Source organism: Myotis myotis, unplaced genomic scaffold (genome assembly GCF_014108235.1).
Source record: "Myotis myotis isolate mMyoMyo1 unplaced genomic scaffold, mMyoMyo1.p scaffold_m19_p_3, whole genome shotgun sequence".
In the NCBI taxonomy this organism is placed as follows: domain Eukaryota; kingdom Metazoa; phylum Chordata; class Mammalia; order Chiroptera; family Vespertilionidae; genus Myotis; species Myotis myotis.
This window is the reverse complement of record NW_023416335.1, coordinates 84,779,206-84,851,294: the sequence shown is the minus strand read 5'-3', so window position 1 is coordinate 84,851,294 and position 72,089 is coordinate 84,779,206. Positions and strand designations below refer to the sequence as shown.

The window sequence follows — 72,089 nt, the reverse complement described above, 5'->3', positions numbered from 1 at the left end:
AGGCCCTATAGCCTCAGAGGCCAACCCCAGAGCACTGCCACCCAGAGGCTGACCCACAAACTGACTCTTTGCTAAACACAAAATAAGGCAGTCTGGGAAACAAATGCGGCTTGCTTTAAAATAAGGACTGTGGTTTACAACACAGAGGAACAGTGTATCGCAGGGAAACTCAACACCCTCCTGAATACCTGGCAGGTCTAAGGCGAGCCACACTGAAGAATAGAAGAACCGAAGGACCTTCACTACTGCAATATTTTTTTTTTCTTTTTTCACCTTTTAACTAAGAAACCAATTTTTATTTTATTTTATTTTTTTATTTTTTTTTATTTTTTTTTCTTCTTTTTTTTCTCTTCTTTTTCCCATCACCTGATTTCACCCTTTTAATTACTACCTTCTTATTTTTAAGCAGTATTATTACTGCTACCATGTTACCATTTTTTTTTTAAAGTGCCATTTTATTTTCTCTTTATTTTATTTTGGGATTAGCGTTCTCCATTCTATTTTCATCGTTATATTATTGGTTGTTTCTAGTTTGCATTCATCTCCAGGGAGCTGTTGCTGGAATTTGTTAGGATTAATGGCTGTTCTATAGGAGTATTCTCCTCATATAAAAAAGTCTCTTCCCCTCTTCCACTTCATTCTCTCTTTTCGCTCTTTTTTTTTCTTTTCTTTTCTTATCTCGCTTTTATTTTCCCCCCTCCTTTTTCCCAATTTCATTTTTGCACTCCTTTTTTTGGTCCCTACTTTTCTTTTCTTTTTTCTCTTTTCTCTTTTTCTCTTCCTTCTTCCTTATCCCCTAATTCTCTTAATTCAGGTGGTCACCATTATTTGGGGTTATTAATATCGTGAATATATTTGTGTATAGTGCCTGGTACGTGGTGCCTTGTTGTGTTGTATTTTGTGCCTTTAAATCAACGCAGCAGATCCAAGCAACAGCAACCTCCTGAGCACCACACCTGCTGCTGAGGAACAGCAGCTGTACGTGAAACCTCTCCCCACCAGCCAGAAGAGCCACCACAGCTGTGAACAGCACCCACCAGAGGAGCTGCTGCCAACTGAAGAGCAGCTGCTACCGCAACCGCCCGAAGAGCAACCACAGACCAAGGAGTCACTGGCACCAAGGGAGCAGCCACTGAACGACTCAACGTCTAGATATGTCAGTGAGATCAAACATGGGTAGACAAAGAAACCCCCAAAGGAAAGAGAAGGAGGACTCTCCAGAAAAGCAGCTAAGTAATACAGAGGCATGCAACATGACAGATAAAGAATTCAGAATAAGGGTCCTAGAGTGCATAAACCGGATGGAGGAAAAAATCGACAACCTCTGCAAGAAGCAAGAAGAAACAGATGAAAAAATCGATAACATATGGAAGAAGCTAGAAGAAACAGATGAAAAAATCAACAACTTAAGTAAGACCCAAGAAGAAATGAAGAGTGATATAGCTGCAATGAAAAACTCCATTGAAAGTATCAACAGTAGACTGGGTGAAGCGGAGGACCGAATTAGTGAATTAGAAGACAAGGAAGCAAAACACACCAAAATTGTACTGCAATTGGAGAAAAAAATGAAAAGACAGGAGGAGAGCCTAAGGGAGCTTTGGGACAACATGAAACGAAACAACATACGAATAATAGGGGTACCAGATCAACAGAAGGATGAACAAGGATTAGAAAACCTATTAGAAGAAATAATATCAGAAAACTTCCCTGAGGTGGGGAAGAAAAAAGTCACACAAGCCCAGAGAGTCCCAAACAAGGTGAACCCGAAAAGACCCACACCAAGACACATCATAATTACCATGGCAAATGTTCATGACAAAGAGAGAATCTTACAGGCTGCAAGAGAGAGACGGAAAGTTACATACAAGGGATCTCCCATTAGACTGTCAAATGATTTCTCAACAGAAACACATCAGGCCAGAAAAGAATGGACGGAAATTTACAAAGTGATGCAAAGCAAAGGACTGAATCCAAGAATACTCTATCCAGCAAGGCTATCATTCAAACTTGAAGGGGAAATAAGAAGCTTCACAGACAAAAAAAGGCTAAGGGAGTTTATCACCACCAAGCCAGCAATGCAAGGACTGCTAAAGGGACTGGTATAAAAATAAGAAATGAAAAGCTCAGAAAGAAAACAGCCACACAAAAACAGAAATGCCTACAAACAAGTACCTTTCAATAATAACTTTAAACGTAAACGGACTAAATGCTCCAAACAAAAGACATCGAGTGGCTGAATGGATAAAAAAACATGACCCATACATCTGCTGTCTACAAGAAACCCACCTCATTAGAAGGGACTCACACAGACTGAAAGTGAAAGGATGGAAAAATATCTTTCAGGCAAATGGAAAGGAAAAGAAAGCTGGGGTAGCAATACTTATATCGGACAAAATAGACCTCAAAGTGAAGGCCATAACAAGAGATAAGGAAGGCCACTTCATAATACTAAAGGGATCAATACAACAAGAAGATATGACCCTGGTAAACATATATGCACCCAATGCAGGAGCACCCAAATTCATAAAAAAACTCCTGGAAGATATCAAAGGAGAGATCGACAACAATACAATCATAGTAGGGGACTTTAATACACCACTAACAACACTGGATAAGTCCTATAGACAAACAATCAGCAAAGATACAGCAATCCTAAATGACTCACTAGATCAGATGGACTTAATAGACATCTTCAGAACACTTCACCCCAAAGCCAGGGAATATACGTTCTTCTCAAGGGCTCATGGGACATATTCAAAAATAGACCATATATTGGGTCACAAGCAAAGTATCCCCAAATTCAAGAAAATTGAAATCATAAAAAGCGTCTTCGCAGACCACGATGGCATAATATTAGAAATAAACTACAATAAAAACAACCCAAAATACTCAAACACTTGGAAGCTGAACAGCATGCTATTAAATATTGATTGGGTTACCAATGAAATCAAAGAAGAAATTTGAAACATCCTGGAAACTAATGACAATGAAAACACAACAATCCAAAACCTATGGAACACAATGAAAGCAGTCCTGAGAGGGAAGTTTATAGCTCTACAGGCCTATCTCAAAAAACAAGAAAAAATGGTAGTAAATCATCTAACTCTACAACTCAAAGAATTAGAAAGAGAGCAACAAGAAAACCCCAGAGTGAGCAGAAGGAAGGAGATAATAAAGATTAGAGCAGAAATAAATGACATAGAGACCAAAAAAACAATACAGAAAATCAATGAAACCAAGAGCTGGTTCTTTGAAAGGATAAACAAGATTGACAAACCTCTAGCCAGACTCACCAAGAAGCAAAGAGAGAGGACCCAAATAAACAAAATCAGAAACGATAGAGGCGAAATAACAACAGACCCCACAGAAATACAAATGATTGTTAAAAAATACTATGGACAGCTCTACTCCAACAAACTAGACAACCTGGAGGAAATGGACAAATTCCTAGAAAAATACAACATTCCAAAACTCAATCAGGAAGAATCTAAAAATCTCAACAGGCCAATAACTATGGAAGAAATTGAAGCAGTCATCAAAAAGCTTCCAGCAAACAAAAGCCCAGGACCAGACGGCTTCACAGGGGAGTTTTACCAAACATTCAAGGAAGAACTAAAACCTATCCTCCTCAGACTACTACAAAAAATTCAAGAGGAAGGAACACTTCCAAGCTCATTCTATGAAGCCAGCATCACCCTAATACCAAAACCAGGTAAAGACAACACAATGAAAGAGAATTACAGACCAATATCCCTCATGAACATAGATGCCAAAATCCTCAACAAAATCTTAGCAAATTGGATCCAGCAGTACATCCGAAAGATCATACACCATGACCAAGTAGGATTTATCCCAGGGATGCAAGGATGGTACAATATCCGCAAATCAATAAACGTGATACATCACATAAACAAATTGAAAGAAAAAAACCACATGGTCATATCAATTGATGCAGAAAAAGCATTTGACAAAATTCAACAACCATTTTTGATAAAAGCTCTCAGCAAGGTGGGAGTAGAAGGATCATACCTCAACATAATAAAAGCCATATATGACAGGCCCACAGCCAACATCATACTCAATGGACAAAAACTAACACCATTTCCCCTAAGAACAGGAAAAGACAGGGATGCCCCCTCTCACCACTCCTGTTCAACATAGTACTGGAAGTGTTAGCCATTGCAATTCGGCAAGAAGAAGAAATAAAAGGCATCCAAATTGGAAAAGAGGAAGTAAAACTGTCCTTATTTGCAGACGACATGATATTATACATACAAAACCCTAGAGACTCCATCAAAAAGCTACTGGACTTAATACATGAATTTGGCAATGTAGCAGGATACAAAATTAACCCCAAGAAATCCGAGGCATTTCTATACACCAATAGTGAACTTTCAGAAAGAGAGATTATAAAAACAATCCCGTTTACCATCGCACCAAAAAAATTAAGCTACCTAGGAATAAACTTAACTAAAGAGGTAAAAGACCTCTACTCAGAAAACTACAGGACGTTGAAAAAAGATATAGAGGAAGACATAAACAGATGGAAGAACATACCGTGTTCATGGATTGGTAGAATCAACATCATTAAAATGTCCATACTACCCAAAGCAATCTATAAATTCAACGCACTTCCCATTAAAATACCAACGGCATACTTCAGAGATCTAGAACGAACTCTCCAAAAATTCATCTGGAATAAAAAAAGACCCCGAATAGCTGCAGCAATCCTAAAAAAGAACAAAGTAGGTGGGATCTCAATACCAGATATCAAGTTGTATTACAAAGCCACTGTTCTCAAAACTGCCTGGTACTGGCACAAGAATAGGCATATAGATCAATGGAATAGAATAGAGAGCCCAGAAATCGGCCCGAACCAATATGCTCAATTAATATTTGACAAAGGAGGCAAGAACATACAATGGAGCCAAGATAGTCTCTTCAATAAATGGTGTTGGGAAAATTGGACAGATATATGCAAGAAAATGAAACTAGACCACCAACTTACACCATACACAAAAATAAACTCAAAATGGATAAAGGACTTAAACGTACGACAGGAAACCATAAAAATTCTAGAAGAATCCAAAGGCAACAAAATCTCAGACATATGCCGAAGCAATTTCTTCACTGATACAGGTCCTAGGGCACTTGAAACTAAAGAGAAAATGAACAAATGGGACTACATCAAAATAAAAAGCTTCTGCACAGCAAAAGAAACCATCAACAAAACAACGAGAAAACCCACTGTGTGGGAAAACGTATTTGCCAATGTCATATCTGATAAGGGCCTTATCTCCAAAATTTATAGGGAACTCATACAACTTAACAAAAGGAAGATAAACAATCCAATCAAAAAATGGGCAAAGGACCTAAATAGACACCTTTCAAAAGTGGACATTCAGAAAGCCAAGAGACATATGAAAACATGCTCAAAGTCACTAATCATCCGAGAGATGCAAATCAAAACAACAATGAGGTACCATCTCACACCTGTCAGACTGGCTATCATCAACAAATCAACAAACGACAAGTGCTGGAGAGGATGTGGAGAAAAAGGAACACTTGTGCACTGCTGGTGGGAATGCAGACTGGTGCAGCCACTATGGAAGACAGTATGGAGTTTCCTTAAAAAACTGAAAATGGAACTCCCATTTGACCCTGTGATCCCACTTCTAGGAATATATCCCAAGAAACCAGAAACACCAATCAGAAAGGATATATGCACCCCTATGTTCATAGCAGCACAATTCACCATAGCTAAGATCTGGAAACAGCCTAAGTGCCCATCAGTAGATGAATGGATTAGAAAACTGTGGTACATCTACACGATGGAATACTATGCTGCTCTAAAAAGGAAGGAACTCTTACCATTTGCAACGTCATGGATGGAACTGGAGAGCATTATGCTAAGTGAAATAAGCCAGTCAATGAAGGAAAAATACCACATGATCTCACTCATTCATGGATAATAGAGACCATTATAAACTTTTGAACAATAATAGATACAGAGGCAGAGCTGCCTCAAACAGATTGTCAAACTGCAGCAGGAAGGCCGGGGAGGGTTGGGGGGCAGGAGGTAGGGGGGTAAGAGATCAACTAAAGGACTTGTATGCATGCATATAAGCATAACCAGTGGACATAAGACATTGGGGGATAGGGGAGGCTAGGGGACTGTCTAGGGCGGGGGGATAAGATGGACACATATGTAATACCCTTTGTAATACTTTAAGCAATAAAAAAAAAAAAAAAAACTGATGCCAAAAAATCTATTAAGAAAAAATATTATAATTGTAAATAAAGACCATATGTGATCCTGCACTTTGCACAACCCTGAGAATGAGTTCCTAACCTGGTCCAGGCTAGATTGGCTGGGTATGGTAGGGTCAAGAGACTAGTCCCCAATATTTGGTGTAGGGACACAAAGAGAGGTATGGTTTCCACCCTTCGGGAACTTACAGGTTTACCGAATGAAACTAGTGAGCAGTCATAACAATACAGTTGCCTGCTGGACCAAAGGCAGTTGGAACAATATTTCCAGAGGATAAAATGTCAGCATTGGTCAAAACCCTTTAAAATAGGCATGCACTTTAACTCAGTAAATCCACTTTTAGAAACTTGTCTTAAGGCAACAATAATAGATATGTATAAACATATTCATCATTGGGTAGCTTATATGAGAGAAATCTTTAAAAAACACTTAAATGGCCAACAATAAGGAATTGGTTTTAATACAATAACAAGATACCCACATAATAAACTACTACTCTGCTATTTAAAATGATGCTGTAGAGAAAGTAATGACATAAGAAGAAGTCACAGTACTGTCAGAAAGTAACTGAATATGCATATATGAAAACCATTGCTAAAGAGCTGAAAAGGAATGCCCTTGGGTGCAGCAAGATTATGCACGGGGGCTGGTGGGGGAGGTCCCCCTCAGCCCGGCAGTCGGACATCCCTCTCGCAATACGGGACAACTGGCTCCTAGCCGCTCACCTGCCTGCCTGCCTGATCACCCCTAATCCCTCTGCCTCGGCCCCCATCACAGTGGCTTTGTCTGGAAGGACATCTGGAAGGTCATTCAGCTGTCTGGTCTAATTAGCATACTACACTTTTATTATTATAGATACTGTATTATTAACATTTTCTAAAATAAATAGCTTTATGATCATATCTTCGCATACTATTTTTTTTTAAAGAAGAAAGGGCCTATTTACAGACTACTAAAGCCCTGAGAGGAAGAAGATGCATGCAGAAGGCTTCCTCAGAGGTGGAAGAGACAGTCAAGTGTGGTGGCCTAAGAGGGGGGTAAGGAAAACATTTGAGGGAAGGCCAAGGGCACAGATGGGAGTAGGGGGAGCAGCCAGGCTGGCTGGAGCACGGAGGTGCCCAGCTAAGTATGGTGTCCTCAATCACACTTGTGGCCAAGGGACAGGGTGTCACAGAGCCAGGAATAGAGGAAAGGTTCATTGGACTCAAGAGTGGGAAACAGCGACCATTCAGCTGCCAATTCCAGAAAGCTCTGGCAATCAGAAATGGAGGGATGCACAGGCATCATTCAGAGGCTGTGACAAACATTCCAGCAGCTCCTCTGGTTAAAATTGCAAATCCACAACTCTCCACCTAATCCCTTGGTGGTAAGGGAAGATTAGCGCACATCACAGCCTTGATAACTCCTATCCCTTTAAGCTGCATGTAAAATGTCAGGCATCTCTCTAGAGACCCCAAGCTGGGCTGTTGCCATCCTTCCCACTAATTGGAAAACTATAATAAGAAAGTCAACATTGCCCATTCTGGTTCCCTAATAACCCGGGTAATGGAGCAGCCTGCCCTGTGCTCCCTGATTACTCTATTTGTTTACTAACTACTCTTGCGTGGCTTGAAAGTATGAATGATGGGGGCTATTATAAGCCCTTTAAGTCACTGCATTTTTTCATTATGTTAAAATAATAATATCTGTGCTGAGAGAGATCGTTTGGTCCAGAAAACCTTTGGACTCCTTCAGGCTGGGGTAGAAGCTTTGAAAATTTGAATGACTCCCTTTGGGGACATAAAGAAATGCAGCTTTCTTCGCCACAACTGCGCATTAAACCACAACAGGAGAAGGAGGCAGCATGAACACAGGTGCCTTGGTGAAGTGGTCATATCTTCCTTTTTGTTCCAAACGGTTTCTCATCTGGCATCTTAGGAACCTGTGGACTGTGTGAGGCAGAGGAGGCGTGGGGGGTCCGTGGGGTAGAGAGGGGTTAGAGTGCCTCCACACAGGAGTGGACGATGCCTCCCTGGCTTTACACCTGGTCAAAGGTTCAAAGAGCTGTGCGGTGGCCATAGCCTGCCTGCTGCACCTGGGGAAGCCCCAGCCATCACCACCAAGCCAAGGGAGAAGCTGCATTTGCAGCCTAGAGGGCCCTTCTCAGTCACATGTCAACACAAGGCCTCAGGAATCTGCTGATTTCCTAACTGACATTTTCCCAGAATTATTTCCAAGGATCTTCTGCTTTTATTGGGGAGTTCTAGAGTTAGTGAGCTGTGGGAATGGGACAGGTGTGCAAAAGACCCATCAGGATGTTTACTCTAGTCCAGTCACTCTACATTGTATTAAAATACAAAATGTAAAGGTATTAATATAATTCTGGACTATTAAAATAGTGGGAAATATTAATGGAAATGTAATCCTAAATAGTAAAGAGATAATATGCAAATTGACCATCACTCCAACACACAAGATGGCCGCTCCCATGTGGACACAAGATGGCCACCACAAGATGGCCGGCAGGGGTGGGCAGTTGTGGGCAATCGGGCTGGCAGGGGAGCAGTTAGGCATCGATCAGGCTGGCAGGCAGAAGTGGTTAGGGGCAATCAGGCAGGCGAGCGGTTGGGAGCCAGCAGTCCTGGATTGTGAGAGGGATGTCACAGGTTGGAGAGGTTGCAGGTTGGGCTGAGGGACACACCCCCCATGCACAAATTTCATGCACTGGGCCTCTAGTCTATATATATAAAAGCCAAGGGACCAGAACAGCAGAATGACCAGAACAATCGGGGACAAAACCAGCCAGCCAACTGCCAGCAGCCCCTCCCCCCAGCCAGTCCAACCCCCAATTGCCCTCCACATTGATCAGGGGCGGGGCCAGCTGGCCAACCACCCATGGCCCCTCCCCCAGCTGGTCTGGCCCTGATCAGCCCCCATCAGGCAGGCCGGCTGGACCCCACCCATGCACAAATTCATGCACCTGGCCTCTAGTAGAGTAATATACTTTTAAAAGTATCCGATTTAACACACTCATGAAAAGCATTAATGAAATTTTAATGAGAAGTCAGGTTGCAGTAATTTTACAAGGATTATCTTCATTCCAAAAATAATTTGAATAACTGTCTCCCCAGTGATATGCACACAGTTAGAGAGGTGTATATTACTGAAAGAACCAATTCACAAATAGGCCACGATGGTTATTTTTGCATAAGAGTGGCAAAGGTGTTAACTGTGAAGCTGTCTGAAGCTTTATACAAAGGAATACATTTTTAATGGGTTCATAGCTTGAGATAAAATTACAGGTGCACTTATAGGTATAACAAAGGAAGATTCCTCTGACAAATGTACAGAAAATTTCTGTGAATGGGATGCTGCAGATTCCCCTTTACCTGGAATGAGCACTGGACAATAAACCACACTTGAACCATAGAGAGTGATCAGGCCCAGGAATAAACCAGGGGCCACCCAGCAAGGTGTGCATTAGCCTGCAAGTGAGAAAAAATACTGAAGGATGGTGTATAGTGGGAGGGGAAGAGGAGATGCTGCTGCTAGACAAGTGCATTGTCTTTTATTTGGCTAATCCCAAAGGCCATACCATTTTGTAAAACCCTGCAGGTTGAAACTGCAGAAAAAATTTAGGAAGATGTTTTTCCAAAGGTAGGCCAATACCACACCATTATATTAGCTAAGGCTTATCAGAGCAGTATTTTTCAAGTTTTAATAAGCAAATGAATCACCTGTGGATCTTGTTAAAATGCAGATTCTGATTTGATCAGTCTGGGCTTGCGCCTGAGACCCCTGCATTTCTCATAAGTTCATAAGTGATGTGGACGCTCCTGGTCCCAAGGACCATACTTTGAGCAGCAACAATACAGTGTCACACAGGGTTACCATGAGCCAGGCACTGTTAAAGGTGCTTTATGCATAGTGTTTACTCATCACAGCAAACATTATTCTTCTTCCCTTTGGTAGATGGAGAAATGTAGGCACAGAGAGCTTATGCAACTTGTCTAAGGTTACATAGTCAATAAATAGAGCCAGGATTTGACCTCTGGCAGTTGAGTGCCAAAGTCTGGGCCTTATTAATAGTTAACATTTAAAAATCAAACTTAACTCTTAGAGAAATAATTTTTGTACACCCATAATCCACTGTGAAGCCATACATACAAGTTCTGGTTTCTGCTTGTAGACATTTCTTCAACACATTTCTTTGACAACACTTATTGAGCAACTGTTTTGAGCCAGACCCTGGGCTAGCTCTAAGTTTACTAGCATAGAGAGCAGGCCCTGTCTAAAGGAGCTGGAAGAGGCAGGCAGGGCACTGGGACAAGTGACCTGGCAGCCCTGATGCAGAGTGACCCACCCTGGGGTCACAATTTGAAACTATACTGACATTTCCAACATAGACAGAGCCAGGTTATTATTTTCTTCCTTCCAGGGAAGAGGGGAGGAAAGAAAAGGGAAACTCAGACTTTCTTGCAAATGCCTAATACAGTACAGGCCTTGTTTATACACTAAGTAACACACTATTTAATCCTCACATCAACCTGAAATACAGGTGATATCTCCCTTCTTTAAAGCTGTATCAGACCCTATCCAAGGTCACAGAGTGAGCCAAGTGGGCTTTTGCATTTGAACTGACCTATAACTGACTCCAAAGCTAGTATATTTACCATACGCCATTGTTCTGGTTATGTGTTGCTACCAATCTACCCCAAAACCTAGTAGCATAAAATAATACTCACTTAATTATGTTCAAGGGTTCTGTAGGTCAGGAATCTGGAGAGGGCGAAGGTGCTCCACAATGCCTGAGGACCCACTTCCCCAGGGGCTTCTTCACTCAGGTCTGGGGCCTGGGTTGGAAAGGCTTAAGGATGAGTTTGTTCAGCGGGGACTGTCATTTGAGGTGCCTCCATGTGGCATCTCCAGCATGGCAGTCCCAGGACAGTCAGACTCTTTACATGGTGGTTTGGAGCTCCAAGAGTAAGTGTTTTCACAAACAAGGTGGAAGCTGCATGCCATTTAATGACCTAACCTTGGAAGTTACACAGCATCACTTCACCATTGGCTATTGGTACACCGTGGTCACAGAACCTGCCCTGGCACCGAGAGGGCACAGGGACCCCACCTCTCAAGAGGGGATGAGTCCAAGAACTAGTGACCATGTTTTAAAACCACCACCATCACTTTCCCTGAGAGAAACCATCCTCATATGCAGTCCTTGCCTTTGGGAACCACATAGAAGCCTTTAATAACTCAACCCGTAAGGACCTCAACCACGGCAGCATGGGTCTACTTGGACCCCAAAGAGGTGAGACACTGAGTGGCTGGAAGACGTCAGTAGGGTGAGCTCACCTCCTCCCACCCTTTGGGAGCACTCAAAGGACCGTCTCCATAGGGAGTCATGGAACGGGCACTAACCCCAGGTTTTCCCCTTTGACACCCAGAGCTGCTGTGAGTGCTCATGCAGAGGATACTGCTGTTGAGCAGAAATAGCTTCCAACCTACTCACATCTTTCTCAGATCTGCCTCCTCAGCACAGGCAACAGCGGCTCCTGGATCAGGTGGGACAGGATAAAAGCTTTCCCATCGGGCTCACCCCCACAGAGGGGTGGTTTCCAGGGGACATTCACAGTGGGGACCCTTCATCACCAATAAGGATATTTTCTCAACCTCCATTTAGGTTGGAGTCTTCTTTCACCCTCCTCAGAACTTTGAAAGCCTGACAAGGAACCAGAGGAAGCCAGTCACCACTCACTGTGGCTGCTAAGTGAAAGCATAGATAATAACTGATGGAGAGCTGATTAGGCAGGCAGCCGTTTAATCACTATGAGCAAGGACTGCAGACCACGTATAAAGCGTTCAATCAGAAATAGTCCGCCTGTGAGAAATGCCTCCTTTTCTAGCTTCAAAAATGTGGTGCTCTTCCCTCCACTCAGTGTGGATTTACCTTGACTTTAGCGTAACAATTTCAGTTTTAATATTTAGGATTTCCAGCAAAAAGGAAGAATCTTTCTTGGTGATTCTGGTTGATTTTCTGATTTACTCAGAAGTCACGAGTCTCTGTTTTGACAAATACCATTGTCATACTTTTTACTCTAATGAAACAGAAAATAATAAATATGGTTTACTTTTACTTATTTATTTTCTTAAATATATATTTTATTGATTTTTTACAGAGACGAAAGGAGAGGGATAGAGAATTCAAAACATCGATCAGCTGCCTCCTGCACACTCCCTACTGGGTATGTGCCCGCAACTAAGGTACATGCCCTTGACCAGACTCAAACCTGGGACCCTTGAGTCCACAGGCCGATGCTCTATCCATTGAGCCAAACCGGTTAAGGTGGTTTACTTTTATTTAAATAAAATATTTTTGGTGGTGGTGGGGAGAATCCAGTGTAATGTATTCACCCAGCACTGCTGAGTGTTTCTCTTCAATAAGAAAGGAATAAAAGGAATCATTTTGGTTGGACTCTCTTCTCTTCCTGCTTTTGATGCATTTGGGTGTCTTAATCTTAAAAATAGGGCTGTTTAGCCCTAGCCGGTTGCTCAGTGGTTAGAGTGTTGGCCTGCAGACCGAAGGGTTGTGGGTTGAATTCCCGTCAAGGATACGTATCTTGGTTGCAGGCTGTATCCCTGGTTCTGTTTGGGTGAGAAAAGGAGGACACCAGTTAATGTCTCTTTCACATCAATGTTTTTCTCTGTCTCTCCCCATCCCTTCCACTCTCTCTAAAAATGAATGGAAAAAATATCCTCGGTAAGGATTAATAATAAAAATTTTTTTAAATATCAGGCAGTTTACACTCAATAACATGACAATATCAGCCCCACCCCAACCTTGGGCTATTTTGACATATCTTTCCTTGAAATGTCTTTTTACTAGTGGATATCTATTTACTAGAGGCCCAGTGCATGAAAATTCATGCATGGGAGAGGGGGGTCCCTCAGTCCGGCCTGTCCCCCCCTCACAGTCTGGGAGCCCTCACAGGATGTCCTACTGATGGCTTAGGCCTGCTCCCCTGTCCCGGCCCACCAGTCGGGAGCGACCTCCGTCTCCAAGGCAGTATAGTTAGTGCTGGGCAGGCCTGTGTGCACCTGCTCTGGGGGTGGAAGTTCCCGCCCCCATCCCCACCCACCAGCTCCTGCCTGGTAGTGACTCAGACACCATAAAGGACAAATTAGCATATTACCTCTTTATATGTATATATTGGCCCCTAAATGTGAACCACACATGGAAATATTTTAACTATGGCTCTTCGAAGGGGAGGGGGTGACAAGTTCATGCATATATGTGTCTTCTGGGCTCTGTGTATTAAAACTAAGTAGATCTCTTATGGGTTCATTGCATAATAACCCTACTACAGTTCCTAACAGGTCAGAATCAAAGACAAGGTCATGGCAGTCTGGTGCTTTTCTTATTTTATGTCTGCTTAAGAACACACACTCCTTGAGGCATGTTTAACACTGCGTTTTTTAGTTTATGGAGGATGAAAAAACAGATCTGCCTAAGATACGGACCAATAAAATAAGTGGTGCCACTAAAATTTGAACCCAAGTCTCCAAAATCAATTCCCTTTCCTTTTTTGTCTTATGGAGAACACACCAAGATCAGTCACATTTGCAGTTCAGCCTTTTCCCCACAATCAGTCACTGGTGACTGGTAGTGACTGGTCTCTTATCTTCTCTGCTCTAGGTCAATGTGTTGGTGAAGAGTTGCATCTTACACATACACACAAAATAGTACAGGCAAAATTAAATGATTCTATTGAATGAGGGGTAGGGAAGGAGTTCCACGGACTCCTCTTGTTAACACATAATCAATGTATGGTACATAACATGTTTACAAGTATATTCTTATTCTTCACCCTTTCTAATCATGATTTCATCCTTTAAACCACTATGAATAAAAGCTGCCCTGAGCCTTGCCTTGTGCCAACTTAACAGCATCACTATTACAATCTTGGGACCTGGCAGGTAAATGGGGGATGAGGCAAGGAGGGAAGCAGAGAAAAATGGGTGGCACAGTCACTGAAATCAGGAAAACAGCCAGCTAAATTGCAAGATTTCTAATCTAATGCACTTAAATCAGCTTGGCACTGATCCCTGTTCTATGCTACCAAGATCTCAGCAGATTCTGAGTAGTATACTGAGCACTTTCTGAAATCCTCTTTCTCATAGTTTTTCACACTGAAACCCATGAAGGGCATTAATGCTGTTTGACAACTACTGTTTATTTCCCCACCTTGGACACATGGAATTGCACTTCCTGGTTTCCGGTGGCTAGGTGGGGCCATGGGCCAGTTTTGTCCTATGTACCATGTGCTACTTCCAGGCGGAACCTTTAATTTTAGGTGAAAGAACTTCCAGGGCATTCTTTTCCTCCAGACGGTAACTGTCAACTTCAAGATGGTTATTGTTTTGCCTCCTGGATCTTTGAATGATTGCTATGAACAGAGACCCCTTGACAACCTGTGATAGGCATGTAACATGCAAGTCTCTGTCTACACACCCATGACCTATGGGCATGTATCATGCATGAAAAATTAACCTTTATTGTTTTAAGCCACTGGGATTTGAAAGTTTTGGATACTGCAAAATACTCCAGCCTATCTTGATTGATTCAGCACCCAAGATTTTAACCAGGAAAAGTAAAAACGGTGAGCTTTGAGATCACAGGAAGCCTTTGCCAGAATTATGAGGAATTATGGATCTCTACGATTTTTGGTGTTCTAAAAGGACTTCTATTTCTGGAGACTTGCAATATGAAGATCTCAAAGCCCTGTTGAAGTCTGTTTGAATTTATGAACATTCTTGTGATTCCAGAATAAGGGTGGGGAATGTCCAGCCCTAGGGCATATAAAGCCTGCGAAATCATTTGGTCTGGCCCTGCCAAGGCATTAGGGGTGAGTTAATCAAATGTTTGACAAATATAGCAGGCTAATTTTTAAGTTGATAATTGTGTATGGCCCTCGAATTATATTATAAATATCCAAATAGCCTTTGTCAGAAAAAAGATTCCCCACCCCTGTTCTAGAGGAATGACTTTAAGTCCTTGATATATGCCATGACCCTTATAGGATACTCCATAGATAGCAATGCAGACTGAAAAGGAAGTAACTAGCTGGAGCAAAGAAGTGCTGCCTTTCCACCTGTCCTCCCCACTTAGCATCGTGTCAGGATTACAAGCAAGCACTCAGGCTGTCATACTTGGGTTCAAATCCCAACTCCATTATTTACTAGCTGCATGACTAGTAGGCAAATTGCCTAATCTCAGTTGCTTCCATCTGTGAAGAGAAAATAATGCCATCTACCTCATAAGGTTGTAAGAAGTTAACAAATCAGTATAAGTAAAGGACTTGGAACAATGCCTGGCCCTTAGTAAGCACTATATAAGTACCAGTTACTGATATTATCAATATATTAGTAGCCCTGCACATAAATCTGTGCACGAGTAGCTCGTTGCCACTTGCCTCAGCTGGCCACCCCACCCACTCGTAGCTCACTGCCCCGCCCTCCTGCAGCTCTCCTCTGCTTGTAGATCGGTCATGACATCATGGCGTCCCAGCTAATTTGCATATTCCTCTATTATTATATTAGATTGTTAACATTATCATTAATTCATTTTTCCTCATATCAGTAAATGTCTTTTTTTAAAATATATTTTATTGATTTCAGAGTGTAAAGAAGAGGGAAAGGGAGAGAGAGATAGAAACATAAATGATGAGAGAGAATCATTGATTGGCTGCCTCCTGCACACCCCCTACTGGGGACCGAGCCTGCAACCAGGCATGTGTCCTTGACCGGAATAGAACCTGGGACCCTTTAGTTCACAGACCAATACTCTATCCATTGAGCCAAACTGGCTAGGGCAGTAAATGTCTTTTTTTACTTAAACAGGTAAATCTTGATAAACATCTGAAGGATTTTTTCAAGCTATAAAAATTATTTTAAGTGAAAATACAGATTTTTAATATATATTTTTAGACTCAAAGAATTTGCTAGCCATTCTGCTGTGATCATTCAGATGACAACGCCTTAACAGACCTCACTGTAAAGCACCATGATGCCACCAATGGTACACATGTGTCAGCCCAGGTGCTGCATGATTCACAAAGCCAGTGTTCACTAGTGGCTATTGGTGATAAGTGGCCATTATCCTTGGCTCTAGATTCTATCATTTTTAAAGTTCTTCTTGCAGCATAATATTCACAGAACCCTAAGTCTGTAGGACATGTTGATACATTCAGACTTTTTGGGATGGACGCCAATCTTTAACTTCTGATTGGACTCAGTGTTCTACTTTGTTAAATGACCATGAGTTTGAGTTGTAGGGAAGCTCGCGAAACAACCAAACGGTGCACTGACATTTTTCAGGTAACATTCAGTCCCACTTGACTTTCTGAGTATCTGTCACCAAAACATCTAATACACTTTGGAGGAACTCCAGAAGCTCAGCTTCCTCACAAACACCACATGCTTCCCAAACATCAAGCTGCTCTCCAAGGTGCTAGAGACCCATCACAGGGCACTCAGGATGGGAAGCACTGGCAGCCTGATCCATGCCAGGAAGTTCTGTCAGATAGTCGTCCCTGCATCGTCAGTCCCACTCAACTCCTCCAGTTTTGGTCTCTCCCCCAAATGTGAGTCTGCTCTATGAGTTTCAGTGGGAAAGGAAGAAAATTAATTAACCTTCATTTCATCCTTGAAAAGCTTAGGATAACTCTGTTTATTCACTTGTTTTTTTAAGTCAGATTGATTGAGGCAAAATTTATATTCAGTAACATTTACCACTTTCAGGTTCACACAGCTCTGCTGCTTTTCATCCAAAGATTCAGAAGCCTCTTCTTCAGCTTCCTCCTGGGGATGCCACTTCAATAGCTCAGACACAGCTCAGGTCTCTGACTTCTGGACTTGCATTCTCACCTTCAATCCCCCAGACAAGGGATAAAAAACACTTCTTTACACTTACCAGAAGGGGTATATATGCTCCAGTTTTCTATTAGGCCCTGAGAGACTGAAATGGCACCTTTCAACTCAACAGGGTCATTTATATATGTATTAATAATACCTTTTTGTTTTCTGTATTTCTGATACTTTGACATCTGGGGCCTCTCTGACTCTGGAGGAAACAACACAGAATTAAAATTTGGGACATGTGGTCTAATGGTGAACCACTCACAAGTCTGAAAAACTCAGAGAAACACCCTTTTATGGACTTGGAAAAGGTGATTGCAAAGGAAAAGTCCACTGGAGAAAACTGAAAGTATAGTGACTCTTCATTGGCTGTTATGGCAGTCTCCCTTTGGCTGAATTATGGCAGTTCCCATTAGCTGAGTTATGGCAGTCTCCCATTGGCTGAATTATGGCAGTTCCCATTAGCTGAGTTATGGCAGTCTCCCATTGGCTGAATTATGGCAGTTCCCATTAGCTGAGTTATGGCAGTCTCCCTCTGGCTGAGTTATGGCAGTCTCCCATTGGCTGAGCTGTTACTGGGCAAGGAGCAATCTTTTCCTTCTCTTGCTGAGATAGTAATGTAGTATCACTTCCTGCTGGAAATCCGAAGTCTGTTTATTCCTATTGGGGTTGGTAGTGTACATTGAGTAACACGTGTATGAGAGTTCTCTCTTTTAGCCTCCCAACTCCATTTTAAGTGAGGTTTCTGTTTATTAATTTTTACAAAACTAAGCAATCCAAAGACCACACCCCACCATTCCACTTTCCCTATCGGGTTCTCACACACTGAGCCTAATCCTCCAGGGTCATATATCAGACAACTGGGGACAGCACCTATACCCTGAACCTTCTGAAATTATTCCAACTAGTCACTCCTAAACCTGCCTACCCTGCCATGTCTTGCATTTCCTGCAGAAACCACAATAAAGGTTCTTGCTCACATTTCCCTCTTGCACCCTTTGCTCTAGATGATCCTTGGTGCTTTTCTGTGTGGCCTTCATGGTGTGGCACGTCCCTCTTCTCTTGGGAACTACTAAGAACAAGCTGCCTTTTCAATGGTGATTGTCTTCTGATCTATTGGCTTCACCAAATCTGAATAACAATAAAATCTACATTTTTAAAACAATATATACCCACATGTATCACAAAGTACATGTCCAACTGACTACTTGAAGAGCTCTCACCAAGAAGCATGTGATGACTGCCTCAGTGTTCTTCAATAACAGCTGCACACTGACACACGTGGGCCAGTTCTGAATCTCAGTCACAGTGCCACTAAAAAATGTAAACAGCTTAGGAAATTGTTTTGTGAAAATTAACATAAAATTCATTCATTCAGATGCTTATCGAGCACCCTTATATATCAAGTAGTACCAAAGATTCAAGAAAGAATAAGTTGTGGTCCAGACTTCCAAGAGCCCAGAAGACTTTTATACTAGAGGAGGTACTGCCCGGTACCATATCCCAGTGAAGGGTAGTGTTGGCCATGGAGTGCTTGCTGGTTATAACAGCTATTTACTAAATATCTACCTCTCCATGTTAAGGCAAAAGGAAGGATGGCCCTTGCTGGTTCCCTGTGGTTGATGGAGCCATGTGACAAGTTTATCCAATGGGTTGTAAGAAGAATAAATATGTGTTAGTCATTCTAGATGGAACATATAATTGTTGAAGGGAGACTGGCAGCCACTAGCTACATGTGGTTATTGAGCACTTAAAATGTGGCTACTCCAAATGAGATGCATTGTAAGTATAAAATTCTCATACTGGATTACAGTTAGTTTTATATTGATTATATGTGGAAACTATAATATTGGGTTAAATAAAATACATTATTAAAATTAATTGCACCATACCCTTATTTTGCCTTTTTATTTTTTCAATATATTTTTATTGATTTCAGAGAGGAAGGGAGAAGGAGATAAAAGCATCAATGATGAGAGAGAATCATTTATTGGCTTCCTCCTGCATGCCCTCTACTGGGGCTCAAACCAGCAACCTGGGCATGTGCCCTTGACAGAAACTGAACTTGGGACCCTTCAGTCTGCAGGCTAACACTGTATCCAATGAGCCAAATTGGCTAGGGCTATTTTGCCATTTTAATGTAACTACTAGAAAATTTGAACTTACATATGTAGCTCATATAATGTATTCTATGGACATGGCTACCCTAGAGCTTTTATCCCCTCTGCTACAGAGATTGGAAATGCGCCACATAAGGCCAGGGTCTTGGGGTAGGACTGACGATAATGTGGAGGGTGGCCTTTAGCTCTCTTCAAAGGACTGCAGCATAAGCAAGAATAAATCTTTTATTTGTCTCAGCAACTGGGATAGGGTTTGTTTATTACCACTGTGTGACCCAGCCTGTTCTAACTGATGTAAAAAGGATGAAGATACCAGGAGCCAATTGGGATAGAGGTGGGGCAAGATATATAGTAGGAAAGGGAACAGAGGGGTAGATGCTCCTTACATCATGATCTTGTCCATAATCATTGCTCTGCACACACACACACACACACACACACACACACACACACACACCGGTTTATTTCTTATGGAAGAGAAGCCATGACACAAAATGCTCTTTTTGCCCAGTTACACTTCATCCCACCAGGTTCAGATGAGGCTGAACAGGTCTTATAAAGAACTTGGCTCGCAGGGAGAGTTGATGCTGGAGTTTTAGTCTGGCTACACAGCACATGTTTTTACCTCATTTGTGACTATGGAGCCACTTCTGATGTTTTACTTCTAGGGCTGACAATCACGATGATACCTTGTTCAACGTGCATCCTTGATTCATTCAAGACTCATGGTGATTGTTCAGAAAAAAATAATCCTGGGATGAACAGCTGAAGGGAATTCTGTAAAAGGTTACAATTCAAAGATGGATTTAGCCATTTGGTTTTTTAGTGAACATTAAGGAAGGAGGATCATAAAGTCCTGTGGTACAAAAGGTATGGGTGGTGTTTCCGAAGATAAACTGGCCAAGAATCAAAAATTCAGCAATCAGAAATTCACCTATCTGCTACCTCCTTCATTCTTTGCTTCCATTATGGGTGTTTTGGCTATAATGGAATATTTAATTAACAGTGGTTTAAAATAGGAATTTATCTTTTTCATATAACAACTAGAGGCCCAGTGCCCGAATTCATGCACAAGTAGGGTCCGGCCAGGGCAGATCAGGGCCAGGCAGGCTGGAGGGAGGGGCCGTGGGTGATTGGATGGCCAGGCCCGCCTTCTAATGGGTGTGTGTGGGGGGGGGGCGATCGGGGGGTCAGCGGCCAGAGGAGGAACTGTGGAAGGTTGGCTGGCCAGCCCCACTCCCAATTGGTGTGGAAGGGGCTGTAGGAGGTTGGCCGGCTGTCCCCACCCCCTATTGGGGTGGGGGGGGGGGACATTAAGGGTGGGGCCGGCCAGGGGGAGGGGATGTGGGGGGGGGGTTGGCTGGCCAGCCCCACTCCCTGATCGGTAGGTTCGTTGGCCTCAGTGGGCGTCATAGCCACCAGTTGTTCCCATCGTTTTGGCATTCTGGTCACTGGCTTTTTATAGATGAGTTTAGGGTTAGTCAGTCCAAGGCTAGTGTAGCAATTCAACAATATCATTAAAGACCCAGACTCCACCCATCTTTTTCTCCCTCCCTAAGCAAGTTGGCCTGTTGCCTCATGGTTGCTTTCACTCCAGTATCATGACCACCTTCATGACAGGAAGAGCCAGGCTGGTGTGGCTCAGTTGGTTGAGTGTCATCTCATACACCAGTCAATTCCTGGTCAGAGCTGGATTCCTGGTCAAGGCACATGCCCAGGTTGCAGGTTTGATCCCTAGTAGGGGGTGTGCAGGAGGCAGCTAATCAGTGTTTCTATTTCTCTCTCCCTCTCCCTTCCTCTCTCTCTAAAAAGCAATAAAAACAATTGTTTAAAAATACAGGAAGAATATAAAAAGGGAAGAAGTAGCTTCAGTTCCATCATTTTGGTACAAAAGGTGGGCAGATGACCAGGGCCCACACTTGAGGAAGGGACATAGTTTAAGAAGAGGGATGTGGGGAAGATGTACCTGCTTCTTCTAAATCCATGGCCTTGGCACAAGGCTTCATCAACTGGGAAAAAGGAGCACCTTTAAAATTTTTTCTGTTCAGAAGGGTTTTCTTTTTGCAATAAGCACAAAAGCACTATTTATATTAGTGGCCTTGGACATAGTGGTCTTGATTGAAGGGCTTTTGCTTCACACCCTCCAGGAATGCCCCTACCCAGCTGTAACAGTCACCTTTACAGGAAAAGTGGCCAACAGTTTGGAAAACAGTACCTTAGGGGTTAGAGTGTGTAGCCCACCATGGGTCTGACGTGGACTTTCCCCAGCCCGTGCTGATCCCAATCCTCACCTCTTTCCCACCAGCAGCAGTGCCATCCAGAAACACAACAGGTTTTTACCTATCCTTAGGGTAGCTAACTGACAATTCATGCCCACCAAAATATTTGCGGATAATGACCAAGCATTATGTCCTTAAGCTGCCATGGAAGTATCAAAAGCTTTACCTAGAACTTGAGGGCTATGGGTAGTCATGAGGCTGGAAGAGAGAAGAGGGCAGATCCCTGCAATCCCCGCTGCTGGCTCCGGTCTATTTCCAGAGGCAGGAAGGGACTTTCCAGGACTGCAGACTCAGAGGGAGACTGCGCCCCTGCAACACAGACAACTCTCACAAGCAGCATTTCTGGCTGGGTAAAGCCCTGCAGCAGAAAGAGCTGGTGCTAACTTAGTGCTCACTTCTCATCAGCTGAAATGTTTATATTTTTGGAGAGAATTGGCAAGCCATAATTATTATTGATTTCTGCAACAGCAATCAGAGAAAGCTTTCATGTGCCCTCAAAAAGAGCAGGACCAGAAATAGATGCAGTGTCTTCCTTGGCCAATCAGAGCTTCTTCTTGCTCTAAATTGATTTTATAGCTGGCTTATCATTTAAAGAAGACATAAAGTTCTACACAGTGAGTTTGGATGTCCTTATCCCTCCCCTGTCAGCATTTATGGAGCATTCACTAGGGCCCTAGCCATGTAGTCTTAAAGAATGTCTTACCTGACTTTCAACAGATGGATGCTAATGGGATATTTATTTACAGAGTGAAATTAAATTGGAGCTGCATCTTAATGCACAATTTACATAATCAGCTTTGTTCTGAACTGATGAGCTGTTTTCAATAGCACTTGGGACCTTTCAGTCACAGCTGCCTCAAAGCCGCAGCCACTGAGAATGGAGATTAAACAATTTTCTAAAGCTAGAAGGCTTGATGAGTCTCTATTATCCCATCCTGGAGACATCACAGTCTCTCTAGACACTGACAAAGGATCAAAGATCCATGTTAGCTTGCTGCCATAGTTCGGGATAAAAAAAAAAAAAAAAAAAAAAAAAAAAAGCTGTTCAGTTTGCATTTGGAAATCATTATAGTCATGGATAATTTCCATACTCATCCTCACTTCTATAAAGTTTATAATGCCTCACACTCCATGCAACACACATAATTACCAACATACCATACCATGTGCTTGGAGAGCCTGGAGGGAATCTTTCTAATGATAGATTTCATTGTAATACCTGTGTCGGTAAAGGTGGCCTCTGGGAGAGCAGACCGCAGACAGGTTCAGAGCTTGGAGGAGTACAGGGAGGACATGCACAAGAGAGCCAGGTTGGCAAAACTGGATCCTTAAAGAATTGTTCTCCCAACCCCACCCCAAAGAACCCTGATATTGACTGAACACTTCCTGTCCTCAAATCCACCTGATCTTGACCAACTCCCTGGTGAATAACATTGCTCCTGAGAGCAGTCATAACAATGAACACTTCCTGAAAACTCAAGCCATTTAAGTTTGTTTCCTTTAATCCCACTGACAGCCTTAAGAGATAGCAACTATTGCCCTAACCAGTTTGGCTCAGTGGATAGAGCATCGGCCTGCGGACTCAAGGGTCCCAGGTTCGATTCTGGTCAAGGGCATGTACCTTGGCTGCGGGCACATCCCCAGTGGGGAGTGTACAGGAGGCAGCTGATAGATGTTTCTCTCTCATCGATGTTTCTAACTCTCTATCCTTCTCCCTTTCACTCTGTAAAAATCAATTTAAAAAATCAATAAAATATATTTAAAAAAAGAGATAGCAACTATTATTGCCCCCTACCACCTTTTACAGATGAGAAAACTGAGTCCTAGAGCAGTTAAGTAATTAGCCCCAAATCCCCCAGCGAATTAAATGGAATAACCAGAATTCTGTCTGGCTCCAGAACACAAAGTGGTTACCCAATACTCTACACAGTCAAATAAAAAGTGTCTTCAAATGAGACTTCCATTGCTCTGAGCTATATTTGGTACCCTTGGTTCTTACATTGGGCAAACAAATAAACCCCTTCAGGAGAAGGTTATTCTAATTATTTATTTATCCATTCACTTATTTATTTGTCACAATATTGCTTATAAGCAATAGTTAAGATATAATAGGGACGTCAAAGCCATGACCCCTGGGGAGCAAGCAATATACATCATTGGGATCGCTAGAAATTTGAGAATTTGTGATGTCAATTTGTCTAAATAAACTCCAATTCTAACAGAAAGGTTTGTATACATGAAACATATTCCTGAAAGCATTATAAACAACCAAATGTAGTAGGGGAAACATTCACCCGGGGGCCAGGGCCTGTAGACATCTCCACTTGCTAGGCATGTGACTCTCACTCATAGACTTGGTTCATGACTGGTTAAATAGCTACTGACATCCTGTTCATGCTTAAAAGTTGAACTCAATTCTGCCACACTTGCTATGGAGTGATCCAGGAATAAATATTGAGAGCAAGAAAGTGATGAGTTTCCCTGTGGAAATGTCAAACTCTATATTTGACTCCCTAATTTCTGAGTTCCCTTTCATAGGTTGATCTGCTATTGGCCAAGAGACTCAACGAAACATAATCCAGTCCTTAACCCCACAGTGTCCCCATGTACCAGACCATTCCTGTCTCTTACTGCTTTACTAAAATTGGCCGCATCTGTCCCTTTCCCCTGGGATCCTGCTCTCTACCCTGTACTAATGGGCACTAAATCTTCAGGTGACCGTTCTCAGGGATATTTTACTTATTAATAGAAGCCATCTAGAGGTATAGTGCTTACATTTCAGTTATATTTCTAAATAGTGGCAATTTCAGGTCAAGACAGCAAGTTGAGAGAGATGACCACTGTAGTGGGTTGAATGGGGGTACCCCCAAAAATATGTCCATGTTCTAACCCCAGGTGTAAAGGTGATTTTATTTGGAAAAAGGATCTTTATAAATATAGATAAGATAGAATCTCAGGATGAGATCATCCTGGATTACTCACTTGAGTCCTAAATCCAATGACAAGTCTATAAGAAACAGAAGAGAAGACTCAGACACAGAGAACACCAGTCTCCTTCTTCTCCTCCTCCAGATGGAGATTGGAGTGATGTGGCCACAAATCAAGAAATGCCTGTAGCCACCAGAAGCTGGAAAAGGCAAGGAAGGAGTCTCCCCCTGAGCTGTCAGACTTCAGTTGTGCCCTTGGAGAGCTGACTGTCTCCAGGTTGCAGCAGCACACTTCCCCACCAGGCCCACATTCCTACACTGGGAAGAAGGCAGGAAGCTAATGCCAACATTAGCTGGGAGGGTGGATCATGAGGAAAACTCAAGGAATAAAATCTATAGTGCCAGGACATGCTTAAGAGAGAATGTCAGAATTTCCTAAAATATTGGAGAAAGGTTTAATGTAACAAAGGGGAGTGATGGAATAGAGATAATGGAATTAAAATGAGAAAAGAAATACTTAAATATGTAACTGCAAGAATTAAAATTGGTCTGCAAAATGATTGCTTTAGGTAGATGATGGAAGATTTGTCACTCAGAACACTTAAAGCTAAATCAGTCCGCAGGAAACAAATAGAAGAGTGCTAAAACATCTCCCACACCACCCCTGCCCAGGGCCATTATTCAAATAATTCAGAAAGAAAACAAAAACTACTCTTCTGGAGTAAAACAGTTCTCTCCTCTGAAAATGCATTTGGTCTTTGTGTAGATCAAATTTACCTGGCAGTGGCTTGTGTACTACTTTGTATACACCCAGATTGTTAAATGCATTCAATTTTTTTACGAGTGCCTTGTCAAGGCTAGGAAACATCCTCTGCCAGCAGGACAACCAAATTACCAAAAAAGATGACTTCAGCAGACTGCAAGAGCTGACTTTTGGAGATCAAAGCTCTCTTTCTAGGTGCTCCAGTAGGTTGAAAAGGTGGAGTCTGTAGGCAGGACCCAAGGCTCCTAGGCGTCCTCATTTTGAGCCCAGAGCTTCATCTCACCCGCACAACAGGGCAGACTAATCTGAGGGCCATGATGCAGTTGCCTGAATGAGCCCATTCCTATGAAGCCACCTACCCAGCTTCCTGAGGCCAAGTGTACTCATCTGTAGCAGGAGGAGGCAGGAGAAGGTGCTCACCATCAGCCCAACACTCAGTTCTAGTCACCTTCAAAGATAAGCCTAGCCAGGGAACTCTCTCTGCTTCCTTGAAAATCATACTGTACCCAGGCTTTACACATGCTCCTTTACTGAAATGAGGGATCCCCATTAGCAAATAGGTGTCCTGTTCCATTCTGCTTGTTTGCATCACGTTAGTGTGCTAGGAGACACACACACTAAAGAAATGACGTGGGGGATTTCCACGGCAAATTTTCTATCACTATAGTATGTGCAGAAGTAATCGGGAGTAAGCCATTTAATCTTTTTTGTTTATATCTCCAAAATAAATGTTTCCACTTACAATGTAAGACCTCCCAGTCTTCCCACTGTGGCCTTGCAGATCCTCCGTGTCCTACTTTATGGCTCCACCTTGAGCCCATCTCCTCTCACCTTCTGTCTCACCACTCAGCTCAGCCGCACTGGCCTCCATGCCAGGCTGATCCTGCCTCGGGGCCTCTGAATGTGCCATTCCTCTGCCTGGAAAAGTCCTCCTGGTTCCTCACCTGGCAGATCCTTCTCTTTATTTAGGTCTCAGCTCAGATATCAGGCTTTCTAACCTCTGGTACCCAGTCCAGGATGTAAGGACCTTAGAAGTTTCATTCCCACCTTTTTTTCTGTTTTTTTGTTTGTTTGTTTGTTTTATTCTGGGATTTATTTACCTTCTATAGCTGTCACTGGAACTGAGAGCAGGCTCCAGCTCTGAGGCCCAGCTCCAGCTCTGAGGCTGCGGCTGGCTGAAAGCAGGTATCTGGGTTTGTTTAGCTTCTATAATTGAAATATTGTTGCCATCACTGCCACTCTAAGCTCTGAGGCTGAAGCTGGCTGAAAGCAGGTATCTGGAGCTTGTTTAGCTTCTATAATTGCAACATTGTTTATTAGAGTGCAGCTCAGAGGCCAGCAGTGGCAGGTGGGGAACCTTGGCTTCCTCCATCACTGGAGCAAGCAAGCCTCCTGTTCGCTTCAGCTGCCTGGCTGCTGGCTGCCATATTGGTTGGCAGTTAATTTGCATATCGCCCTGATTAGCCAATGGGAAGGGTAGTGAAGTTAGGGTTAATTACCATGTTTGTCTATTATTAGATAGGATAATATAGATATAACTCCTCCCTAACAAGAGGCTGCTTTATTAAAAATGACTGCTATAGCTCTAGCTGGTTTGGCTTAGTGTATAGAGCGTCAGCCTAACCACAAAGTGTGGGGCATGCAGGAGGCAGTCAATCAATGATTCTCTCTCATCATTGATGTTTCTATCTCTCTCTCCCACTCCCTTCCTCTCTGAAATCAATAAAAATATATTTAAAAATTACTGCTGTAACTTCTCAGTCCTTATTTCTCAAATATCCAGAAGCATCACTGCCTCCCTCCCTGACCATTGTTCCATCAAGGATGGTCAGTGAAGTAGAGGGACCATTGTGACCTAACTATGGTGTCTAATAAGGATGCCTATAGAGCATGTCTCCATCTTGAAAACCTCTGAATTTAGAGGCCTGGGTGAACATTTCTACAGTGATTGGGCTCCAAGAAATCTGATATCTAAAAGGAGAATGTCCTCCAAACTCATGGTGTGTGTGTGGATGTGTTCAAGATCAAGATGTGAGATTTTTACAATCTTTTTGGCCTTTAAAACTGGCAGTGTCACTTTCTAATCTTGGCCCTGTACCAATCACTTTACACATATATAATCTTAGATATGATTATTTTCTAGCAATCAATAGTCTACAAACCCTAACAACTAAAATAACACTAAATCTTCAGGGCTGCAGAGGTGGTGGTACAAACCACAGTGAGTCTCAGCATCAAGCAATTTTCTTTCTAATGTATCAGTTCTCACTTCTCCATCTCTGTGCTTATGGTGACATGTTTCTTATCTTTTGTTAAAAACAATGAACACTGCTGAGAGTTAGAGAAGAGTGTTCAACTATGTCTGCTTTTTATAATATTGACTTCAGCATTCTGATATTTTGGTCTGACTGCCTCAAAATCCAGTATTGGTGGACAATTTAAATCAGACCCCAGTAGCAAAGGGCATGAAAGCATTGTGTTTTTAGCTAACATACCAGCAGATAAGTGAACACCAGAGCTGTCCCACATGTTTCCCCTTGAAATTCTTATTTACTGAGCACCTACTGTGTGCCAGGTGTTAGGAATTTGTAGATGATTAACTTTGTCTTAAAGGAACTCCCAGACTGGAAGGAGGAACAGATATAAAAACAAACTACCGCTTGGTAATATGGAAGTGATCTGGTAAAAAAATAAATAAATAAATAAATGTTAATGATCAGGGATAGGAAGAGAGGCCTCTTGGTCTAACCTTGAAGGTTAGGAAGGCTTCCTGAAGCAGATGATTCTTGAATGTAGTCTTGGAGAATGTTAAGAATTGCAAGATATAAAAGAGGTCAGAGAATGTTCCAGACATGGAGCACTGCATGGGAAAAAAATAACACTCAGAGGGCTGAAGACAGCTCCATATTGCTACTGCACAAAGAAGGGAATGGTAGGAGGTAGAGCTAGTGTGAGGACTAGTCTGAGAGCCATGGATTTTATTCCATAAGCCTTTCACATCATGAAACACATAAGTGATATCTATATGGATTATGGGGGTAAATAAATGAGACTTCTCACAACTGGGCCATCCTTTGAGCTAATGGGATTAATATTTCTCATACGTGTAACCCAACCCAGCATACTGGTAGGGGAGATCCACAAAAAGGAATAGGAAGCCATTAAAAGCTTTGGAAGAGGGTTATGACATAGTAAGAGTTGTATTTTAAATGGCTTATTCTGGCTGCAGTGTGGAAAATGAATATACTTAGAATGTGGCCACAATAGATTAGGTAAAGGATGATGAGGGCCCAGACTGGTGGTGAGTGACCATGCAGATCAAGAGAAAGGGATGAGTTCGAGAAACATTAAGAAGGAAAAACTGGCCAAATTTAGTGATTTATTACAAGGAAAAAATGGGAAGGGGAGAAATAGTCTTATGCAGCTTTTTGGTTTCGATCCTGGGTATTGAATACATGTATGAGTACATAAATCTATTTTGTCTACAAGATTAAGATCTTTCCTACTAATCACAACACACATATAGAACTAATGGGCTACTTCAAAAACTTCCAGTCAAGATAGTGGAGTAAGTAAAAGCAGGACTGGCATCAACCAACAACTGCATCAAAATTACAACTAAATTACAAAACAACCAACATCGAGGCTAGATCAGTGGTCGGCAAACTCATTAGTCAACAGAGCCAAATATCAACAGTACAATGATTGAAATTTCTTTTGAGAGCCAAATTTTTTAAATTTAAACTATATAGGTAGGTACATTGTTATTAACTTAATTAGGGTACTCCTAAACTGGCCTTTGCTAAAAATGTCCTCAATCTGAGGGGTCGACCTCAGCGAACGTACCCCCACTTCTTCTAACGCCACTTCTTCAAAATAGACTCGCCCAGGCCGAAAACTGACTTCTGCGCATGGGCCACGAAGTTTCAATCGCACTGTATGTGCGCGCATGCACGTGGTATTTTGTGGAAGAGCCACACTCAAGGGGCCAAAGAGCCGCATGTGGCTCGCGAGCCGCAGTTTGACAACCACTGGACTAGATGAACAGAAGTCCCATAACTAAGACTATAAAGAAAAAGCCATGTCAAGACTGGTAGGAAGGGCAAAGACACACAACATGCAGGCCTCTCAAGCACAATGTGGTGGATAAGAAATGGGAGGGATGCCCTGGCTAGTTTGCTCAGTGGTTAGAGTGTTGGCTCATAGACTGAAGGATCACAGATTTGATCCCTGGTCAAGGGCATGTATCTTGGTTGCATGTTCGATCCCTGGCTCTGGTTGGGGCACGTGCGAGAGGCAACCAATCAACATGTTTCTCTCACATCAATGTTTCTCTCTCTTTCTCTTTCTCTCTCTCTCTCCCCCCCCAAAAAATAAATAAATAAGGAAAAAATCCTTGAGTTAGGATTAATTAAAAAAAAAAAAAGAAGAAGAAGAAATGGAGGAATATCTTGGCTGTGGAGGTCCCCTCTAAAAAGCAAGAGGTCCAAGTCCCACACTGGGCTCTCCAGCCCAGGGTTCCAATTCCAGAAAGAGAATTCCCAATAATTTCTGGCTGTGAAAATCAGCAGGGATTTCAGCTAAGTGAGATAGAGGGCTGCTGGAGTCCCCGGCATTCCTCTAAAGGGCCTGTGCATGAACTTACTTGCTGACAGACTGACTCTCTCAGCTTCAGACCTGGGGCAGCAGCTTGAAAGGTACCAGGGGCATACAGGAAGGAATTGCCTGGCTTCAGCGAGGGCCTACAGGAGCAGCTCTCTCCTGACAGAAGTACAGTAGGTCCTCAGGTTATGTCAGAGATCTGTTCCTATGGTGCGACATAATGCAATTTCTCTGTAAGTCGGAACCCACCTACATAAGCACCTATGTCACTCACATGGAGCACATGCACAGTAGTAATGAAGTGAAAGAGTAAAAAAAAAAAATTAAAAGAAAGATAGCAATTCCTGACCTTTACTTGTGGTAAATAAATAAAAAAAACATAAAGCACATATGTACATACGTCAAAATGATGGAACTTTTTTTTTTTTTTATAAATAAATGGGAGATGGCGACGTAACCACAAAATGACGTATGTCTAGTCTGATGTAACCCAAGGACTATCTGTACTAGCAGATGCCTTTGTTTCTTTGCTAAGTCATGTCCCCACATAGTCTGCAGGCTCAGGCAGGCACCAAGCCTGAATCCTCATCATCTGGATAATATGTTTGCTCAGTCCTGCTGATTCCTAGAATCTATATCACCCAACTCACGGCCAGCCCAAGCCTCTTTTCCATACAAACGGACTGTTTCAGGTAATGCTGCAGACCTTCCTAACATCTGTCTAAGGTTCATAAACCCCAAACAAGGAGTGCCTGGTCTCAGCCTGCCTCGTCCCTCTTGCTATGTGTCCCCAAGTCTGATTCTAGTGACATCTAGCCTCAGTTTGCAGATTAGCCTCTCCCAGGTGCCTCCAACCCCAGCACAGGTGACAACCATCTGCAGATCATGTTGTAGCTCCTACGAGATGACTCCATGCTGGGCATGAGCAGTGGCGGATTTGGCCTGCCCTGGAGACCCTCCCAAGAGGCCCCAGAACAAACACACCCAGTCACTGGCTTCAGACCACACCAGAGGGCCACCCAACATCACACAAACAACACACTAGAAGGGTGGGTGGCAGGCATCCGAGCCCCAGTAAAGCAAATCCCACTTAGTAGGGTCATACCCTGCACAACAGCTCATCCACTGTAGCCATGACTGTTCCTCAGAGCCAGTCAGCCTGAGGGTTAATTCCTTCCTCTGATATTACAACAGCAATCAAGGCTCAACTACAATAGGAAGGCACATGAAACTCAAACAGAGACACATGCCTGGAGGACCCACTCAGTTAACAAGGGAAACTATGCACTGGGCCCACAGGACACCTACTACATAATGCCACTCTGCCAAGATTGGAAGATGTAGCATTTCTACCCAATACATAGAAACAAACACAGGGAGGCAGCCAACTGAGAAGACAATGGAAAACGTCCCAAGTGAAAAAAATAGGACAAAATTCCAGAAAAAGAACTGAACAAAATGGAGACAAGCACTCTACCAGATGCAGAGTTCAAAACACTGGTTATGCCCAGTGGTGTGGCTCAGTGGTTGAGCATCAGCTGGCAAACCGGGAGGTCACAGTTCAATTCCTGGTCAGGGCACATGCCCAAGTTGCAGGCTTGATCCTCAATGTGGAGCATGAAAGAGGCAGATGACCCATGATTCTCTCTCCCTCTCTCTTCTTCTCTGAAATAAATAAAAATATATATATTTTTAAAAAAAACACTTGCTATAACGATGTTCAGTGAACTTAGGGAAAGAGTAGATAAACTCAGTAAGAACTTTAATAGAGCTAGAAAAACATAACAATGAAGATAGAAAACATGAAAAAGAACCAGTGACTGAAATGAAGAATACATTAGAATCAAGAATAGATTAGATAATGCAGAGGATCAAATCAGCATTTTGGAAGACAAGATAGAAGAAAGTACCCTATCAGAACAGCAAAAAGATGTTTAAGAGATCTCTGGAGCAACATCAAATATAACATATTTCACATCATAGGGCTCCCAGAAGCATAAAAAAGAGAGAGCAAGATATTAAAATCCCCTTTGAACAAATGACAGATCACTTACCTACCCTGAGGAAGCAAATAGGCATACAAGTCCAAGAAGCACGGAGTGTCCCAAACAGATGAACCTAATGAGGCCCATATTGAGACACATTATAATTAAAATATAAAAGGTTAAAGACAGAGAAATGTAAAAGCAGCAAGAGAAAAGCAGTTAATTACCTACAATGGAGCTCCCATGAGACTGTTAGCTGATTTCCCAACACAAACTTAAAGTGATGAGAAGAAAAGATCTATACCCAAGACTACTCTACCTAGCAAGTCTATCATCCTATATAATAAAAGGCTAATATGCAAATCAACCAAACAGTGAAATGACCAGTCACTGTGACATGTACTGATCACCGGGGGGCAGACACTCAATACAGGAGCTGCCCCTTGGTGGTCAGTGCACTCCCACCGGGGAACACCACTCAACCAGAAGCCCTGCGCCAGGCTCACGGCTGGCAAGCACAGCTGCAGTGGCACGAGCCTCTCTGCCTCTGCAGCAGCACAAAGGATGTCAGTTGGACATCCCCCAAGGACTCCCAGACTGCAAGAGGGTGCAGGCTGGGCTGAGGGACAACCCCCCTCAAGTGTACAAATTTCGTGTACCGGGCCTCTAGTTCAAAATAAAAGAAGAGATAAATAGGTTTTCAGACAAGAAACAGTTGAAACAGTTCAGCACCATCAAACCAGTATTAGAAGAAATGATAAAGAGGCTTCTTTAAGAAGAAAAAAAATATATTAAAAATATAAATAATAAAATGGAATTAACTACATACCTATCTATAATTATTTTAAATGTAAATGGAATAAATGATTGGCCATTTATTCCATTTACATTTAAAGAGGAGGGAAGGTTTTTCAGCTATTTTAACAAGGCCACCATTATCCTGATCCCAAAATCAGACAAAAACATTACAAAGAAAATTATAGGCCAATGTCTCTGATGAACACAAATGTAAAAATTCTCAACAAGCTATTAGCAAACCAAATTCACTAATACATTAAAAAGATCATATGCCATGATCAAGTGGGATTTATCCCTAGGATGAAAGTTTGATTCATTATCTTCAAATCAATTCCTGTAACATAGCACATAAAGAAAATGTAGGATAAAAATCATATGATTATATTAATAGGTGCAAAAAAAGCATTGACAAAATCCAGCACCATTTATTATGAAATTCTAGTAAACTGGGAATAGAAGGAACATATCTCAACATAATAAAGACCATATATGACAAATCCATGGCTAACATCATACTCAACAGTGAAAAACTGAAAGTGTTTTTCTTAAAATTGAGGGGGGAAAAACAAGGATGTATAGTTTCACCACTTTTATTCAACATAGTATTGGAAGTCCTAGCCATAGCAATCAGACAAGAAAAAGAAATAAAAGGCTTCCAAATTGAAAAAGAAGAATTAAACTGTTCTTATTTACAGATGATATGATACAATAAAGAGAGAACCTTAAAGAGTCCATGTAAAAACTACTAGAATTGTAAATAAATTCAATAAAATAGCAGGATACAAAATTACTATTCAGAAATCAGTTGCATTTTTATACATCAGAAACAAACTATTAGATAGAGAAATTAAGAGAACACTCTCATTTATGGTTGCATTAAAAAATATCTAGGGCTATAGGAGACCTATACTTGGAAAACCCTATGACAAAAAAGAAAGAAATTGTAAAAGATACAAATAAATGGAAACATATACTGTGCTCATGGGTAGGAAGAATTAACATGGTTAAAATATCCATACTACCCAAAGCAATCTACAGATTTAATGCATATTAAATAATGCAATTCCTATCAAGACAGCAATGGCATTTTTCACAGAACTAGACAAAATAATTTTAAATTTTATAAGGAACCACAAAAAACTCTGAATCACCAAAGCCATTTTGAGAAAGAACAAAGTTCCAACTGTACTACAAGGTGGTAGCAATCAAAACAACATGATGGCATAAGAACAGTTACATTGGTCAAAGAAACAGAATAGTGAGCCCAGAAATAATCCCCTTTGTCAATGATTCTATAACAAAGGAGGCAAAACTATACAATGGGGTAAAGACTGTCTCTTCAATATACATTGATGGGAAAACTGGACGGCCACATGCAAAAGAATAAAACGGGATCACCTTCTGATACCATATGCAAGAAGAAACTGAAAATGGATTTAAGACTTAAATGTAAGACCCAAAACCATAAAGCTCCTAGAAGAAAACATAGTTAGTAAACTCTCTGACATTGGTCTTAGTAATATGTTTTGCATATCTTATCAGAAAAGGAAAATAAAAGAAAAAATAAACAAATGGGACTAAAGAGTTTTGCACAGCAAAAGAAACCATCAGCAAAATAAAAAGACAACCTGTTGAATGGGAGAAGATATTCACCAGCTGATATATCTGATAGGGGTTAATATCTAAAATATATAAGGAATTCATACAACTTTACATCAAAAAAAATCTGATTTAAAAATGTTCAGAGGACTGGAATAGACATTCCTCTGAAGAGAACATTCATATGGCTAACAGACATATGAAAAGATGCTGAACATCACTTATCAGGGAAATGCAAGTTAAAACCACAATAAGATATCACACTTGCCAGAATAGCTATCATTAATAAATCAACAAACAACAAGTGTTGGTGAGGATGAAGAGAAAAGGGAATCATTGTTGGTGTGGTTGTAAATTGGTGCAGTCACTAAGGAAAACAGTACGTAATTTCCTCAAAAAATTAAAACTACCTTATGACCCAGTAATTTCTGAACAAACACTAATTCAAAAAGACATGTGCACCCCTATGTTCACTGCAGCATTATTTACAAGAGCCAAGATATGGAAGCAACCTAAGTATCCATCGATAGATGAATAAAGATGTAGTACATATATACACTGAGTGGCCATATTATGACCACCCCATCAGTACTTCGTTGGGCCACCTTTTGCCTTCAATAGTGCGGCGATTCTTCTTGGCATTGACTCCACAAGATGTTGAAAGGTGATGCGCGGAATCTGACACCATGCCTGATGAATAGCACTGTCCAGTTCTGTGAGATTTGATGGTTGTGGAAACAGCTGCCTGATGGCTCTTTTAACGTCGTCTCGTAAATGCTCAATTGGATTGAGATCTGGTGATTTTGGGGGCCATCTAAGCAAGGTAAAGTCTCCCTCATGTTCTTGAAACCACTCCTGCACAATACGAGCACCGTGGCATGGCGCACTGTCTTGTTGGAAGAAGCCATCTCCACTGGGATACGCCATCAACATGATAGGATGAACTTGATCAGCAACAATACTTAGGTACGTTGTGCTATTCAGATGTTGCTCCACACGAATTAAAGGGCCCAAATCATGCCAGAAAAACATGCCCCAAACCATAACACTGCCCCTACCAGCTTGAAGGGTTGTACTCATGCATGTGGGGTGCATGCTTTCATGCTGTTTCCACCAAATTATCACCTTGCCATCTGCATGATGCAACTGGAAACGTGATTCATGGGACCACATGACTTTTTCCCAATGCTCAACTGTCCAATCCTTGTGTTCCTGTGCAAATTGGAGACGTTTTATCTTGGTAACTGCAGACAGCAAATGTGTTCAAACAGGCCTTCAGCTTCCATATCCCATACGATGCAATGTACGGCTAATTTGTCTACAAATGTCAGGTGATCATAATAATCTGGCCACTCAGAGTACATATATATATATATATATATATATATATATATATATAATATTATATATATATAATATTACTCAGTCATTAAAAGGAATAAAATCTTGCCATTTGCAAAAACCTGGATGGACCTAGATGGTATTATTCTAAGTGAAATACCATATGATTTCACTTATATATGGACTCTAAAACACAAAATAAAAGAGCAAACAAAACAGAATCAACCTCATAGGTACAGAGAACATTTTCATGGTTGCCAGATATGAAGGGGGTTGGGAATATGAGCGAAAAAGGGGAAGGGATTAAGAAGTACAAATTTCCAGTTATAAATACAGTCACAGGATGTAAAGTTCAGCACAGGGAATCCGATATAATGAAAGGCTAATATCCAAATAGGCCGAAAGGTGAACAACCGAACAACCAGTCGCTATGACATGTGCTGACCACCAGGGGGTGAGTGCAGAACATGGCGGGCATTGGCAACAGGCAGCAGAGCAAGGAACATACAGGTGTCGGTTGCAGCAGGATGGTGGAGCAGGTGAGCGGGGACACCAGACAAAGGCGGGGCACCAGTCACTGTCATTGGGGCGAGCCTTTAGTGGTTACTGAAAATTCTTTGCTCCTGCATGCCGTGGTCCCACCAAGCACTTGCACCTGCTGCTGGCTCCTGGTACCGGCCCCAATTGCTGGGCACCATCATTGGGTGCAAGTAGCAGCTGCCGGCCCCAATCGCCCCTCAGGGCTTCTCCATCTCCCCCTGCTCCTGAGGGGCAATTGGGACTGGAAGCTGCCTCTCACACCTGCTACCAGTGACGGCCCTGCTCACACCTGCTGCTAGCACCAGCCCCAATCGCTCTGCACCATCAGTGGGTGTGAGCAGGGCTGGCACGGTCAGCACGTGGGAGCGGTGGCAATGGGAGTGGCAGCAATGGGAACGGGGCTGCGGGCAGACAGGGGACTGGGGGCCGAGGTGGGAGGGGCCAGGCGGGAGCACGGAGGATGGGCCGAGACCCACCCCTGTGCCTACTGCAGCCTTTCGGCCCACAGTTCCTTTCAAGGTTCATGAATTCATGCACTGGGCCCCTAGTATAGTCAATAATATTGTAATAACTATGTATGGTGTCAGATGGGTACTGTGTTTATTGGGGTGATTGCTTTGTAAGTTATACAAATAGCTAGTAAGTAAATAAATCAATAAAGTAGGCAAATTCATAGAATGCAGAAAGTAGAATGATGGTTAGCAGTGACTGGGAGGAAGGGGAAACATGGGGTTATTGCTTAATAGATACAGAGTTTCTGTTTTGCAAAACAAAAAAGCCTTAGAGATCTGTTGCACAATACTGTGACTATACTTAATATTACTGACTGTACACTCAAAAATGGTTACAATGGCAAATTTTGTTATTTTTTTACCACAGTTAAAAATAAATTTTAAAATAATTTTTAAAAATACTTCCTACTTCAGACAAGCAAAGAAAACACTGAGAGCTTTTGGCATTCTCTGTTCTTTCCTCAAGTCCTATCTGACTACCAGAGCCAACACCCTTAAAAAGATATAACAAAAAATGTTTTAATCCAACTTTCTCTGTGACAGCCTGGTGTTAATTCTCCTTAGTCTGGGACCATCTTGCCATTGGTCAGGCCTAGCACACTGGAAGGCTCCTTCCTCAACATAAGCAGCTCCTTTGCTTCTATTCTTTCTATGACTTCAAGCCTCCGGATAATGGCCTGAGAGTCAATTCTTTTAAGTGACCTTGAGGTTAATGAAGCTAGTCTCTTGGACCCTATTGGTTTATCACATCATAGCTCTAGGGTGCATGTCTCTGAATCTTTCTAAACAAGTGCATCTTTAAACACACCAATGGTACCATCAACATTTCCTGGGAGATGCAGAAAATGTTCAGAAAACCACATTGGTATGTATATCCATACTGAGTGTATCAGGACTGTTTCATGTCTTTGGCAGGCCAGACCTTGGATAACACTAACCAATTCTTAATAGCCCAGGAATGCACATAATTCCCCTTCTATAAAACAAACATGTTTCTTACATAACAAATGTGATGTATGGATCTTGTTCAGACCAGACAGACGATGGGAGAAATTTTATTATGAACTGGGTATTAGATGATATTCAGGAATGATAAAGAATCTGGAGAGGAGTGATAATGATATGATTATATATCTATAAAAGAAACAAAATACCTATCAGTGACATTTTTATGTGGCATCTGGGGTTTGGTTTAAAAAATTTAACAAAAATAGTTGGGGGCAATAAATGAAAACTGGCCCATTGATCTATGGAAGCTGCATAATGAAAGTATGTGCAGCTTATCATACTTTTCTCTCTATGTGGATGTACGGAAATTTCCATCATAAAGCTTTGTTCTACCTCTGACATTGAGTTTACCTATTAGATTGAGTTCTCAGCATCATGTGAAACAAATCCACATTAGTTTTAGCAATGAATTGGAGCAATGTAAAGGTAGATTCTTTTCCAAATGATTGACCCTATTACAGTAATATAATCAGAGCTACCATTACTTAGTGTTTATTACATTCCAGATGCTGAGTTAATCATTTTGCATACATTAACTTATTCAATCCTCACAATAAGCCTGTGTTTCAGAGGAGCTCAGTTGCTGACTTTAGATAACTCTTCCAAGACCACAAAAGAAAGTCTTCTAGCTAAATAAATTGGAAAAATCCTCAAAAGTCTTTGAGGCAGTTTTCTATGAATTGCTCTAATTTCTCCCTGTACTCTTAAAGATACACAGAAAAACATAATGATTTTTGATAATAATGGCTAACATTTACTGAGTGTTTTAATGTAGTAGAATCTCTGTTCTAAGCACTTTGCATGTAGATTCTTATAACAGCCTTTAAGTAGTATGGTGGATTAAGTGCACTGGTGTTGCCAATCAAATGTTTCCATGTACCCATGTCTTTTGCAGCCCTGCCATCAATAGGTAGAATCTACTTCACATCCTTGAAATTGGGCTGACATTGTGATTTGATTTCGCCTACAGAATGTGGTCAGTAGATGTGAGGACAGGCCAGTTCCAAACCTAGATTTCAAGAGGCCTTGCACGCTGCTCTTTCTCTCTTGAATTCTTGCCTTTGTCCTGAGACTGGTTTGGGATAATTGGCTGGACAATGAGATACCACACGAAGAAGACCCAAAGGCCCTAACTAAGAGCCAACCATTGGAAGCAGTGCCACGCAGCCACTTGCCAGCTGACCACAGGTGCCTGAGCAAGCCCAACTGAGACCAGGCTGCTCAGCTAAGCCTAGCCTGAATAAGTAGATGGTTGTATTTGAGCCAGTAAGTTTTGGAATGAGTTTATGATGCAACATTAGCTAACTGATATAAGCAGGTGCCATTGTTTACTCTAGAAGACACAGAAAGTTTAAGTACCTTTCCCATAGTCACACAGTAAGTGAGAAACTGAGATACATACCCAGAAGTCTGACTCTGAAGTCCACACTGTTAGTGCATGGCTATTTCTATTATTTTCACTAAAGACAAAGCAAGGTGGGAGGTTATTGGGTTTTGACATCCAGCAACCTAATCATGACCAAGAAAGATTCATTACAACCACCTGGAAAGATAGATTTCCCTGTCCTTCCTCTCTACTCCATCTTTCCTAGAGACAAGAGGGGCATTTGATTAAATTATGTTGAATTCTGAAGGAGTCTAGTGGAGACCCTGAGAAGCAGTGATGTGTTAATTAAATTCAGAAGGTCAGAAGAACATAAAGTAGCATCCACACTTAAGCCGAAGACTATCATAAAGTTTTATTTTATCCTGAAGATCGTGGAAAGCTAGTGATAAATTTTAAATAAGGAAATAGCATGATAACATTCACAAATTTAAGAAAATAAGTTTGGCAACATGGAAAATCGGCTGGAAGTTAACCTTGGAGCTAAGGAAGTCAACTCAGAGTTGGAGCAGTCATCCATTAGACAGACGTGGTCAGGACTGAGAAAACATCCATGAGAATAGAGAGAAGGGTTCAAGAGCTTTTAGGAGATAGAATCAACAGGACCTTGTGATGGATTGGATGAGTGAAGGAGAGGGAAAAGGTGAGGACAGCCCAACCACAGGCCCACAAAAAAGGACAGCCAAGAAATTCTATTCCATCCTACACAGTGTTTCTGAATAACAACTGACCAGTTTCTGAACAGGTTTGGGCTTTATGGGAACAAATGATTTCCGATGGAGATCTCTGAATCACCCTCTGCAAAGAATACTAGTAAAAGTAGGCTTAAAGAGAGAAAATGTCACAAACTTAAAAGTCATTTGTCTTGCCCTAGCCAGTTTTGCGCAGTGGTTAGAGTGTTGTCCCTCAGACTGAAGCGTCGCAGGTTCGATTCCGGTCACGGGCATGTACTTGGTTGCAGGCTTAATTCCTGGCCCTAGTTGGGGCCCACGCAGGAGGGTCCCAATCAATGTGTCTCTCTCACATCAATGCTTCTCTCTGTCTCTCCCCCTCTCTTCTGCTCTCTCTGAATCTCATGGGTAAAAAAATATCCTCGGGTGAGGATTAACAACAACAACAACCACAAAGTCACTTGCCATTGACAACATTAAAGATAATCTGTCACCAGTTCCTAACTTTGTCCTTGGTTACAAAGGCCATTGTTTGAGTGAACAAAGAGGGTAAGAAATCTGGAAAGAAAGGTTTATTCAGAGAAACTGATAAGAGCTCAGGCTGGAGAAGACTTGCATGCGAATGAGGAAAGGAGCACAAACCCAGGGAGAGCAGGGAGAGCATACCTTTTGCCTTCCAGTTGTCAAGCACATTCTGCCTGCTGCAAAATATTCAGAGGCTCAAAATTAGGAATGGAAAAAATGCAGTTTCCAGCAGCTACTCTTGATATAGCCAGAATATTCTGAAAATGATCTAGCTTCTCAGTAAAAGCCATTCCCATCTAATGAATCAGATTCAACTCCGAGAACAATAAACTGTTGGTTATTGAGGACTGTGGGGTCTCTCTGATTTCTTCCATCAGAAACCTGTCCCAAAGCCTTGCTCCCTGCTGCTTCCCTTGCTGTCCAACAAAACACTGGATTCTAACAAATACTCAGTACGTGCAGATGGAGGTCCCTCTGAAAATCCTCAGAAAAGTGAAAAGTTCAAGAATAGAATCAAAATATACTAAAGCCTAAAAGATTTTCTTCAGAAGTTTTGTTTCTAGTTCCTATTGTTGCCACTCTGCTAAAAACTCAGGATGATTTCCTATTGGAATCCCCTCCTTTAGCTCATTTCAGGATGCTTTCGTTTCCATAATTAGCCTGCTGTTTCAGGTTGTGAGTATTCTTGTTGGACCTGACCCTCAACTTCTGGGCCCTAGATAGGCCTGCAGATAGGGATTCAGGCAACTCAGTGCTGTAGTTGACCCTAGCAACCAAGAGTTCCAGCCAGCCAAGCCAAGGCCAAATGGGAGAAACTAGGAAAGGTAGAATGCTTAGCTCACTAAAGGCAACTCTTACAGGCTCCCACTGAACGTTACCTAATCTATGACAGATTACACTATACACTGAAACATTGTTTTGAAGTAAATCTCCCTTCTCCATAAAAATGACATTTTATGGCTCATCTTGCTAATTTTTCACCCATTTAGATTCTGCCTGACAGAGAAATTTGACATTGTTAAATAGTATTAAGTCCTTTGAGTTCCCTCAGCTTGCAAGAAAGCCTCCAGCTGCTATTATGTACATTAATCCAAGTTAAATATTTGTAACACAATATAAGAAGAAGGAGTGTGCCTTTGTCTTCCAGTTGTCTGGAATCACAGATATCAATTTGATTTCATCAACAAAAAAATGAAAAAAATCCCTACACCATTTGTTATTACATTGACTTAAACTATGTTTTTTCATGATGCCCTGCATGATGTATTTACCAAATTTAGAAGAGAGAAAACTACGAAGGGCCAGAGATCCATTAGCAACCATTTCCTATTTATCGGATTTTGGTGGCAACAGAGGAAAAAATTACACAGCCTCTACGTGCACATCAGTCCCCTTCTGTCCTGTGGTACAGATTTGATGTGTAGTCACCAGCTGGAGAGGGGAAATACTTCTATCATTGTTCTCCCTCATTTGGGATTTCTGAGGCTGATTTGGATTAGACTCAACAACTTCATAAATCTGGAAAATAGGTACCAAAACTATTTCTAAACTCAATTTTTGGAGACCAGGTTCACTTGGCAATGTGATCTAATAAAAAGAGTTTGGAATCTGCCCTCATTAAGTCTGCGTTGAAGTCCCAGTTTGGCTCTTATTAGCTGGCTAACCTCTGGCAAATCCTTGGTATTCCAGTTTTCATAGCTATAGAATAAATCATAATTCCCACTTCAAAGGATGAGGACCACAGAGTCACATCAAGTGAAAAGCAACGGGCAAAGAGCTCCTCAGAGGTGGGCCTTTGGCTCACCCTCTGGAGCTTGTCTAAGACTCAGAAATCTAGCAAGCATGAACAATGGATTAGGAGTGAGGATATTCCAGTCCCAAATTCATGTCTGCAACAATGATCAGTTTTTCTATCAGCAAAATGGGTACTCTTTTCCCTCACATGTGTGTACTCACTTATACCCATTACTAGTGAACATAGCATTATATTGAGAATTAGGTGGCTTAACTCACCCCACCCACCACAGTGATTCCTCAACTTGCTGCATGTTGCAATCACCTAGGGGACTTTTAACCCCACAGTATCCAGTTGTACCCAATACCAATTAAATCAGAATGTCTGGAGGTAGAGCCCAGGCATCAGTATTTTTCAAGACCCTGAGGTGACTCTACCATATAATGAAGTTAGGAACCTCTGTCCAACTACCTTTTATAGGAAACTGAGGGTACTTTTTAACTTTTGGGTTCTGAAATATGTTTAACTTTGAAGTGGGAATTGAAGCCCAGAACAACAAATATTGAACCTCTAAACCTTCCCTCCAGTGAACCTGGCAGGCACCACCCCACATTTTGCATCCAACTGAGAAGTGTGAACCATGAGTAAGCAGAGGCCACACAGGGGTAGGGATGTGAGCCCAGGGTCGGGAGAGCACAGAGCAACACTTCCCAACCTGGATGATCAGCAGGCTAACATAAAAAAAGATTTGGCTCTTCTGGTTCACCAAAGCTAAGCAGGCTTCTTCTTCGTAGGACTTCTGAGACCCTTTAAGTTGGGAGTAGGATTATGAACCTGCCATAGAGAATTGCAACAGCATTTCCCTGAAACCTTCATTTTCTCAGAGCAGTTCAGGGATTCGTGTTTCAAGGATTGTGGTTTAAGAAGCCTAGAGCAATGTGGGGAAGAGGGGACCAGGATCCGGGATTTTGTCCACTGAGGGGACATTTGGTAATGTCTGGAGACATATTTGGTTGTCACAACTGGGGGTTGGGTGGCTGTTACTGGCATCTAGTGAAAAAGGAAGAAAAGATGTTGATAAACATCCTACAATGCACAGGAGAGCCCCCACAACAAAGAGTTATCCAATCCCACTAGCACACAGCTCCAAAGCCCTTGTCTAGAGCAGCGGTTCTCAACCTGTGGGTCGCAACCCCTGAAAATACATCCTGCATACCAGCTATTTACATTACAATTCATAACAGTAGCAAAATTGCAGTTATGAAGTAGCAACGAAAATAATTTTATGCTTGGGGGTCACCACAACATGAGGAACTGTATTAAAGGGTCGCGGCATTAGGAAGGTTGAGAACCACTGGAGAGTGGCCTTTTCTATGGTTATGGCCATCTCCCACACCATTAACCTTGAAAATTGAAAATGACTAGAAAGCAAGAAAGACAGAGAAAGAGGGGAGGATGAGGAGGAAAGGGAAGGGGGGAAAAAGATAGGAAATGAAAGAGATAAACAGAATATAATGAAGGAATAGACTGGGAATAATGAGAATAAAAAGCAGCCAGATTCATAATTGCCTAAACTTGGAAGCAACTTAGATGTCAGTAGGTGAATGGATAAATAAACTATGGTACATCCAAACAATGGAATATTATTCAGGGCTAAAGAGAAATGAGCTATTAAGCCATGAAAAGACATGGAGGAATCTTAAAGGAACATTACTAGGTGAAAGAAGCAAATTCTGAAAAGGCTACATACACACTGTACAATTCCACTCTATGACCTTCTGATACAACTATGGGGACAGTAAAAGGATCAGAGGTTAATAGGGAGGAATGAACAGGGGAGCACATGTATTCACTTATTTATCACAGGATTTTAGAGCAGTAAAAATACTCTGTGATACATAAGTGAACACATATCACCAGACATTTGTCCAAACCCATAGGATACACAGCACCAGGAGTGAACCCTAATGTAAACTATGGATTTTGGGTGATGATGATGTGCCAATGGAAGCTTGGCAATTTTAACAAGTGTGCCCTCTGGTGAGGGCTGTTAATGGGAGAGAGTACGCATGCGTGAGGCAGGAAGTCTATGTGAAATCTTTGTAACTTCCCCTCTATTTTGCAGTAAACCTAAAACTGCTATTAAAAAAACAAAACAAAAAAAAACACGAAAGAAAAAGGCAGCGCAGCACCGCGTTAACTAGACCCAGCCTCCTCTCGCCTTTATTACTGCTCTGAGTTTAGGAAGGCCGATCATTCTGCTCAACAGGCACGAGCTAGTGGGTGAAGGCAGGCGAGGAAATCAAAAGGCAGAGATTTTCTTCTGCCCAATAGGCTGTGCCCCCAGCTCGGTGCCTCTGTGCGCCTTGGCGGCCTCAGACCCTGGGGGGCTTCTTGGGGTCCTTGTTCTTGCCCGGCATGAAGGCGTACAGCTCCTCGATGAGCATCTCCATGCGGGCGGTGACCTCGGTCACCGTGTCGATGACCAGCTTCTGCTGCAGCTTCAGCTTGTTGTTCTCCCACAGCGCCTTGTTCTCCTCCTGGAACAGCCGGTGCTCCTCGCGCAGCACGTGCAGCGCGCGGTTCTCCTCTTGCAGGAGCCGGTTCTCCTCGCGCAGGACCTGCAGGCTCTGGTTCTCAACCCGCAGGGCCTGCAGCGCCTGGTTCATCTCCCGCAGCAGCTCCAGGGGCTGGCTGCCGTCCGCCAGGCCCGCGGCCGCCTTGCTCTCCTCCTCCCGGGAGGAGCCCGCCAGGTTGCTGACCATCTCGCGCAGGGCGCGCAGCGTCTTGGAGTCGTCCTGCGGGCTGGCGGGCCCCTTGGGCTCCTCGAAGGGGGAGAGGCCCGCGCCCGTGTCGGGCAGCAGCCCGGGGCCGTGCGGCTCCTCCAGGGGCGAGGGGGCCGGGTTGCTCTCCTCCGCGGGGCCGGGCTTCTCCTCCGTCGGGACCCAGTAGGCCTTTCTCTGCTCCAGCAGCTGCTGCAGGGCGCGGTTCTCCTCCCGCAGGAGCCGCAGGGCGCTGTTCTCCTGGCTGCGGTGCCCCTGCAGCGCCGGGTCCTTCTTCGCCGCCTCCGGGGCCGCGCTGTCCTTGCGCAGCAGCGGCGACGAGGCCCGGCTGACCTCGCGGCCGGGCGACAGCTTCTGCTCCTCCCAGAAGACCTGCAGGATCTTGTTCTCCTTGCGGAGGGTCTTGTTCTCCTCGCGCAGGGCGCGGTTCTCCTCCCGCAGGCACTTGTTCTCGTCCTGCAGCAGGTACTCCTTGGCCAGCCGCTTGTGGTGCAGCTTGTGGTGGAAGGACGACGGGGGGGAGAAGTAGGGCGACTGCAGGCGGCAGTTCTCGTTCACCCACCGTCCGTCCTGAAACACGAACATCTCGTCGCTGAGCTGCACGCGGGGAGGGTTGTAGTCCAGCTCCAGGTCCGCCTGGGAGGTGGGGCGCTCCATGGGGTCCAGGGGCACAGAGGAGAAGCGATTCAGCGGGTAGGAGTGCTGGCTGACCACCCTGCGGCTGGGCCTGGGCAGGGCGGCCTGCCTGGGGCAGCGCGGGCTGGAGTACAGGTTGTGGAGTCTCAGGAAGGGCTCGGCCGTGCCCCTCTGCGGGAGAGAACAGGAGGCCCAGAGTTAGTGAAGGGGCAGACACACCCTAGGCTGGCTGACACCCCGCAATAAACCCCGGCTGCTGGTCTGGCCTGGCTCGGCCACAGTAGCCACTTTTGCCTCTTGGGGTCCTCACAAGGTACTGCAGTTGATGCTCATTATTCCCCGCAGTGCTGTTCTATGAAATTTCTGAGGACACTGAACCATGAATTATGTATGATACTGAACCATGACTACTAGGTTAGGTTCCTGAGAGCCTCTGGTCACATTTTCATCCACCATTCAGCACATCGCCTATTTGTGTCTGTTGAGAAACACCTTATTTAATACGTATTGTTGATTCGTTAACATTGAACTCTGACGACAGCACTGTAACTCACGCCTGAACAAAGTTCACCTGACACCTGTTTTCTCTGTGAGGCACATCCCTGCCTTCGTGTGCTTGGGAAGACGAGACAGCACTTCAACATGATGCTCTAGGGTGATTTTCGACAGTGAAATCAACAAAAAGCACGGAAATGTGAAAAACCTGGAACTAAATAAGCTGTGAAATAAACACTATTTCACAATAGAAGAGCTGAAACAAGGCTTCTCACTGACCACCTTTGCGGCAGGCACCTCAAATGTTTCCTCACTCTGTGAGTGTCCGTGGATGGCCCCGGAAGTGCCATGAGTACGATTTGGGAGTTATTAAAAAAAAAAAAAATCAGTGGAAAAAAACGTAGGCGAATTTACAAACATGGAATTCACCAATAATGAGAGTCACGGTTCTGTTGCTGATTCGCATGTAAAATGAAGAGCTCTCTCGCCCTCCCTGAGACCCAGATTTTTCACCAGTAACAACAAGGTTGTCAAACTCCATGATCTCAAATTAGGCACCTTCCAACATTGAAAGTCAGTGAAATGTGCCCAAAAAAATGGAAATAATGCGTGCCCTGCTTGGTTCACAACACTTTGTGAGGGTTGAATGAGAGGAGGAATGCAAAAGTGATTTTAAAACTGCCAGGTGGCATAGAAATGTAAGGTGTTACGCGGAAAAGTAGGCTTCACTAATGGAAGAATTCTGAGTTGCATTCAAAAAGTGGTGAACAGGTGAAATGCATCCTGGAGAAGACACAGCAACCGCAGCAATACATTTAAATAAAAATATGATCGTGATATTTACTTCTGAATACACTGAAAACATTTCATCCAAGTACATCGCAATGCTCTCCAAATACAAATTCCTTATTTCTTAGGTTACTTTCACTATTTTACAGATAGAGAAGATAGAAAATAAGTCGTTATATACTATATTTATATAGTGTATATTTGTATATCTCTAACATATACTGTGTGTGTGTGTGTGTGTGTGTGTGTGTGTGTGTGTGTACATAGAGATAATTTGCACAGTGTATAAGGTTGGTTAGAATTCCTTAAGACCCAACGAGCTAGACAAATAGATGGCACAGTTCTATGCCATTAACTTTACAATAAGCACATGTCATTAACTTTGTAAGGATGTGATTAATCTTCCAGATAGTGAGGGTGTGAGGACATTCTGTAATCACATCCTTATTTCCTTTAAATAAATCCAGCCTCCATAGTTTTGTATTTCTCAACTGGAAAAGCACATTGGCTCTTGTGGCTGAACCTAGGATCAGAATGAACCTCGTGGAGAATAGTCCACACCATGTCCTTGTAAATTTAAGGTCCTTTGATCTAGATTTCTGGGAAGATTAGCCAAGGTCAACAAGGAGTGCAACTGGAGAGGTCCTCTTCATCCTCAAACTAGAAACAATGCAAGGCTCCATATCAGCAGCGTCTTACTCTACACCAGTGGTTCTCAACCTTGGCTGCACATTAGAATCACCTGGGATTCTCTTTAAAATCCTGATTTCCAGAGGATAAGTCCCAGAAATCAGGATTTTAAAAAGATTCCCAGGTGATTCTAATGTGCAGCCAAGGTTGAGAACCACTGCTCTACACTATCTTATTATGGAAAATGCAGTTTTAGTCAATGATGTGTATCCCAATCCTGAAAAGGAAAGGGAAGAAGGAAACAAATACTGAGCTTCAATTTTGTGCCAGGCCCTGAGCTGAGCATTCTATCTATCGAATTACCTCACGACACTGAATTTAAAAGGTGTTATTATTATTCCCATTTTACAGATGGAGAAACTGAAACTCAGATAAGTTAAATAACCTGTATCAGTTCACTTGCTAATCCACAAACCCAGTTCTGGTTCCCTGAACTTATATGTCTGAGGAATACACATGGGGGATTGCCATGGATTTATCAAAGGATTTGCAGTACTTTGGGGGTCAAGACACTTTTTCCTTACCTTTTCATTATAGAAAATTTCAAACATATATAAAAAGATAAAGAGAATAATCTAATAATTATTAGATGTGTACATTGTTTCATGTACTTATCACCTAGCTTCAGTAATTATTAAATTGAGGCCACAATTGTTTCATATATCCCATCAGCCAATTCCACAACCACTCCTTTGTCACTGGGTTGTTTTAAAGCTAAGTGTAGACATTGTCTCATTTTATCCATAAATACATCAATGTGTATCTTTTAAACAAAACCACAATACCATTATCATCCTTTTAAAATTTAGCAATAATTTCTTAATATCAGCAATTACTGAGTCAGCGTTCAAATTTCACTAATTGTCTTCTTTTTTAGGATTGTTTGATTTCAATCAGAGAGATAGTCTTCTTGATCTAAGTGTATGTCCAAAGAGAAATGTATAATGCTTTATACCTGTTCAGAGAATCCCTGAAGGCCTTTAAATCATCCTATTCAGCTGCCATTATTCTATATTCACTTTCTGAACTGGGTACTCAATGAATTTTCAAAGTTAAACATATTTCAGAACTCAATGAATTTCTCAACAGAAATGCACTAAATAAAAACTTAATGTAAAGTGATGGTTCCCTAGCTATGGATAATCTGGTCTCTGGGTCCTTATCTTTATGCATGCCATCAGGTGGCCTTAGTCACGTCCTCTCACCTTTTGACCTTTGTTTCCACTTCTGTATAATGAGCGTCAGTGGCATTACCTCTAAATGCCCGCTTAGTCTAACTTCCTCTGGTTCCGCAGATCCATGTTTGTGAATGGGTACCACAATGCCCCCAGCAGAATTCTTTTACTAACCTAGTTGACATCTTGTCCCCTCCCTTAAATGGTCAACACTTCCTAGCAAGACCCTGTTGCCTTCTCTGTTCCATGCCCACCACTCCTGATTCAGAAAATGTTGATGGACTAATAGGTTCCTTTACTTCTTTACCCAGGAGACCAAATTCTCCCCTTATAACTGAGTCCTAATATCTTTCCTTCTATCTCCAGATAGGATCAAGAAAGAGATCAAATCCACTACTGACTCATGGCCTAGTCATTTAGAACACAAAAACATCTTCACTTTAGCCTCATCTACCCAAGAATTTTAGCCTCATCTACCCAAGATGAGGCTAAGGTAAAGCAGCACCTTTTCTATTTCTGAAAGTGAGAAGATACTAAATATACAGGCATTTCAGAATGCCAAGAGTCCTGATTGAACTTTGGGAAAACATTATGCCAAGACAAATTCTTTCCTTCCCATGATATTTCCCTGATTGTAATCAGACCAGCTGAACTTGGTCCTCAAATGAAAGCTCTTTCCTGGCCTTGTGAAAACTCCTCACGCTAATCTAGTCCCACTCTGAATGTTATTGCTCCAATTATTCTTCCACATTTATGTTAATGAATCAACTAATATTGCTTTAGCATCCAGCCTCAGACCTTACCCTCAGGGAACTTCCAGTCAATTTAAAAAGTCAGTTATTAGCACCAATTATATTTTGGTGCAAATGAGAGAGGTCAAAGTTCCACAAGCATTAATGCAGGCAGTAAGGATGGGGATCCGTGGCTAGACACCTGGAGAGTCCTGGCTTTGCACTGTATGAGTGCATGACCTTTTAAAATATTTTCATTTCCATGCTTATATTTCCATGTATAGGATATGTGGATGCTAACATGATTTAGAGCCACCCCTTGTTTGTGCAGGTTGTACAATGACAAACTCCAGAGGGTGCTATTTACAACTGTTGTTGCAGTGCACAACCTTACTATAAATGCTTCCCCACCGCAGCTTATTGTAGAATTCAAAATAAAATAATAAAATGTGATATTTTCTTTGTTTATAGTGAGCTACAGAAATGCAAGGATGTACTTCGGTTAGGAAGATAAGTTGTTTAGCATTTCCTTAGAGAAAGATTTATAGAATAAGAAAAAGAAAAATTCACTTACTGAATGACTATTATATGACAACTAGAGGCCCAGTGCATGAAAATTCAGCCCAGCCTGCCCTCTCTCACAGTCCGGGAGCCCTCAGAGGCGGGAGGCAACCTGATGATCAGAAAAAGGCGACGCCCCATCACACCTCTGCTGCTGCCACTGCTAGCAGTGCAAGCCTCGGCTGGCCCTGGTTACCTGAGCCTTGGGCGGCCCTGGGCAGGTGGGCAGCCACCATCTGAGGCTTGCCTGTGCCTCGGGCCAGCCCTGGGTGGCTGGGGGCTGAGGGGACTGGGGGAGTCTGGAGGCAGGTGCGTTGAGCCAGGCCCGCCCTGGGGGTGGACCCGGCCTTGGAGTATGCCTGCCACCCTGGCTGGGCTGAGGGGACTGGGCACCACCATCTTGTGGCTGTGGATGCAGCCATCTTTGAGGGGGTGCAGCTAATTAGCATATTCCCTCCTTATTGGCTGTGGGCACTGCCATCTTTGCCACGGCGTGTCATATCATATGACAATATGATAATTGATTTCCACATTCAAGTTAATGTCCTACCAAAAAGAGCCACCCATGGTTCTACCTCAGATCACATAGCCAAGAAGGGGACAAAACCATGGTTTAAAACCAGGCTGACTCAAATGGCATGCTTATCCTAGCCCCTCACAAAGGCCAGATGCTTTATTTTGTATCTGTTGATATAATTACTTTGCAGTGGTTCTCTTATGTTCTGTCCTGTCTTCTCCCTAGGTGAATAAATTGCAGCTCTCTAAGACAGTGACCTGTTCCTTATTTTTTTTTTTACATCCTTAGTCCTGGAAATTAGAACAGCACATTTCATATACAGTGGAGGCGTAATGAGTCCTTGCTAATCAAACCAAAATGCACTGAAAGCTAAGGAGGAGATGTTAGGTTGAAATATGTGAAACTGTTAACATTGTGCCATTTTTGGCTTACAAAAGAGGTGATTTTGTTTGTCTTAATATACTAGTGTATTTGATAAAGCTATGTCCTCATTTCAATTCATATTTTTAAACTGCAGAGCTGTTGCTGCATAATATAAGTGGTATAACAGTGGAAGTCTCCTCATGTGAATCTCACAAAACTGTAGATTCATCTATGTAGCTCTTCAGCTGTCCCCTGCATACAAATGCCTCAGGCATGCTGGTTGTCCATATCACCATCTTAAACCTATAATCTAATGAGTGCTGAGGCCGAAAATTCTCAGTAACTTTGGGCTCAAATATCCCATATCTTTGAGTGCTCTTCAGAAAGTCACTTAGCTACTCTGAATGTCACCTCTAAAATGAACCTAAATGTAGCTGGTCTACCTGCTTCCTTAAGTTGTTCTGAGAGGCCAAGAAAGTGGTAGGCAAGCTGTCATAAAGACCAGATGGCCAGGTCTACTTGTAAGGCTTAAACAAAATTCCTGGCCTATGGCAAATGCTGAATATATTTCTTTACAAAAGGACTTTCCAAAACGTGAGCATTTGTGCTAAGCAAATACATGAGGTACAAAATCCCAGGCCTCCTTAGCCTATGTTTGAAGCCAGCTCCTTCTCAGGAGGTCACCTTGACCAGTGGTCTCACTGGGTTGGTTTTGTAAGCTAAATTATTCTGTCCTTGATGTCCTTGAGCCCTGACAAAAGATAGGAGCCAACAAAAAGCCCCTGGAACATCCCTGAAAGTTCTGCTAAGCCTGGAGGCCGAGCCTCTGGCAGCAGGTCCAAGTCCCCAGAGCAGCTTGGCCCAGGAAGATTATCTCCTCCCTGATCATTGGGAAATGCTTTCACAATAAGACATATCCAGTAGGAGGGAGAGGAAACAGTTGGCTTCTTCCTGGGAGAATGGGATATGAGGATGGATGGAGGAGAGAAATACAATTGGCTACGAGGTTCATGATACCTTCCCTTCAGGCCTTATTAGGAAGGTGACCAAGAGACTAGAGACTCTGCCCTCAGGAGAATGTGCTCATAGTTGTAACCTAAGATGTGTTTATGCTGGGGATTCAGGAAGAGCCCTTAATCCTTCACAGATGCCTGAATCTCACCGATGAATGGGAATTGTTCCTTAGCATCAGGCCTGGCCTTCTCCCTGTCATTTCCTTCTTAAATATAAGGGATCCTGGAAGAAAAATGTTTGAAATCACCAACAACTGGGTGCCTTTGTCAGATCACCAGCCTCCTGGCAAGTGGAGAGAACAGAGGAAGAGTGGTCAGTGGTGGGGGAGAAGAGGCAAAGGGTAAAGGGGTGGGTGATAAGACCAATGTCTCTTACTGATGCTATGGCATTTCTAAGGAACAGGACTCTCTGTGTGGGACCTTTTGGGGCGGAGTTCCTGGGGTTGGTGTCTTCCCATCTAAATGGGTTTAGGGACAGGACTCGCCAGGCTTACCTAACACTGGAGTTCTCTCCACTCCTGAAACAGTGTGGCTACTGCACACCAGAAGAGATGTCCAAAGCCTAGTAGATTCCAAGACTATTAACCAAGTTTTTTAAACACCTACTTTGCCAACAGTACTGAGGGTTACAATCAAAGAGCATTCAGCCATCTGAGGTACTTGCAGGCATAGGAAGCTGAAAGGCCCAGGATGTTAGAAGGAAGGGCCAGATATGCTACTAATTTTCAGATGAGGTGACAAGGCTGAAGCTCATTATCAGCTCCCTATACCATGTTAAAATCAATGTTGATTTTAATGCAAATAGGTAAGAGGATAATACACAGGTGAATGTAATTGATTTTAATAAATTATAACATTAAGAGCAAAGAGGATAAATATGTCATCATGTATGGTAGTTTCAGCTAATTTGCTTAACAGAATCTCATGAAATAAAATTGGCAGAGATATTGGTATTGTCAGCAGACCCCATAACTTCCAAAGAACAAGTTCAAACAAATGGGATTGAGAAAAGGCAAGTGGAGGAATGAGGGGACCCTGTAGGGTGCTTTAGGTACTTCATTAATGATCTAGTAGTAAATACCTTCATGAAATTCACAGATAGTGCTCAGTTGGGGAAACAGGGATGCCTGTGAGAACTGAATCATTATAAATATATGTACCAAAGGAACCGGGAGGTCAGCTAGCTTGGGCAGGAAATAACACTGATGGCTTGCAACTTAATGTGCTGAATGGAAATAGATCAGAAAATACAAATATTTAATGAGGAAGAAAAACTAGGAATTAATAAGACCTGGAAAGACCTAAGGGTGATAACAATTAGTGTCATAGGCATTTGCCATGTAATTGAGGAGCTCCAATGCCCAGCATGATTGGGAGCTGGGAGGCCAAAGGCACTTTCTGGACACACAGAGCTGCTGATGCAATTCCCTTCTAAAACGAATGGACTCAGTTCCAGAATAAAACAGCATGTGACAGATACATGCAGGAAGGTCAGGTGCAAATGGGTAAGATGCAGGGAGAGGAGGCACTATCTATAAAAGCAAGAAAAGAAGCAGAAGGCTAAGGCATGGCCTGGCCCAGCCAGGTGGCATGTGCCCAGCCGGTGGTGTAGCAGAGTGAGTGGGCATTAACCTGGGTTTAAGCCCCTAACTCCAGCTCTGCTGTTATTAGTAGGGTTCCTGGGGTTCCCAGTTCCTGTACTTTTATAATCTCTGCCTCATAGTTGCATGGCCCAGGGCTCAACACATGATCAAATCAGTGCTCAGTAAGATAGTTCTCCTTCCCCTTGTTAACCACATCAATCCCTTTCCCAAAGCCTGGAGGAGGTCTGACAAATTCATTGGTCCCTCTCACAGCCCTAGTAGTGGCACAGTTCAGATAATCTAAACTGACAGATGACCATACCCCTCCCCCAGTGCACCAGCCTAGAACATCCTGGCAGGTGTGTGAAACCTGGTACATGACTTATGTCCCCATGGCAGGTGTACCCATGATGCCATATCTGCCCATAAGGAGCACATGTGCCCAGGGCAGCAGGTATCCTCCCATCCCATGCCCTCCATGCACTCCTGGACCCCGGCAGGAGCATTGGGTCCTGCAGCACAGGAAGTGGATGGCCCCAGAACAAGCTCGAGTCTTTTTAAACCACACTCAGTTCTGTTCTCTTTCTCTCCTCCGCCATGCTGGGTTGTTTCTGCGAGGCTGGCAGGGCGAGTTATGCTAGGTTTAAGACTTTCATAATTCTCTAACACATGATCACTATTTCAAGCCCTATTCTGACCCCCATGCTCAACCCCATCTTCAGGTTGGTACCCTCTGCCAGTCCCTTAACAAAACAAACATTGATTTATATGAGCTGCGAACAAACCAAAGGAGCAACACCCATCATCAGGAGAGTAGTGTATTTTACGTGGAAAGAATCAAACCTAAAACAAGGTTCCTGCAGTTGTAGGAACCCTGTGGGCAAGCCATCCTGTCTAATGATCAGGATGAAGTTAGCTTATGTTCTAAGCTTCATGAGCTGAAGCAGAGAAGTAGCTGTTCACTACAAAGTTATAGAATAATGTGAGAGCCAATAGCCAGGATGCGTTTTTGTCCTGTATGTGTCCTCCTGCTGAACATACTTGCCTAGAAAGTTACAGTTACCTCCACCTGTAGAAAGAATGCTGAAGTTTTTCTTTCTAATCTTGTTCTTTTCAAAACATGTAACACTGGTAATCAATACTGTCCCTCCACACCCCTGGACAGAGGTTTCAGATAGTTACCTCTGCACTGGACTCCTCCACCCTACATTTCAGCCCCTCTGGTTGCACTGCCATGGTCTTCCAACAGGGCCTTAGGTGACTCTGGAGAAGTAAGGTTGCCCCCTTTGTGACATAGCAGCAGTCGACACAATCCAATCAGGAGAACCCCACCAAGGAAACAGCTGCTTAGCAGGAGGAGAACTGAGAATCTCCAGCCTGTCAAGACTTCGTCCTTTCATTGGTCTCTGTTCTGAATCCCTTGTGCCCACCCCCTTACACTCTGTCTTGGGTAAACAGCAGGCCTTCACTCTCTTGACATTTCCAAATGACCCTGTATCCTGGTGTATGTACTAGGTTTTCTTCTCATGGATTGAGTTATATGTATTTGATTGCAAGCCCCAGTTCTGATTCTCCTCCAAAAACCCAGAGTGGTGGCACGAGTACCAAAACACCTAATTTTCAGAAGATTGGCTTATTTCAGAGTGTCATGTGTTAGGGCTGGAAGGTCTTACAAGATCACCTAACCCACCCTCTTCATTTGAGGAATAAGGGACCCAAGACCCACAGTGGCTAAGTGGCCTCCCTGACACACACAGCTGGTTGGCAGCTGACACACAACTAAAATCAAGGTCTTGACTACTCTATAGATGTCATTCTATAACATCTTGCTAGAGTTTTGAAAGAGGAGGGATATACTAGCTAAAACTGATACTTTACATCCTTCTGTGATTATCCATACCTGAGGTAGAACCACATTGATTGGAATTTCTAGGTTTTCAGATCTGGTATCTCTTTTTCTTGTAAAATGTGGCCTTGAGTGCTGTGGAAAAGAGAAAATAAGATGTCTGCTTCCCAGCCCATCATCTGGGCCTCACTCACTCATCTGTAAAACACAGGAGTTTCTACTCACTTACCTCCTCTTGTAAATTATGTACATTATGAAAAACTGAGTTTGAAAGAATGTGAAGATGATATCTGATAAGGGGCTTTATCAACATCTGAACAAAAGTTAAGATAGGTATTGTGGTTGGTGTCAAAGCCTTCCAAAAGCCTTTGGAGCAGAGATACCTACACCTAGTATCTTTTTAAGATGATTATTTTTATCTCAAGTAAAAAGCCATACCAATGTTAGGTGCCAGGTATAGGTCCTATGCAGAAGTTGGTCACCAAAACACTCAGAACATTCCAGAGGTGACATCACAAAACAATATAGTGCTTTTCAAATCTCATGGTCTCTGTCTCTGAGCATCTCAGGCAGGAATGAGGCACCTGGCAGTCAGGAAAAGCTCACCCTGGTGTGTCCACTTGCCTGGTCAGGGTCAGTGTGACACATAATAGTCCAAACACTAGCCCCCTATTTGGTCATTCTGGCTGCCATTTGCATCCCTCCTGCTAGGCGGGGCTCAGATCCCTACCCTTTCTTCAGAGGTGGCATTGTCTACTTGTAGTTGGATTACTCAACAAGGAAGAAACCCAAACTGAATTCTTTCCAGACTGAGAAAAAATGAAATGCAGTATGTTGTCTGACACCAACCAGTTCTCCAATTCTCTGACACCAGGGGGACATCCTGAAATTCCATTCAATTCTATCACAATCTATCTGTAGTTAGAATTGGATCCCAAAGTTAATGGCTTGTTCCCACAAGACTGCCCCTAATTCAGATGCCTGGGCCACGAGTATTTCTGACTAACTGGCTACATCAGGGATTCCCACAACCCCCTCCTCGGGTTTGATAATTTGGTAGACTAGCTCACAGAACTAAAAAAAAAATAACAACCACACTTTACTTACAATTACTGTTTTATTATAAGAGATGCAGCTTGGGAACAGCCAAATGAAGAATTGCTTAGGGCAAGACGGAGAGAGATGTAAACCTTCCATCCTTATTCACTGACACATCAGCCTCCCAGCATCTCCATGTGCTCACTAACCTAGAAGCTCTCCAAACCCTGCTGATTAGGTGTTTTTATGGAGGTTCCACCACATGGTCATGATTGATTAAATCATTGGTCTGTGGTGATTGAAAATTTCCAGCCCACTCCCACCCCCTTTTCCAGAGGCGGGGCGCAGGGGGCTAACAGTACCCACCGTCTAATCACAGGGTTGATTCGCCTGGCAATCAGCTCCAATCCCCAAGCTAGCTACGGGCCTCACTAGGAGTCACCTCATTAGCATACACTATGTGCTCCAAAGGGGCTCCTTATGAATAATAAAAAACACATCTATCACCCAGGATATTTTAAGGGTTTTAGGAGCTCTGTACCAGGAACTAGGAACAAAGACCAAATATATATTTTTATTCTGCCATATGTATAAACTGCATCAAGACCACAATGCTGATATCTGGGCTTTGTGAAGGGGGCAGCCCTGCACCATGACCTCAATTTTGTCCACTCTTTTGCCTCTAGTGACTGTTAGTGCAAGCCCTCTTGTGTATCTTGAGCCTCTACTAAGGCAGAGAGCTCCAATTCCACATTATTATGCCATATGCAGGGGAAGAGAGTGGTAAGTCGAGGTCAGCAGATTCAAGGACACCTAACTGCCCAATGGAGTCTCCCACACCCAAGTTACAAGCAAGTATCACTCTAAGAAAATCTAATATACAGCAGTTCAAATATAAAGCAAGAAGGTAATTAATCACATGATCAAAGAATTCCTCATTTTAAATGGGAATTTCTCCAAGGGTGTTTTTTTTTAATTGAAATTAAAATTTTGTTTTTAAATTGTAGTTATAAATACACAACATTAAATTTACTATCTTAAATATTTGTAAGTATACAGTTCAGCAGGGTTAAGTATATACACATTGCTGTGCAATAGAACTTTTTCATCTTTCAAAACTGAAACTCTATGGCCATTAAACACTAACCCAACACCCCACCCCCACCCCCTACCTCTCCCCTGCCCTGGCAACCACCTTTCTACATTCTATTTCTATGATTTTGACTATTTTAGATACCTCATATAAGTAGAATCATACAGTATTTGTCCTTTTGTGACTGGCTTAATGGCTTAGCATCATGTCTTCAAGATACCTTCATATCAGGTATGTGACAGGATGTCTTTTTTTAAGCTGTATAATTTTTTTTATTTATATACCACATTTTATTTATCCATTGATGAACATTTAGACTGTTTTAACTATTACTATTGTGAATAATGTTGCAATTAACACAAGTATGCAAATATCTCTTTGAGATCCTGCTGGATTTTTTTTTGGATATATACCCAGAAGTGGGATTGCTGAATCATATTCAGTTTTATTTTTACTCTTTTGATAAATCCCTTTACTTTTTTCCACAGAGGCTGCACCATCATTTGACATTCCCACCAACAACACATAAGGGTTCCAATTTTTCTGCATCCTCGTCAATATTCATTGTTTTCTGTTTCTCCAAGGTTTTCTTTCTTTTTTTAAATTCTCACCCAAGTATATTTTTAACAATGATTTTTAGACAGAACAGAAGGGAGGAGAGAGAGAGAGAGAGAGAGAGAGAGAGAGAGAGAGAGAGAGAGAGAGAGAGATGGGAGAGACACATTGATTGGTTGCTCCTGCACACAACCCAACTGGGGTTGGGAATTGAACATGAAACGGAGAAAACACAGTTCAGTTTTCTCTTATACACACATCTCATTAAAACACCTTCACATCTACCTTTGAGGATGAGCTAGGAAGACAAAACAGAGAAAGAAGTAGCTGTTTTCATTTACTAGGGCAGCCCAAACAAAGGGCCATGAACTGAATGGCTTAAAACAATAGAAATTTGTTGTCTCACAGTACAGTTCTGGGGGCCAGAGGTTCAAAATCAAGGTATTGGCAGACCTATGCTCCCTCTGAAACCTGGAGAATTCTTCCTCACCTCTCTCCTAGTTTCTGTGGTTGTTGGAAACCCTTGGTCTTCCTTAACTTGCAGAGTAGCATTTCAACCTCTGCCTCTGTCATCACATAGGTTTTCCCCTCAAGCGTCAGTATCTGTTCTCTTCTTATAATACGACCAGTTATATTGGGTTAAGGTCCACCATACTCTTGTATAACCTCATCTTAGCTAATTATATTTGCAATGACACTATTTCCAAATCAGATCCAATTCTGAGGTATTAGAGGTTATGACTTCAACATACCTTTTTGGGAGGACAAACTTCAATTCATAACAGAAACTGATATTAACTGAACACCTAATGAGCATCAGCACTGTGCTCAGCACTTGATATGTTATTTCACTGCATTAGAGTCACTGCTATGTAGGCAGGTCCTACCATCCATCGTTGGGATATAGTCCACCCTTGGGGGTCCCTAAACCCATCATGTGGCCCATCTCCAGCAGATAGAACCTCTTCCTCCCACAGAAGGCACCTCTAGTGCCAAGGAGCACATGCTCTACCCCATGGACAAAAGACTCTGCCAATAAGCCCAATGTATTTTATTACTATTATATATTATTCATATGTGTTATTTACATTATACTATTTTGCCTACTCTTAGTCCCACTGCCTTCCCTGATCTTTTGGCCATCTGGCCCCTAGTTCCTTCCAGGGTGATAAAATCCTTACCCCAGGCCTGTCCTGAGGCCATATCTAGAGAACTTACCCCATTTAAGTTCCTTTGTGGTTTTCTAAAGTTTTATCTGTGATATCATGGGGAGCTTATGGTACAGTTCATCCTAGAAAGGAAGTCTTACTATTGGATGTCACAAAACTCCCAGGGTCCAGGCAATGGTGCAAATCATTTCCTTCCCCATTGCACCACCAACTGGTCAACCAGAGATCTCCTCTGATGGATGTCTGGGGTCTGTCTTCTTGTAGGCTCTCTCCTTCCTCACCTCCACCATAGTCTTTTGCCTCTCTCTTCAGAGGCCTAGCCCCCAGGTAAAGGGGCAGCCACCATATCTGGCTGATAGTGATGGCTTTCAGAGCATAATAGTAACTCATCACCCACCATTATCTGATCAAAGACCCTACCTACCCTATCCTGTGAGGGAAAGTGCCGGAGGGAATGAAAGAAAGAAATGAACACCTGGACAGTCCTGCCACATTAGCATGAAAATAACTTCTTTTCCAAACTCAAAGGACTAGCAAAATGAATGAGATACAAATAGCAAGATCATGGACACTGGCGTCAGTCAGCAGACGTGTGTGCAAATCTGAAGACCAAGAAATAGTTAATTACCATGTGTCTTAGTCAGCTCTGTGTGCTATAAGAAAATACAATAGACTGGATGGCTTAGACAACATTTATTTCTCATAGTTCTGGAGACTGGAAGTCCAAGATCAAAGTGCCAGAAGATTTGGTTCCTGATGAGACCCACTTCCTGGCTTGCAGATGGCCACCTTCTTGCTGTGTCCCAACATGATGGAGAGTTCTTATTTCTTTTGCTCTTTTATAACACACTAATCCCATCCATAAGACTTCAGCTAAACCTAAATGAAAAGCCAAACCTCCAAATACCATCACATTGGGGGAGTAGGGCTCCAAAATAGGAATTTGGGGGGGACACAAATATTCAGTTCATAACACTGTGTGACTTGGGCAGGTCCTCCTACCTCTCAGAAGTTCAGTTTCATCATCCCCAAAATGAGGAAATCCTATCTAATTTTAAATAACCCCCACAAAGCAGCCAACACTTAGCAAGTTCTCAATAAATAAGCATTGTTTTAGCACCCTGTACAAAATTGCCTTGCTCCCTTTGTCTTAAAATCTCAAGCAGCTGATCTACAATTGTTCCGCGATTAAAAAACTTGATACTGCAGCTTGTGTGAGGGCTTGTTTATATGCTTTCTGATTGACTTGCTTTTTGTCTTTAAGGGAAGAGCATTGTGAGCTGGGCCATTCTGGTACTGGCATCTGCCACTGCCCATTAGCTGGGTTCCTTCCTCTTCTGCAGGCTGCATGCATCCATGACTCAGTACTGAGAGGCCTCCTTGAGATTGCACCCAAAATGCCTGTCATTACTCAGATTAACACCATCATCAATCATCTATGTTCTGTGAGCATCCACAATTGGTGAACGCTACCCAGAGCTCAGAGGTAGGCATGCCTCATGGGTTTCTAATCTAAACAGACAGGTAGAGCAGAAACAAAGGAAAGGGCAAGCATGCAGCTGAGACTCTCTAGACTTTCCTCACCTGCAACTGTATGATGATGAACCACAGGGAAAAATTCAACAAATGGGATGGTCTATTAGAGAGCACAGGGTCTCCTGCCCTACCAGGAGTCAGAGGTGGACATCAGGGGTATGTTCTAACCTTTCTCTCTTTTTCATTTGTCAAAGGGATGGGAAGTTGTGCAATGTAGTAAATCATCATGATGCCTTTCATCTCCAAATTGCATGATGTGCTTGGGAGTATTTGTTACTTTTGCTACTTAGGGCAGAGGCTAGCTCTCCTTTAGAGCCAGAGGAGCAGCCCAAACACAGCAAAGCTTTGGGCCATGCTGCTCCTGGGACAGGTTGGGAGCTCTCACCTTCTGAGGAAGCAGAAAGCAGCAGCTAGAAAAAGCAAAAGAATCTGCCAATGAGTCTATCTGGCAACAAATAAAGATCAAGTGTTGGAAAAGTCTGAGTGGGAATGGAAGCTACTGAAGTGAATGGTTGCTATTGATAGAAGAATCACTCACATTTGTGGGAATATTGAAAGAACCAAAAAGGTGGGCAATGCTGGAAAGTAGGGCAGTTGGCACTTTCAAGTTCCAGGGCACTATTATGAGCCCTTTACACATCATTTAATGGTAAATCAAGATGGTAAATCCTTTTTGGTGAAGTCAGAAAGAAGACCATATGCAGGACAGGTCCCCATAAACAACATAGAAACTTGGGGGTCTCTAGAGCTGTGTAGCATCCTTACAAACCTTCCTCAAACCAAAAGCCACTAGAAATCCCCTCAAAGTTCTGACATTTTCTTAATATTAGTTCATCTGTTTACTTGATCCACAAGTGAGGCCTGTCCAGTTTGGCTCAGTGGTTGGAGTGGCAGCCTGTGGACCAAAGGGTCATGGGTTCAATTCCCAGTCAAGGACATGTACCTGGGTCGCAGGTTCCCCAGTCCCAGTTGGGGTGCATGGGGAAAGCAATTAATCGATGTGTCTCTCTCACATCGATGTTTCTCTCTCTCCTCCTCCTCCTCCTACCTCCCTTCCACTCTAGAAATCAATGGAAAAAAATATCTTTGGGTGAGAATTAAGAAAAAAAAAGACTATGATATGTGTAATGTAAAACAAAAAATAACAAAGGAACTAATAAACTCACAGATACAGACAATGGAATGATGAGAGAAAGAAGGGTAGGGGATGGCAAATTGGGTAAAGGGGATAAAATATATAGGTGACATGGAAACTAGACTTCAGGTGGTGAACACACTATAGAGTGCATAGATGTTGAATTATAATGTTGTAAACCTGAAATTTATATAATGTTATTAACCAATGTTACCTCAATAAAGTATTTTTAAAAAGACATCCAGCCTTGGCCAGTGTTTCCCAGCGGTTAGAGCATTGACCTGGGCACCAAAGGGTTGTGGATTTGATTCCTGGTCAAGGGCATGTACCTGGGTTTCAGATTAGATCCCCAGACCTGGTTGGGGCGCTTGTGGGAAGCAACCAATTGATGTGTCTCTCTCACATTAATGTCTCTCTGTCTCTGTCTCTCTCTCTCTCTCTCTCTCTCTCCCTCCCTCCCTCCCTCCCTCCATCCATCCATCCCTTCCATCCCTTCCACTCTCTCTAAAAATCAATGGAAAAAATATCACTGGGTGAGGATTAACAACAACAACAAAAAGACATCCAATGGAAAAGACTTTCAGTCACTAAGAAATTCTTTTTTATTTTGGAAAAAGTCAAAAGAGATGATTATGTGATTTCTGGTGCCACTCTGAGGTCATCTCAGGTAGGCAGAAGCCACAGGAGTGACCCAAAGGAAGAGGTAGGCGGTCTCCACCCCAACACCCTCGACCAACAGGGGCAAAACTGAAGGCTGTGTTTATTAGCACAACTCTAACTGTGATTGATGTGATTATGTACATTCCAATCTAAGCAAAATTTAAAAGTCATCAAATTAGCTAAGTGTGTAATTCCTTCAATTAACTGTCCATTAGCTCCTTAATGATAATGGAATGCTTACCAAATAGCATGTGATCTATGAATAGTGCCAAATAAATTGATTAAAATATTTCTTCAAGAACTAACAAGGATTCCATTTGCTCAGTTTCCTCAATGAGTTTTAATGTGTTCAGGTCTCCAAAAAGTGGGTCCAAGATTGGATTCCTTCACTCTAAGGAAGGACAACCTCCTCAGGTGATCATGAGGAAACATCCATGCTGCACCGGATATTGAAAAGGCACAAACTCTAAGTCAGAGCACCTACAGGGGACCCTGTTTCCACTCCCAGCTGGCTGTGTGAACTCTGCACTTACTGTTGCTAAACCTCGGTTTCTTTGGTGACAGAATAGGTGTGATAGTTCTTAAAATTTAGGATAGTGGTGAGGATTAAATTAGGTGAAAGACTTCAAAACAGTTGTGGGTGGGCTTTGTCCATAATAATGATCAATAAATATGTGTTAATTAAAAGGGTCAGGTGAACTGAATTGAGCAAGGCACTGTGCCTGGTAGTGCAGGTAAGGAAGGAAAAAGAGAGATGGGGAAAGATCAGATACCATTTCTTGCTCTCAAAAAGATTTTAATCTACTTATAGAGAAGAATTTGGGGAAGGAGATATAATAATAATAATAGCCAATATTTATTGAGTGCTTGCGATGTGTCAGGCACTATTATGAGCCCTTTACACATCATTTAAATATTTTTTCATAAAATTCTCTTATTGTTAAAACACCATGTTTTTCATGAAGGCAAAAAATAATTGTTTTGTTTTTCCTTTCTAAAATATGGTGCTTAGATAGCACACTGCTAACATCCACTTGTCACAAGAAAAGGTCAGCAAATTTGGTACATTTGTCCTTTTGTAAAAAGAGATTACTGCAAAACTCCTTATTGTGTAAGACTTTCATGGTCATTGTCCCTCCTGGGACAAAGTACTGTGAAGATGTTGGCACTTTGTACAGCTCTCCCACTTGTTAAAATCAGATTAATCAAATTCATGATCACCTCTAGCACACTGCGCATTTCTGGTTTCACCTGCTTTGCAGCATTAGTTTGGTTATGAATTACTACACAGTAAATTTCAAGAGTGAAGCTATTCCTGTAACCTGACCCCAGTGTCCTCTTTCTATTCCAGTCAAAGCAGCCACTCCATCAAATGTTATTTTAAACAATTGTTCCATTAGAACATTGTTTCTAGTAAAGTTATTTATGGTTAGATCACAGCTTTTCTGGCATGTTTTTCTATAATTGGTTCACGAAAGAATACCACTTTGTATGCTTTATTACTGAAGGGGAAGCTACCTCTGTACTTCACTCAGCTGTGTAGCAAACACTACTTGATTTGTTTCAATACTTGTTTCTTTAAGGTTTTTTTCTGAATCTATCAGCAGTATTTGCTGGCTAACAGCTGAATATTCATTTCATTCAATCATTCAAAAATGATTTACTGAGCATTTGGTATGCACCACCCACTGTTCTAAGTGCCAAGAAAGTAATGAACAAAATTAGGTTTTCACAGAGCTGTGTTCTTGTGAAGAAATATGATAAATAAATTTTTAAAAATCAAATATATGTTAGGGGTAGGCATGCTAAAGAAAAGTTCACCGGATAGTGGAATAGAAAGTGATAGGGTGAGCCATTTCAGGTCATAAGGAAGACCAATGTGAGGAGCAACATTTAAGCTAAGGCCTGACAGTGGTGAGGGTATAAGCCATGAGTATCTGGGGGAAGACTATGTCAGCGGGAGCAAAGGCACTGAGGCAGGGGGTGTGGCAGGACCAGAGTCAGAGGATTTTTTTCTGACCAAGATGGGCAGCCATTAGAGGTATGCAGCAGAGCGTGGCATGATCTGACAGGATTAAAAAGATGTCTCTTGCCACATCATGGGGAACACGCTGCAATGTAACAAGACAGGAATGCGGGACCAATTTCAATTATCCAGATAGGGTGAGAAATCATAAGATTCTAGATACATTCAAGTAGATTTGCTGATGGATTTGGATATAGAGTAAGAGATAAAGAAGATAGGGCACTACAAGGTTTTTTAATCTAAGCACTTGGAAAATGTAATAGTCATTTACGGGGTAGAGAAGACAGGATGGGCCACGGGATGAAGATCAAGAGTCCCAGTCTGGACACATTCAATCGGAGAAGATTGCAAATATCCCAGTGCAGGTGTCAAAAAATCAGCCGCTTGTAAGAGTCTGGAGTTGAGGCATTTAAAATGGAAATATAAATTTGGGACTTGTCAGAGTATAAATGGTATTAAAAGCCTTGTCACTATATTTTTCCCTATATTATTTCAGCTGTATTTATTACAGTGGAAAGAACAAGTATTTTTCCCCATGGTATGAAAACTTTTTTATTTTCCCTACTAAGAAACCTCCAAAGAGGCTTTTAAGTGCTTTCCATTACACTTATTATGATTTTTAAGAATATTACATTGAAGGCTGGTGGCGTATGTGAGGTCCGCGGCTGTGCTGCAGGGACAGCCCGCACCCAACAGGCGGAGGCCAGCAGCACGGGAGCGGGGCATAGCGGGCGCCCACGTCACGCTGCTGAGTGTGCCGGGGCCACCCAGCTCGACCGATCGGCCACTGGGCCATGACGGAAGCCGAGAGCTGGGAGCCACGAGATTGAGGTGGCGGGCCCTGTCAGCAGAATGTGTCCTCCCGCTGCGTGCGACTTTGAGGCCACCGAGCTGAGTCCCGCGGCCTGGCCCCGCGAGTACCCACACCTCACTAGCCAGGAGTCGGCCAGGCGCCATGGTGTTCTAGCCCCAAAGAGCCATCCCTGGCCTCAGGTCTCCATAGACCCGGGGTTTATACAGCAGCCGAGTCTCCGTGGAGAGGCCAGGGTACCACAAACTTACGGGTTTTAACAAGAAAGGAGGGAAAGGGGAGTCAGAGGGGGGGCAGAGAATGTCCCAGGCCGGTGGCCGGACCAGCCACAGCGTCGGGAACACGGGGACCAGTTCAGGGGTCCTGATGGCGGGCCCCAACTCCTGGGTCGGGAAGAAGATAGGCTGTGACAACTTGGGGAGCTCTGCTAGGAAAGAATCTCTACACGAATGAATCTGTGGCTGTCAGGTTGGAGCCCATGGGCCGCAGCTGCACCTGAAACACCGCCTCCACCGGCAGCTCAGCTCTGCAGAGCCGGTCCCTCAGGTCTTCCACTTTGGCCCGCGGGAAGGACAAGGCCTGGGGTGGAGCTGCTCGGGCCCAGCCTGGAGGACCTATTCGATGTGTGTGACCGCACATTCAGGCTCAAGACTGTGCTCATGGTCGCCGTCCAGCTGATGGGCGCACCGAGTGTGTGCACACCAAGAGCCTCGTCTGGTGCGAAGTGAAGCCCGAGAACTCCCTGGCTGGGCGGCCGGGCAGCGGCGGCAGCACACTGTCCACATCATGGACTTGGCCTGGCCGGGGAGTACAGCGACCCCGAGACCAAGGAGCACATCCCCTACCGCAAGCACAACAGCCTGATGGGCACAGTGCTCCATGAGCATCAGTGCTCACCTGGGCAAGGAGCAGAGCGCCCTGACAACCTGTTCATGTGCTGCCCGTGTGGCAACCTGTCCTGGCAGGGGCTCAGGGACCCGCTCAGGAGCGCGGCCAGAAGATCAGGGACACCAAGCGGGCCGCGCCCATTGAGACGCTCTGCGAGAGCCGCCCAGGGGAGGTGGCCGTGTACCTGCACTGTGTGCCGGGGCCGTGTACCTGCGCTGTGTGCCTTGGCCATGTACCTGCACTGTGTGCCTTGGCCGTGTACCTGCGCTGTGTGCCTTGGCCGTGTACCTGCACTGTGTGCCGGGGCTGTATACCTGCGCTGTGTGCTGCATCTGGACTGCCTGGAGGAGCGGGACTGCGACCACCCGCGCAAGCTCCTCACAGACCTCCTCCACCGCAGCGGCTCCGTGTTCCACTAAGAGTACGACTGGGCGGGAAGCCCTGCCTAGCCCATTGGCTCAGTTCACGCCGACCCACCTGGGCAGACTCCGCCTTGGGACAAAGCCCCGCTACACAGCCAAAACCAGGCGCTGAATTCCACCAGCGGGGAGCTGAACGCCAATGACCCCACTGCGGGGCACTCACAGCGCCTGCAGAGGGAGAGGTGGTGGGTGACACCAAGAGCTGCTGTTTCTTCCAGAGGAGAAAGAGGACATCACTGCAGAGGCCCACGTGACCTGGCGGTGGTTCCTCACACCCTCTGCCGCGGTTCCTGGAGGAGCCAAGATATAGAGTGTGGCCCGGAGGTGCTCACCCCCACGTGCGTTACTTTCTTCACATAAGACTTTGGCCGAAATTTCTACACCTGTGTCTAGTCCTCCCTTCCAAGAGCATTAACTTAAGGAAAACAAAACAGCCGCCGCCTGCCCTGTGCCTCTCCATCGTGTCTGCTGAAGTGAGGAGTGTGACCTGGAGACCCCGGCTATGCTCAGTCCAGCTCGGCCGCCCTATTAGGGTCCTAAAGTCTAGCTTGTCTCCCTCTATCCAAAGGCCATTTTCTCGAGGGGGCGCTGTGGGGCATTGCTGCCAGGAGTGAGCCCACCCTGGGCCTCCCCAAACCAAAGGGGAAGGCGCGATGAGAGCGGCACCCCAAACAAAATGCTGCACCAACACTTGGGCGGCGTGCCCGCAGGTGTTCCTGCTGCACCTGCTCCTGGAGCCTGGGGCAGACACCTGTGTGGCCACTTAGGCCAGGGCTGTGCCGGGTGTGAGGGCTTCTTGTGTCTGTGCTCAGTGCCACTGAGCAGGAAACAAGCGCCTTAAAGCCCCATCTCAGCCCACAGGTGCAGCAGAGGCCAGGCAGTCACAATCGGATGGGTGGCGCGCTGGAGCATTGGCGGCAGTGTGTGCATCTAGGTGTTGCTTTACAAAGTGTACAGAAATGGCACTTCTGTTCCTCTGATGCTTCCTGGAAGCCATAGAACTTAGGGGCTTTTTTAAGAAAATAAAGGAAAATGGAACCAAGAATATTACATTGAATAGTCCATTATTTTAAATCAATGAAAAAGATTGTAGTCATTTTTATTGTCTGTTTTTCTATCATGATGACTTTGTATTCTTATTAGGTAACATCCCAAGACATTAAACAGTTAGTGAGGGCCATAATTAGTGACAATATGTATGAATTTGTATTTGTATAACTACTTAGTGACTTTACTGGTAGATAGTTGAAGCAGCCAAGATGTCTTTAGTAGGTGAATAAATTATGGTATATACAGACACATTATATATTATTATAATACTAGAGGCCCGGTGCACAAAAATTTGTGCACTGGCGGGGGGGAGGAGGAGTGTCCCTCAGCCCCACTTGTGCCCTCTCACAGTCTGGGACCCCTTGGGAGATAACGACCTGCGGGCTTAGGCCCACTCCCGGGTGGCAGAGGGCAGGCCCAATCCCTAGGTGCCTGCCCCGCAGCCCCTGGTCAGGCTCAGAGCAGGGCCGATTGGGGACTTGGGGCTCCGCACCCTGTCACACACAGAGCAGGGCCGATCAGGGGGTTGGGGAGCTCTCCCCTGTCACACACAGAGCAGGGCCGATCAGGGGGTTGTGATGCCACCCTCAGTCACACTCAGGGTAGGGCTAATTGGGGGATTGGGGTGCCGCCCCCTGTCACACTCAAGGCATGGTCGATGGGGAGGTTGGGGCGCCGCACCGTCACCCACAGAGCAGGGCCGATCAGGGGGTTGGGGCAATCCCCCCTGTCACACTCGGGGCAGGGCCGATGGGGAGGTTGCGGCTCCACCCTGTCACACACAGAGCAGGGCCCATGGGGGAGTTGGAGGGCTGCACCCTGTCACACACAGAGCAGGGCCGATCAGGGGGTTGGGGAGCTCCCCCCTATCAGGCATAGAGCAGGGCTGATCAGGGGGTTGGGGCACCTTCCCCTGTCACGAACAGAGCAGGGTGGACAGGGAGGTTGTGGCCCCGCCCCCTGTCACACACAGAGCCGCAGGGTGATCAGGGGGTTTGGGTGCTGCCCTCTGTCACACTGATCCCGGTGCTGGGAGGCATATTACCCTTTTACTATATAGGATAGAGGCCTGGTGCACGGGTGGGTGCCAGCTGGTTTGCCCTGAAGGGTGTCCTGGATCAGGGTGGGGGTCCCCACTGGGGTGCCTGGCCAGCCTGGGTGAGGGGATGATGGCTGTTTGCAGCTGGTCACATACCCTTCAGGGTGGGGGTCCCCACTGGGGTGCCTGGCCAGCCTGGGTGAGGGGTTGAGGGCTGTTTTCAGGCTGGCGGGTGACTGAAGCTCCCAACCGCTCCTTTTTTTCTTTTTTTTTATTCTGGGCCAGCTTTAGCTCTGAGGCTCCAGCTCTTAGGCCTCCACTGCTGAAAGCAAGTTTCTGGCCTTTTTTTACCTTCTGTATTTGAAACAATGTTGCGATCCTGCTGGCTGAAGCCCCGCGGACTAAAGCAGGTTTCTGGGGTTTTGTTTAGCTTCTATACTTGTAACATAGTTGCTTAGAGTTGCAGCTCAGAGGCCGGCAGCGGCAGGCGAGGAACGTTGGAGTCCTCTGTCACTGAAGCAAGCAAGCCTCCATGTTAGTTTCAAGCTGCCTGGCTGTCGGCCGCTATCTTGGCTGGCAGTTAATTTGCATATCACCCTGATTAGCCAATGGGAAGGGTAGCGGCCGTATGCTAATTACCATGTTTCTCTTTTATTAGATAGGACTAGAGGCCCGATGCACGAAATTCGTGCAAGAGTAGGCCTTCCTTTCCCCCGGCTGCTGGCACCAGCTTCCCTCTGGCACCCATGACCCGGGCTTCCTTCTGGCCACCAGCTGGCACCCGGGACCCGGGCTTCCCTCGCAGCCGTGGCTTCGTCTGGAAGGTCATCCACTTCTGACTGGTCTAATTAGCATATTGTGCTTTTATTATTATAGATACTAGAGGCCCAGTGCACGAAATTCCTGCACGGGGGTTTGGGGGTCCCTCAGCCCCATTTGCACCCTCTCCAATCCAGGATCCCTTGGGGGATGTCCGACTGCAGGGATCGAGCCTAAACCGGCAGTCGGATATCCCTCTTGCAACCTGGGACCGCTGGCTCCTAACCGCTCACCTGCCTGCCTGCCTGATTGCCCCTAACCACTCTGCCTGCCTGCCTGATTGTCTCTAACCACTCTGCCTGCCTGATTGCCCCTAACTGCTCCCCTGCCATCCTGATCGCCCCTAACTGCCTCTGCCTTGGCCACCACCACCATGGCTTTGTCCAGAAGTAGAACTGGATGACCAGAAGATGTCCAGCTGACCCAGTCTAATTAGCATATTACCCTTTTATTAGTATAGATTATCATAGGTATACTATATACTACATATTATTTAGTGCTGAATGTATATTATTCAACATTAAAAATAAATGAGCTATCAAACCATGAAAAGATATGGAGGAACCTTAAATGCAATTCTGGTCAAGGGCACATACCTTGGTTGCAGGCTCCTCCCAGGGCCCAGGCCCTAGTCAGGGCTCTTGCAGGAGGCAACCAATTAGTGTGTTTCTCTCACATCAATGTTTTTCTCTGTCTTTCCCTCTCTCTTCCAGTCTCCCTAAAAATCAGTGGAAAAATATCCTTGGGTGAAGATTTTAAAAAAAAGAAAGAAAAAGTGTGACCATGACCCTTGAGAAACCCCAGCTTTCCTTCAGGTCCTTATCAAACAAGAAACGAGACACTGTTCAGGCCCCATGAAGGTGCCAGTGCATGTGTATGGGCTTTAAAAAACTTAGGTTTTTTCCAGTTTTGGGAAAAATAAACATAAATAGAAATTGGAATCTTTTCTTCCCACACCCCAGTGCATCTTGTCCATCCCTCATAGTACTCACACTCTGCCTTGATCTAGTTTCTTTTATTGTCACAGGTGACAAATGACACTGCTACAGAGTCAGAATGAAGATTTTCCCTGCTTCTAGGTAAACAGAATTCCCTTTAATGCCTCAATTATCATGCACTCCAGTGACAGAGGACAATGAAATATCACAATGAGTTTTCAAGCTTTATAAAACATTTAAAAGCCAAATTTGCTGTCGTTAAAATTTAAAGGCTTGCCAATGGACTACTAACATATTAAAAGTGTGCTAATTTTCTTGCCTGGAGTAATTGATATTGTTATCTTTGTAGACTGGTCCAAATTTTTATTTTTGCATATCTTTATGGCCTCCTGAGTAAAACTGATTATTCAAAGATGATTAAGAACCTGAACTTCGAATGGAGGGAGAAACTAAGATGGCGGCATAGAGAAACACCGGGAAATTGCTGCCTCCCACAACAACTTCAAAAATACAACAAAAAGATAAAACGGACATCATCCAGAACTACAGGAAGGCTGGTGGAGTGGAAATTCTACAACTAGAAGGAAAGAGAAAAACACACTGAGAGCCAGAGGAGCTGCGGAAGTAAAGTGCAGAGGTACGGAGGCTCGCGCGCACGGAAAGGGGCTGGCACCTGAGGAAACGGCTGTCTTTTTGAATCGAGAGGGAGTCACAAGCTCCCGACTGCTCTGAACTCTGGTTCCGGGAAGTCTCTGAGGACCCAGGACTCATACGGGGAGAAACTGGACTGTCTGGCAGCAGGCAGAACTCGGAACTTGAGGGCAGCTTTCCCTCAGAGGTGCTTGCAGCAATTATCGGGACACTGAGATGCGCGCGCCCTTAGGGAAGGGCTGAGGACCAGCCATAGCGGCCTGCTCCGCCCTTTGATTCCCTGAGACCCAGTCCCACCCAGGCTGCGGCAGAGACTTTTGCATATGGATGCCCTGGCCCTTTGCAACCTGAAAATTACCTAACAAACTGCAGCTGGGCCTGACAGACCCAGAACTTCCAAGAGAAGGCCCAAGGCCCCACAGCAGCTTGCATTGCTTCACAGCTGGGCCTCATCAGGGCACCTCCAAACTCCAAAAAAGGAAGGGGAATCTGCAGTTCTCTTCGTAGCTCCTGCTGTGTAACCTCAGGCAGAAGCTAAATTAGCACCTCCTTAGATCCAAGTGCCAGTGTACCCAGTGGTCAGAGGGGGACCATCCAAGTACAACTCCTCAGATCCATAAGGGACACACTCAGGGGGCAGACTCAGTGAGCACCAAAGCCCCACTGAAGCAAGTCTTGCCCCAGAAGGGTGTCTTCAGCACAGAAGTTCTCCCACTGCAGACACAGCTGATTCTCACTGCCAATTGGCCTGGAGGTCAATTCCTCCCAGTGATCCTACAACAATCAAGGCATAACTACAATAAGACTGTGCAAAAAGCCCACAAGGGGGTACACCAAGAGTGTCCACCTCAGGTAACTGGGGAGGCTGAGCCACTGGGCCCTACAGGACACCTAGCACACAAAACCACTCTACCAACACAGGGAAGCATAAAAAATGCGGAGATAAAGAAACAGGTCACAAATGACAGAAATGGAGGAAAGCAAATGACTGGATATAGAGTTCAAGGCCACGTTTATAAGGTTTTTCAAGAATTTTATGGAAACCGCCGATAAATTTAGTGAGACCCTGGAGGATATGAAAAAAGACCAACTAGAAATTAAGCATACACTGACTGAAATAA

At 43.6% G+C, this 72,089-nt stretch overlaps 1 protein-coding gene and 1 pseudogene across 2 annotated transcripts; one reads left to right on the top strand and one right to left on the bottom strand.

Annotated features, from left to right (window-relative positions):
* Positions 1-44,211: 44,211 nt before the first annotated feature.
* Positions 44,212-55,651, bottom strand: CBY2 (chibby family member 2). 2 transcript variants are annotated; one of them, XM_036297395.1, is made up of 3 exons: positions 55,577-55,651; positions 55,193-55,273; positions 44,212-45,546 (listed from the first exon to the last, which is right to left on the bottom strand). In XM_036297395.1, exons 1-3 carry the CDS (start codon positions 55,649-55,651, stop codon positions 44,332-44,334), a joined length of 1,371 nt encoding a protein of 456 aa, XP_036153288.1. In that variant the 3' UTR covers positions 44,212-44,331. The 2 variants fall into 2 exon arrangements, with proteins under 2 accessions (XP_036153288.1, XP_036153289.1); XM_036297396.1 differs by lacking the exon at positions 55,193-55,273.
* A 9,551-nt stretch (positions 55,652-65,202) lies between these two features.
* On the top strand, positions 65,203-66,725 carry LOC118650469 (annotated as a pseudogene).
* The last annotated feature ends 5,364 nt before the right edge of the window (positions 66,726-72,089 follow it).

Coding starts and splice junctions, on each gene's coding strand:
- CBY2 (XM_036297395.1), bottom strand. CDS start 55,651: ATGTCACCTCTGGAATGTTCTGAGTGTTTTGGTGACCAACTTCTGCAT. Junction 55,274..55,576: donor ATACCTGGCACCTAACATTG/GTATGGCTTTTT, acceptor TCTTTTCCACAG/CACTCAAGGCCACATTTTAC. Junction 45,547..55,192: donor TCAATGTGGTTCTACCTCAG/GTATGGATAATC, acceptor TCTCTCCCGCAG/AGGGGCACGGCCGAGCCCTT.